Source organism: Delphinapterus leucas, chromosome 6 (assembly GCF_059928025.1).
Source record: "Delphinapterus leucas isolate spDelLeu-1000000601 "Yukka" chromosome 6, BTC_Dleu_Yukka2, whole genome shotgun sequence".
NCBI classification, from domain to species: domain Eukaryota; kingdom Metazoa; phylum Chordata; class Mammalia; order Artiodactyla; family Monodontidae; genus Delphinapterus; species Delphinapterus leucas.
The window spans coordinates 7,721,554-7,793,642 of record NC_143134.1 but is presented as its reverse complement, the minus strand read 5'-3'; the positions used below and the strand labels follow the sequence as shown (position 1 = coordinate 7,793,642).

Genomic DNA, 72,089 nt, shown 5'->3' with positions numbered 1-72,089 from the left:
CTCAAGGGAACTTCTCACTTATATTCTCAACTTTGATCACCTAGCTGAGGTAGTGTTTGTCAAGTTTTCCACAGTGAAGTTCATTTTTTAAAATTTATTTTACTTTTTAATTTATTTTATTTATTTGGTTGTGCCAGGTCTTAGTTGCGACAGGCGGGCTCCTTATTTGAGGCTCGCCGGCTCCTTAGCTGTAGCATACAAGCTCTTAGTTGCGGCATGCTTGTGGAATCTAGTTCCCTGAGCAGGAATCGAACCCGGGCCCCCTGCATTGGGAGCATGGAGTATTAACCACTGAGCCACCAGGGAAGTCCCATGAAGTTAATTTTTCCCCATGTCCATCCTGTGTGTCTTATTTAGGAAGAAGTCATAATGCAGAACCCACACTTGAGGAGAGAGGGGTTAGCTTCACATCCCTGATGGACAGCTGAGTGTCTATATGAATTGCTTAGAAGCTTTGTGCATAGGAGATTTCTGTTTAACACCATTCATCAAAAACTATGTAATTTATTTTTGCCAGCGTGGATACATGAATAATTATTGTAAACTTTTGCTTATAATCCAGCACTACATGATTAGACTGCTTAGTTCATTCTTGCTTTGGCTGTTGAGAGCTTTTTCCATTTGCTCCTGTTTTCATTTTACATAATTTTTCTTTTTCTTTTTTTAAAATTATTTTTGTCTGCGTTGGGTCTTCGTTGCTACGCGCGGGCATTCTCTAGTAGCAGTGAGCGGGGGCTGCTTTTCGTTGTGGTGCGCGGGCTTCTCATTGTGGTGGCTTCTCTTGTTGCAGAGCATGGGCTCTAGGCACATGGGTTTCAGTAGTTGCAGCACGCAGGCTCAGTAGTTGTGGCTCCCGGGCTCTAGAGCACAGGATCAGTAGTTGTGGTGCACGGGCTTAGTTGCTCTGCGGCTTGCGGGATCTTCCTAGACCAGGGCTCGAACCCGTGTCCCCTGCATTGGCAGGTTGATTCTTAACCACTGTGCCACCAGGGAAGTCCCTTACATAATTTTTCTTTTGTGCTTTTTTTTTTCTTTCAGTATTTGTTTACTTTCTGATATTTTAAGATTATCCTGCTTCACATATTTACTGTCTCAGCCCTAGTATCAGCCCTTTCTTCACAGAGCCCTTGTTCCTTTTATTAGAGAATGATATTAAAAGTGTACTTGTGGTAGCTAAATTTGCTCAGCTGACAATGCTTGGAAGTATATGCACGTATCCCAGCCTATGCATTATACACATAAAAATTTCCATGTGGAGCTATGTGTATCTCTGTCAGGCTAAAGATAGTTCATACTGATGTCTCCAACCTGATCTGTTATGACATGGATATTTTAACCTTCTCCCTTTGTTTGTCTGTGACTTCCCACTCCAGTGGTAAGAAACCTGGCTTCCACCATTTGTCATTTATTAAATTCAGTGCTTGTTCCATTCGATGACTGATACAGTAATTTCAGTACTGTTAGCTACTACCCACCATGGGAAAGAACTTTGAGTCCACTGTGTATGTATGGCACATTTTGCCTTTGGTCTACAGATTCTGTTCATTTCCAAAGTTCATTTAGGTTAGCCTATTTTGTCCCACCACCAACAGTGAGTTTTTTCATACATTTCTAAATCAGTTAGATTCTTTGTTACATTGTGTATTCCAGCCTTTGACACTTCCATATCCTAAGTAACTAAATTTGAATAGATTATAATTTACTCATTGGGTTGTAAAAATGTGTGGATGTAGACAAATGCATAGTGGCAGGTATTCATAGCTCTAAAGTATCATATGAACTGTTTCAACCACATGTTCCATAAACTGTTTCCAAAACATGTCTGTTTTGCCTTTTCTAGAATATCATATAAATGAGGTTACAGTGTGTAGCACTTCAAACTGGATTCTTTCACTTAGCAATGTGTTAGATTCATCTTTTTTTTTTTTTACATGGGTTGAAGGTCCATTCCTTTATATCTCTGAATACTATTGCATGGCATGTATATGAGAGGAAAAATAATTTTCCCTCTTCTATGTTCTTCATCGAGATCCCCCTTGTAATGAAAGGGAGATGAACTGGAGAAAAATAATCGGAAGTTTAATTTATACCATGCATACCTACTTGTATACTTGAAAGATACCCAGGAAAACTGAGTCACTCCCTTGAAATGGCCCAAGCCATTACCTTAAGTGCCATCTTCAGCTGAGATCAAAAGAAAGATTTTAGGGAATGAAGGAAGCCATTTAAGGGAGGTTATTAGGCAAAGCACAGTAAACAAGGGTATGGTTGTTATGCAGATTTACATCCAGGCCTCTTTCACTGACAAGATTGCGTTAATACTTAGTCATCATTCAATTCCTGGTCCAGAGAGGGACACACCCTTAAAAATGGAGATATCCTTAACAAATGTAAAGTTACTTTATAAAAGGACATTTTCTACTTGGTTTTCAAAGATTTTCCTGGGTTGGCTGTTTTTTAAATTAATCAGCCCCAAATAATCCTTTTGGCAAAGGGACATATTTTGGGGTGGTGTATTCTCCCCTTGGCATGTTTGTGCCATAATTTGCTTATGAATTCATCTACAGAAGGACATCCTGATATCTTTACTTTTTTAGCTCGTGAGCTCTCGAGCACAGGCTCAGTAGTTGTGGTGCATGGGCTTAGTTGCTGCGCGGCATGTGGGATCTTCCTGGATCAGGGATCAAACCCGTGTCCCCTGCATCGGCAGGCAGATTCTTAACCACTGCGCCACCCGGGAAGTCCAAATGCTAGCTTGTGTTTGAACACAGTTTTTCAAAGCAGTTGTCTAAATACAAGAGGTGTGCTTCTTGGATCCTAAGGGGTGAGACTGTTTAGATTTGGAAAAAACTGCCCAACTGTCTTCCAAAGTTGGTTGTACATGCATTCCACCAGCATCGTGAGTATACTCGTGTCTGCTCATTTAGTATCTGTATATCTTCTTTGTCCAGGTGTGTGTTTCAATCTTTACCAAATCTTAATGGGCTTGTTTGGTATAATTTGAGTACAAATCCTTTATCAGATATGTGTTCATAAAAATTCGCAGTAAAATAGAAGTAGAAGGGAGTTTTCTCAAGTTGATAACAAAAATCTACAAAAACTGTAACTTCACATTATGCTTAATGGTAAGAAACATGAAACTTTCCCACTAAGTTCAGTTAAAATTCAAGGATATGGGCTTCATATCCTCATCCTGTCCTTTATCTGGTCCACAAGTTGAGAGCAAAGAGTTCAGTACAGAGCTCTTTTTTTTTTTTTTTTTTTTTGCGGTACGCAGGCCTCTGACTACTGTGGCCTCTCCTGTTGTGGAGCACAGGCTCCGGTCGCGCAGGCTCAGCGGCCATGGCTCACGGGCCCAGCCGCTCCGCGGCATGTGGGATCGTCCCGGACTGGGGCACGAACCCGTGTCCCCTGCATCGGCAGGCGGACTCTCAACCACTGCACCACCAGGGAAGCCCCAGAGCTCTTGATGTAAGGCTGTGCATGGCAGATGACTCTCATATCAAGTGTCTTGAGTGGTGGATGACCTGTGACAACAAGTTCTTGACAATTTTTTTTTTTTTTTTTGCGGTACGCGGCCCTCTCACTGTTGTGGCCTCTCCCCTTGCAGAGCACAGGCTCCGGATGCACACGCTCAGCAGCCATGGCTCACGGGCCCAGCCGCTCCGCGTCATGTGGGATCTTCCCGGACTGGGGCACGAACCCGTGTCCCCTGCATCGGCAGGTGGACTCTCAACCACTGCACCACCAGGGAAGCCCTCTCCTTCAATTCTGAATCATAATCTTGCTGGTAGAGTATTCTTGTTGTAGGCTTTTTCCTTTTAGCCCATTCAATATATCCTGTCATTCCTTCCTAGTCTGCAAAGTCTGCTGAAAAGTCAGCTGACAGTCTTATGGGAATACCTTGAACATAACTAGATGCTTTTATTTCACTGCTTCTATGACCCTTCTTTACCTTAAATTTATAGCACTTTAAAATATGTCTTGGTGTGGACCTGTCTGTCTTCATCTTCTTTGGGACTCTGTGTTTGCTGGACCTGGATGTGTGTTTCCTTCCCCAGGTTAAGAAAGTTATCAGTTACTATATCCTCTAATATGTTCTCTGCCCCTTTCTCTCTTCTCTTTCTGGGACCCCTGTAATGCTTATGTGAATATTCTTGATGTTGTCTCAGAGGTCCCTTTACCTATAGTCTTAATTCTTTTCACTTTGTGCTATTCAGCTCGGGTGGTTTTCACTACTCTGTTTTCCATTTCACTGATCTGTTCTTCTGTATCATATAATATAATGTTGCTTCCCTCGTGTGTGTGTGTGTTTTAATCTCATTTACTGTATTTTTCAGCTGTTTGGTTCTTTTTGACATTTTGTTACTGTTTGTTGAAGTTCTCACTATGTCCATCTATTCTTCTCCTGACTTGGGTGAGCATCTTTATAATCATTACTGTGAACACTTTTTTTTATCGGGTAGAATGCTTATCCCTATTTTATTCAGTTCTTTTTCTGATGTCGTGTCTTGTTACTTCATTTGTAACATATTCCTCTATTTCCTTATGTATCCTAATTCTCTATGCATTTCTACTCATTAGGTTCAGGTTGTTACATTTCCGGGTCTCAGAGAGGTGGCCTTATATAGGAGATGACCGATAGGGCCCAGCAGCACATTGTCCTCTGGCCAGCAGAGCCACATGCTCCAGGGGTGTCCCCTGTGTGGGCTGCACACACCTTTCTCTTATGGCAGAGCCAACTTCTGTGGACAAGCTGCTAGGTGGTATTGGACCCTGGCCTAAATGGCTGTAAGGCCCTGCAGTATGTGATTGCCGTAGCCAAGGCAGCCCTCCGTTATGGGTGGCTGTGTGGTGCTCCAGGTGCATAGGTGGACAGGGTAGGCCCCCAGTGTGTCTGGTTGTGGGGCCTCTGGTGCAGGAGTGCTATGGTCATGGTGGTAAATGGGGCAGGCCCCTGATTCTAATCAGTTCCAGGGAAGACTCTAAAATGTTGCTTGCCAATGTCTCAGTTCCTAGCGGGAGGCCCAGCTGCCTCTTGCCTTTCCAAGAAGCTCTCCGAGATTAGCAAGTAGGTCTGACCCAGGTGTCTTTCACACTACTGGCTCTGCACAGGGACTGAGAACGTGTGAGATCTGTGTGTGACCTATGAGAGCAAAGTCTCAGTTTTCTTTAGCCTCCAGCTTTCCTGAAAGTAAGCCCTGCAGGTTTTCAAAGCCAGACCTGGCTGTGTTCTTTTCTTCCCAGTGCAGGAACCCTGGGCTGAGCAGCCTGATGCAGGGTTCAGACCCTTCCCTCCGTGTGGAGGACCGATGCAATTGTGATATCTTCCAGCTGTGGGTCACTGTGCTCGAGGTGTGGGTTCCAATTAGACTGTGTTTCCAGTCCTCCTACCTGCCTTGTGGTTTCTCCTTCCTTATATCTTTAGTTGTGGAAAACCTTCCTTGCTCGTCTTTAGGTCATTCTCAGAGATAATTTCCATGTAAGTTGTAGTAATTTGGGTGTGTTCATGGCATGAACGGAGCTCAGTATCTTCCTACTCTTTCATCTTAATCCCCTCTCAAGAATTCTTTTAAAATATATGCATTTATTACTGTAAACATAACTCTTTGTATTGCATTGTTTTTCCTGTATTCCATAAATTTAGGTACTTCGTGTTTCCAATTTTGTTTGCTTTAAGATTTCTTTTAAATTTCCCTTTTGATTTATTCCTGTATGCATTGGCTATTCAGGAGCTTATTTTGTTCAATTTCTAAGTGTTCTTGAATTTTCAATTATTCTTTTTAATATTGAATTTCAGTTTCATACCACTGTGGTTGGAAATGATCCTTGATATGATTTCAATATTCTTGGAGTTTTGAAGACTTGTTTTGTGGCTTAACATAGGATCTACCCTAGGAAATGTTCTATGTGTACTGAAGAAGAATGGAAATTTTGCTGCTGTTGTGTGGAATGTACTGTATATGTCTGTTAGGTTCATTTGATATCAAGTGTGTGTTCAAGTTCAGTGTTTCCTGATTGATATTCTGTCCGGATGATCTATACAGTGTTGAAAGTTGGGTATTGATGTTTCTTACCATTATTTTATTTCTGCACATTTTCCCCTTCATGTGGGTTAATATTTTCTTTATATGTTGAGAGACTCCAACGCAGGATACATACATATTTATAATTGTCATAATTTCTTGATGAATTAATCCCTTTATCATTATATGATAACCATCTTTCCTTTGGGAGGTTTGACTTCAAGTCTTTTTTGCCTGATAATATACTAGTCAGGCAAGTATGATTTTTATGGAGTATTTTTTTTCTCATCATTCAATTTTATGCTATATATGGATTTAAAGTTAACATGAATCTCTTGTACACAATATATAATTGAACTTTCTTTAATCCATTCAGCCACCCTATGGATTATTTAAATTGAAGTATCATTGATTTACAGTATTACGTTAGTCTCAGTGGTACAACATATGGATTTAATATTTTTATAGATCATGCTCCACTTGAAGTTATTACAAAATAATGGCTATACTTCCCCGTGCTGTACTATATATCCTTGTTTGTTTAGTTCATACATAGGGGTATTGGATTTAGAGAAACAAACTACTCTCTTTCCTCCCCCACTTCACTCACCCCACCAGTAACTACTAATTTGTTCTCTGTGAGTCTGTTTCTATTTTGTTATATACATTCCTTTCTTGAATTTTTTAGATTCCACAGAGAAGTGAGAACATAGAGTATTTGTCTTTCTCTAACTTATTTAAGGAGGTATAAATATTCTAGGCCTATCCACGTTGCTGCAAGTGGCAGAATTTGATCCTTTTTAATGGCTGAGTAATAGTCTACTGTGTATAGATACCACATCTTCTTTATCCACTCATCTGTTGATGGATATTTAGTTTGCTTCCATATGTTGGCAATTGTAAATAATGCTGCTATGAACACTGGGATGCATGTATCTTGTCAAATTGCTGTCTTCATTTTCTTTGCACATATACCAAGCGGTGGAATTGTTGGCTAATACGATAGTTCTACTTCTAGCTTTTTTCAGAACCTCCATATTGTTTTCATAGTGGGTGTACCAATTTACAGTCCCACCAACAGTGTACTAGGATTCCCTTCTCTCCACGTCATGAACAACATTTCATATTTGTAGACTTTGGAATAATAGCCATGTTGAGAGGTGTGACGTGACGTCTCATTGTGGGTCATTCATGAAATTTAATTTACAAAAGCAGGTGATAGGCTGGATGTGGTCTCCAGGTTGAGTTTGCTAATGCCTGGTATAGGCTAATTTGAGGAGAATTAATACCTTTACGATGTTATTTATTGCTTAATTCTTTCAGGTTGACATTTAATGATTGGTAACTGATTAAAAAATTTTTCTCCCTAGAGGATATCTGAAGTCTGTCGGTTTGTGTCTGTTTTATAAATTAGTTCATTTGTGTCATTTTTTAGACTCCACTGTAAGTGATATCATAGGATATTTGTCTTTTTCTATCTGACTTACTTCACTTAGAATGAAATAATGGCATTTGCAGCAACAGGGATGGACCTAGAGATGATCATGCTTTTTCATTTCTGCGTAATAATCGATCATGTACATGTACCACTTCTTTATCCCTTCATCTGTTGGTGGACATTTCGGTTGCCTCCATGTCTTGGCTATTGTAAATAGTGCTACAGTGCATGTTTGGGTTTGGGTGCATTTGTCGCTTTTTGACTTTTTTTTTGTTTGTTTGTTTGTTTGTTTTTGCGGTGCGTGGGCCACTCACTGCTGCGGCCTCCCCCGTTGCAGAGCACAGGCTCTGGACGCGCAGGCTCAGCAGCCATGGCTCACGGGCCCAGCCGCTCCGTGGCACGCGGGATCCTCCCAGACTGGGGCATGAACCCACGTCCCCTGCATCGGCAGGCAGACTCTCAACCACTGCGCCACCAGGGAAGCCCGCATTTGTCTTTTTGAAGTCTGGTTTTCTGCAGATGTATGCCCAGAAGGAGGACTGCTGGATGATATGGTAGCTCTATTTTTACTTTTTAAAGGCTTCTCCATACTGTGCTTTATAGTGGCTGTTACCAGCTTACATCTCACCAACAGCATAGGAGGGTTCCCTCTTCTCCATGTCCTCTCCAGCATTTATGGTTTGTAAACTTTTTGACTGTGCAAGGTGATACCTTGTTGTAGTTTTGATTTGCATGTGTCTAATAATTTGAGATGTTGAGCATCTTTGCATGTGGTTTTTTTAAACACTGTGAGAAAAATTTACAGTTGACATTGGCTTTTTGAAAGTCTGACTGTTTTGAATTTTTGTTCGATAACTACCACAGGACGTTTGTTAAGAGCAGGTGTCATTTACACCCTGGCAGTCCTTGTGAATATTAAGTGCCCATAAGCACATGTTTTAAAGTTGCTGTTGTGGAAATGGATACAAGCAGTAGGATTTCCTCCATGCCCCTCTCTGGTTACTTGGGTAACCACAGCCACTGTGAAAGACAGGCTCCTGGATTGTAAATTAGTGTGGACCGTGCCAGAACAAACACCCAAAATCTTGTGCTTTGTTACTTCTTGTTTTTTTTAAATTTAATTTTTCTTTTTTTATTGGAGTAAAGTTGATTTAAAATATTTTTTGTGGTAGGCATACAGAATCTTGTTCAGTTATGTATATTCGTATGTCTGTTCATCTTCAGGTACTTTTCCCATATAGGTTATTAGAGAGTGTTGAACAGCCTTCCCTTTGTTTTATAGTAGGTCCTTTTTGATTATCTATTTTACATGTATTAGTGTGTAAATGTTTTTCCCAACCTCTTGATTTATTCCTTCCCCTCACCTTTCTCATTGGGTAACCATAAGTTTGTTTTCTAAGTCTGTGAGTCTGTTTCTCTCTCTTTTATTTTATTTTTTTGGCTGCACTGCAAGGCATGTGGGATATTAGTTCTCCCAACACCAGGGATCGAACCCACGCCCCCTGCAATGGAAGCATGGATTCTTAACCATTGGACCACCAGGAAAGTTCCTGTTTCTCTCTCATAAATTAGTTCATTGGTATCAGTTTTTAAATTTCACCAATAAGTGGTATCGTATGATATTTGACTTTCTCTGTCTGACTTACTTCACTTAGTATGATCATCTCTAGGTCCATCCATGATGCTGCAAACGGCGTTCTTTCATCCTTTTTCATTTCTGAGTAATATTTCACTGTGAACATGTACCACTTCTTTATCCATCCATGTGCTGATGGATATTTGGGTTGCTTCCATGTCTTAGACATTGTAAATTGTGCTGCAGTGCACATTGGGCGCATGTGTGTTTTCCAATTCTGGTTTTCTCTTGCTATACGCCTGGGGGTGGGATTGCTGGATCATATGGTAGCTATAATTTTACCTTGTAAAGCACCTCCATACTGTTATTTATAGTGGCTGTTACCACCTTAGATCCCAACAATAGTATAGGAGGGTTCTCTTTTTTCTACAGTCTCTCAAGCATTTATTGTTTGTAGAGTTTTTGATGATGGCTATTCTGACTCACGTGAAGTGATCCCCCATTGTAGTTTTGATATCCATGCTGCTAATAATACACGAATTAGAGCATCTTTTCAAGTGTTTTTCTTTTAAACAGTGTAAAATTTACCTATTGAAATAGGACATTGAAAGTCTGTTTCTTTTGAATTTTGTTTTGCTTACCTACCCCTGGACATTCCCTGATGGCAGGTGTCATTTACAGCCCTATGGTCCTTGTGAATATTAAGTACCCATAAGCGTTGGTTTTAAAGTTGTCGTTGCAGGAAAGGGCAACCAGGCAGCGGAAGTTATTCATACTCATCTTGATTGCTAGGGAAAACAGAGCCTTAGTGGAACTCCTGTTCCTAGGTTGTAAATTACAGTGGAAAGTGCCAGGACAAATACCCAAAAGCTTGTGTCACGTTGCTTCTTGTTTAATTTAATTTTTATTTCTTATCAGAATAAATTTGATTACAATGTTGTGTTTGTTCTAGGTGTACAGAATCTGATTTATTCATACGTATACATGTATCTAATCAGGTTTAGATTCTTTGCCATGTTGGTCATTACAGAGCATTGAGTAGACCTCCCTTGGCATCCAGTAGGTCCTTCCTGATTATATATTTTGTATGTATTATTAAATGTATGTTAACCTAACATCTTAATTTTTCCATTCCTTTCACCTTTTTCTAAGTCTGTATGGGTCTTTGTGGAAATATGTTCATGGGTATCAATTTTTAGATAACGCCAGTAAATGATAGCATCGAATATTTGTCTTTCTCTTTCTGACTTACTTTACGTAATATGATTATCTCTAGGCTCATCTGTGGTGCTGCAGAAGGCATTGTTTCATCTTTTCCATGGCTAATATTCCATTGTGTACATGGACCACTTCTTTTTTGTCCGTTCATTTGTAGCTGGACATTTTGGTTGCATCCCTGTCTGGCTATTGTAAATATCGCTGCAGTGCACGTTTGGGTGCCTGTGTCTTTCTGAATTCTGGTCTTCTTGGCTAATAGGCCCATTAGTGGTTCGGCAGGATCACATGGTAGCTCAACTGTTACCTTTAAAAGGCACCTTCATTGTGTTCTGATTAGTGGCTGTTACCAGTTTACATCCCAGCAACAGCATAGGAGGGTACCCACCCTCGGAAACTTATTCAGCATTTATTGTTTGCAGACATTTTTTCTGATGGCCATTCAGACTAGTGTAACGTGATACCTTTTTGTAGTTTAAATGTGCATGTCTCCAATAATTCTTGATGGTGAACATTTTTTCATGTTCTTTTTAAAAACAAAAACCAAAAAACAGTGTGAGCAAATTTACCTTTTGAAATTGTCTTCTCGAGAGTTTGCCCTGTTTTGAATATTAATGTCCATTCCTGACCGCAGGACATTTTTTGAGGGCAGGTGTCATTTAAAGCCCTGCATTCCCTGTGAATATTAAGTGACCATTAACACTGGGTTTAAAGCTGTTGTTGCGGGAAATGGCCACAAGGCGGCAGCATTTCTCCATTCCCAAATCTGTTTACTAGGGCAACAGAGCCCTTCCTGGAAGTCATGTTCCTCGGTTGTAAATTAGAAAGGAATGTGCCAGGAAAAAAACCCGTAATTTTATGTCTCATTGCTTGTTGTTCGCTGTTTTAATTTAATTTTTTTAATTGGAGTAATGAGTAGAATACTGTTTGTTCTAGGTGTACACAATGTGGTTCATTTGTACATTATATATATCCATGTACACATCCACTTCCCATGTAAATTATTACAGAGTGTTCAGTAGACTTCCCTTGGTATATGGTCAGTCTTTTTTTTTTTTTTTGGTGGTACGTGGGCCTCTCACTGCTGCGGCCTCTCCCGTTGCGGAGCACAGGCTCCGGACACGCAGGCACAGCAGCCATGGCTCACGGGCCCAGCCGCTCCGCGGCATGTGGGATCTTCCCGGGACGGGGCATGAACCTGCGTCCCCTGCATCGGCAGGTGGACTCTCAACCACTGAGCCACCAGGGAAGCCCTGGTCGGTCATTTTGATATATATATTTAATATGTATTTGTATAGGTATGGAAACCCTCAGCTTAATTTATCCATTCCTTCCACCTTTCCTTTTAGGTATGCATAGGTTGTTTTCTAAGTCTAGGAATGTCTTTCTCTGTGGAAATATGTTCATTTGTGTCAGTTGTTAGATAACACTTTTAAGATATCATAGGATATGTCTTTTGCTTTCTGACTTACCTCATTTTCTGTATTATCTCTAGGCTCATCTATGGAGCCTCAAAGAGCAGTGTTTCACTGTTTTCCATGGCTAATATTCCATTGTGTTCATGGACCACTTCTTCTTTATCCATTTATCTGTTGATGGACATTTTGGTTGCTTCCAGGTCTTGGCTATGGTACATGTTGCTGCAGTGCAGGATTGCCAGCCTGTGTCTTTTTGATCCTGGCCTTCTCAGGTGATAGGCCCAGCAGTGGGCCTACCAGATCCTATGGTAGCTCAGTTTTTACATTTAAATGCACCTCCACTCTGTTCTCACTACTGGCTATTACCAGTTTACATCCCACCAGCAGCTAGAGGGTACACAGTTCTCTAAAACCCCTTCAGCATTTATTGTTTGTAGACGTTTTCGCTGATGATCATTCTGACGGCTGTGAGGTGAACGTTTTTGTAGACTGGATTTGCATGGCTTTATTAATTCCTGATGTTGAGCATTGTTCCATGCCTTTCTTTTGTTAAACAAAAAAAAAAAAAGAAAAAAGAAAAGAAAGAATGTAAAATATACCTCTTGAAATTGTCCTCTTGAAAGGTTGACCTCTTTTGAATTTTGGGGTCGATTTTCGACCCCAGGATTTTTTTTGAGGGCAGGTGTCATTTACAGCCCTGAGTCCTTGTGAATATCAAGTTGACCATTATCTGTGGGTTTAAAGCTGCTCTTGCAGGAAACGGCCACAGGGAGGCAGCATTTCTACATCCCGCACTCTAGTTACTAGGGAAACAGAACCTTCCTGGAAGTCGTGTTCCTAGGTTGTAAATTAGAATGGAATGTGCGAGGAAAAACCCGGATAAGTTTATGTGTCATTATTTTTTGTTCTTTTTTAATGTAATGTTTGTTTTTTTATCAGAGCAAATTTGATTACAATGTTTTGTTTGCTCTAGGTATGCAAGATGTGGTTCTTTTACACATATACATATATATCTATTCATCTTGGCATCCATTTCCCATGTAGGTTATGACACAATGGTGAGTAGTCTTCTCTTGGTATTCCGTAGGTCTTTGGTGATTATATATTTCACATGTGTTTGTATAACTCTGTTAACCCCAGTATCCTAATTTATACAATCCCCACACCTTTCCGTTTGGTTAACCATAAGTTTGTTTAATGAATCTATGATTACGTTTATTTGTGGAAATATCTTCATTGGTATCAATTTTTAGGTAACCCCTATAAGTGATATCATAGGATATGTGTCTTTCACTTTCTGACTTCCTTCAAGTTGTGTGATTACCTCTAGGCTCATCTATGATGCTGGAAATGGCATTGTGTCATTTGTCTCCTTGGCTAATATTCCATGTGTACCTGTACCAGTTCTTCTTTGTCCACTCATCTGTTGATGGACTTTTTGGTTGCTTCCATGTCTTGTGTATTGTAATACTGCTGCAATGCACATTTGCCTGACTGTATCTTTCCAATTCTGTCTTCTTCGGTTATAGGCCCAGGAGTGCGCCTGCTGGATCCTATGGTAGCTCAATGTTCACCTTTCAAAGGCACCTCCATTCTATTTTAATTAGGGACTCTTACCGGTTTACGTCTCACTTAAACTTGAGGGTATGCATTTCTCCACAACCCCTTCAGCATTTGTTGTTTGTAGTATTTTTGCTGGTGGTGATTCTGACTGGTGTGAGATGATACCTTTTTTGGATGGATTTGCATGTGCCTAATAATTCCTCATATTGTGCTTTTAGCCATGTCCTTTTATTTTTTTTAAAAAAAGAGTGACTACAAGTTACCTATTCAAATTATTTTCTTGAAGTATGTGCCACATTTTGAATTTTTTTGGCCATTACATCCTTCAAGACATTGGGAGGGCAGGTGGCATTTACAGCCCTGCACTCTTTGTGAATATGAAGTCACCATTTTAAAGCTGCTGTTGCGGGTAATGGCCACAGGGCGGCAGCATTTCTACATTTCCCAAACGGGTTACTAGGGAAGCAGAAACTTCCTGGAAGTCCTGTTCCTCGGTTGTAAATTAGAGTGGAATGTGCCCGGATAAACCCCCAAAAGCTTATGTCACCTTCCTTATGCTTGTTTTTAAAATTTAATTTATATTTTTTATTGGAGTAATATTCCAAGTGTACATGGACCACTTCTTCTTTGTACCTTGATCTGTTGATGGACATTTTGGTTGCTTCCACGTCTTGGCTATGGTAAATACTGCTGCAGTACAGGATTGCCAGCCTGTGTCTTTTCGATTCTGGTCTTCTCAGGTGATAGGCCCAGCAGTGGGCCTGCTTGACTGAAAGGTAGCTGTATGTTCACCTTTTAAATGCACCTCCATTCTGCTTTCATTAGTGGCTCTTAACAGTTTACGTCCCAGTTAGAGCTGAGGGTACGAATTTCTCCACAACCCCTTCAGCATTTATTGTTTGCAGAATTTTTGCTGACGGTCATTCTGACTGGTGTGATCTGATACGTTTTTGCAGATTTCATTTGCATGTCTTTAATGATTCCTAATGTTAAGCATTTTTCTACGCTTTTGTTTAAAAAAGAGAAAAAGGGTGAGTAAAATATACCACTTGAAATTGTCATCTTGAAATGTTGCCCTCTTTTGAATTTTTTAGTCGATTTTCGACACCAGGATGTTTTTGAGGGCAGCTGTCATTTACAGGCCTGCAATTATTGTGAATATTAAGTGACCATTAGCACTTGGTTTAAAGCTGCTGTTGTGGGAAACGGCCACAAGGCGGCAGCATTTCTCCATTCCCAAATCTGGTTACTAGGGCAGCACAGCCTTCCTGGAAGTCGGGTTCCTAGGTTGCAAATTAGAATGGAATGTGCCGGGAAAACCCCCAATAAGTTTATGTCTCATTACTTGTTGTTCGATGTTTTAATTTAATTTTTTAAATCGGGGTAATGATTAGAATATTGTTTGTTCTAGGTGTACACAATCTGGTTCATTTGTACAGTTATATATATCTATTCATGTGCAGATCCTCTTCCCATATAAATTATTACGGAGCGTTCAGTAGAACTGTCTTGGTATATGGTCAGTCTTTTAAATATATGTATGTAATAGGTATTTGTACACGTATGGTGACCCTAATCTTAATTTATGCATTCCTCCCACCTTTCTATTTAGATAACCATAGTTTGTTTCCTAAGCCTGTGAGTGTCTTTCTCTGTGGAAATCTTTTAAAAAGATCGGTCTTTTTGATATATATATTTAATATGTATTTGTATAGGTATGGAAACCCTCATCTTAATTTATCCATTCCTTCCGCCTTTCCTTTTAGATATGCATAGGTTGTTTTCTAAGTCTGGGAATGTCTTTCTCTGTGGAAATATGTTCATTTGTGTCAGTTGTTAGATAACACTTTTAAGTGATTTCATAGGATATTGTTTTTTGCTTTCTGACTTCACGTTCTGTGACTATCTCTAGGCTCATCTATGGTGCCTCAAAGAGCAGTGTTTCACTGTTTTCCATGGCTAGTATTCCATTTTGTTCATGGACCACTTGTTCTTTAGCCATTCATCTGTTGATGGACATTTTGGTTGCTTCCGTGTCTTGGCTATTGTGAAAACTCCTGCAGTGCAGATGTTGCAGCCTGTGCCTTCTCGACTCTGGTCTTCTCAGGTGAGAGGCTCAGCGCTGGGCCTGCTGAATGGAATGCGGGCTCAATTTTTACTTTGAAACGCAGCTCCTTTCTGTTCTCATTATTGGCTCTTACCACTTTACCTCTCACCAGCAGCTAGAGGGTACACAGTTCTCTAAAACCCCTTCAGCATTTATTGTTTGTAGACTTTTTGCTGATGGTAGTTGACTTGCGTGAGTTGAAACCTTTTTGTAGGCTGGATTTGCACGAGTCTTATAGTACCTGATGTTGAGCTTTTATCCATTTTCCTTTTTTTGAAAAATCATGAGTAAAACTTACCTCTTCATACTATCTCCTTGAAAAAGTTGCCAGTTTTGAATTTTTTTGGCCATCCGATACCTCAGCACAATTTTTTTTAAAACATCTTTATTGGAGTATAATTGCTTTACAATGGTGTGTTAGTTTCTGCTGTATAACAAAGTGAATCAGTTATACATATACATATGTTCCCATATCTCTTTCCTCTTACGTCTCCCTCCCTCCCACCCTCCCTATCCCACCCCTCCAGGCGGTCACAAAGCACCGAGCTGATCTCCCTGCCTCAGCACAATTTTTGAGGGCAGGTGTCCTTACAGCCCTGAGTCCTTGTGAATGTTAAGTGACCGTTAGCTGTGGGTTTATGGGTTTAAAGCCGCTCTTGCGGGAAACGGCCACAAGGCGGCAGCATTTCTACATTTCCAACTGTGGGTTTTGGGGCAACAGAGCTTTCCTGGAAATCGTGTTAGTAGGCTGCAAATTAGAGTGGAATGTGCCAGGGCAAACCCCCAAGAGCTTATATCTCCTTGCTTCTTGTTTGGTTTTTAAATTTAATCTTTATTAATTATCAGAGCAAATTTGAGAAAAAATGTGTGTGTTCTAGGTGTACAGAATGTGGTTCATTACGTCTATGTTTCGATCTATTCATCTTGGGGTCCTTTCCCGTGCAGGTTATTACAGAGTGTTGAGTAGACCTCTCTTGGTATTCCATAGGTATTTTGTGATTATATATTTCACATGTATTAGTACATGTCTGTTAACCCCCATATCCTAATTCGTACATTCCTTACACCTTTCCATTTGGCTCAACATAATTTGGTTTTCTGAATCTATGAGTGTCCTTCTCTTGGAAGGTATTTCATGGGTATCAAGTTTTACATAGCACCTATAAGTGATGTAATAGGATACCTGTCTTCCGTTTTCTTTCTTACTTCAAGTTGGGTCATTATCTCTAGATCCTTCTATGGTGGTGCCAACGGCACTGTTCCATGCTTTTCCATGGCTAATATTCCATTGTGTACATGGACGACTTCTTCTTGGTGCATTTTTCTGTTGATGGACATTTTGGTTTCTTCCAGGTCTTGGCTATGGTACATGTTGCTGTAGTGCAGGATTGCCAGGCAGTGTCTTTTTGATTCTGGTCTACTCAGGTGATAGGCCCATCACTGGGCCTACCAGATCACATGGTAGCTCAATTTTTACCTTTAAACACACCTCCATTCTGTTCTCAGTACTGGCTGTTACCAGCTTACATCCCACCAGCAGCTAGAGGGTACACAGTTCTCAAAATCCCCTTCAGCATTTATACTTTGTAGACTTTTTTGCTGATGATCCTTCTTACAGCTGTGAGGTGAACGTTTTTGTAGACTGGATTTGCATGGCTTTATTAATTCCTGTTGTTGAGCATTTTTCCATGCCCTTTTTTTTTTTTAACAAAAAAAAAGAAAAAAAGAGAATACAAAGTGTGCGTAAAATATGCCTCTTGAAGTTTTCGTTTTGAAATATGCACGTCTTTTGAGATTTTTGCTCGATTTACGACCCAAGGATTTGTTTAGAGCGCAGGTGTCATTTACAGGCCTGCAATTATTTTGAATATCAAGTTACCATTAGCACTGGGTTTAGAGCTGCTGTTGTGTGAAACGGCCACAAGGTGGCAGCAGTTCTCCTTGACCAAATCTGGTTACTAGGGCAATAGAGCCTCAATGGAAGTCGTGTTCTAGGTTGTAAATTAGAATGGAATGTGCCAGGAAAAAGCTCCTTAAGTTTATATCTCACTACTTCTTGCTCGTTTTTTAAATTTAATTTTCATTTTTTATCACAGCAAGTGCGATTACAATGTTTTGCTTGTTCTAGGTGTGCAAGATGTGGTTGTTTTACACATATACATATATCTATTGTTCTTTGGACCCTTTTCCCAATAGGTTATGACACAATGTTGAGTAGTCTTCTCTTGGTATTCCGTAGGTCTTTGGTGATTATATACTTCACCTGTGTTTTTATATCTCTGTTAACCCTGACATCCTAATGTATCCAATCCTCACACCTTTCCATTGGTGAACCATAAGTTTGTTTAGTGAATGTCTCATTGCCTGTCTCTGTGGAAATACCTTCACTGGCATCAATTTGTAGGTAACACCTATAAGTGATATCATAGGATATGTGTCTTTTGCTTCCTGACTTACTACAAGTTGCGTGATTACTTCTAGACTCATCTACGGTGCTGTAAATGGCATTGTGTCATTTGTCTCCTTGGCTAATATTCCATGTGTACCTGTACCAGTTCTTCTTTGTCCACTCATCTGTTGATGGGCTTTTTGGTTGCTTCCATGTCTTGCCTATTGTAATACTGCTGCAATGCACATTTGCCTGACTGTGTCTTTCCAATTCTGTCTTCTTCGGTTATAGGCCCAGGAGTGGGCTTGCTGGATCATATGGTATCCAAATGTTTACCTTGTAAAGGCACCTCCATTCTGTTCTTATTAGTGGCTCTTACCAGCTTACGTCCCACCTAAAGTTGAGGGTATGCACTTCTCCACAACTCCTCCAGCGTTTATTTTTTGTAGTTTTTCTGATGATGTTTATTCTGACTGGTGTGAGCTGATACCTCCTTTTGGTTGGATTTGCATGCGTCTCATAATCCCTTGAAATTCAGCTTTCAGGCATGTCCTATTTTTCTTCAAACTGTGAGTACAGCTTACCTCCTCAAATGGTTTTCTTGGAGTATGTGACACATTTCGAAATATTTTGGCCATTACCTCCCTGAAGACATTTTGAGGGCAGGTTTCATTTACAGCCCTCCAGTACTTGTGCATATGAAATGACCCTCAGCACAGGTTTTAAAGCTGCTGTTGCCGGTAATGGCCATTGGGCGGCAGCATTTCTGCTTTCCCCACTCTGGTAACTAGGGAAACAGTCTTTCCGGCTAGTGGTGTTCCTCGATTATACACTGGAGAGGAATGTTCCTGGATAAACCCCCAAAAGGTGATGTTGTCGTACACTAAACTGTACCCTAAACCGTACCCGTTCCCTAACCCTAACCCTAACGCTTACCCTAACTCGTACCCTAATCCTAACCCGTTGTCGTACCCTAACCTGTACCCTAAACCGTACCTGTTCCCCAACCCTAAACCGTACTCTAATCCTATCTCGTACCCTAACCCGTTGTCGTACCCTAACCTGTACCCTAAACCGTACCCTAACCGTAACCCTAACCCATACCCTAATCCTAACCCGTAGACTAACACTAACCCGTACCCTAACACGTACCCTAATCCTAACCCGTTGTCGTACCCTAACCTGTACCCTAAACAGTACCTGTTCCCTAATTCTAACCCTAACCTTTACCCTAACACGTAGCCTAACCTGTACCCTAAACCGTACCTGTTCCCTAACCCTAACCCTAAATCTAACCCTAACCCTTACCCTAACCCATACCCTAATCCTAACCCGTACACTAACACTAACCCGTACCCTAACACGTACCCTAAATCTAACCCGTTGTCGTACCCTAACCTGTACCCTAAGTCGTACGTGTTCCCTAAACCTAACACTAACCCTAACCCTAACCCTAAACCTTACCCTATCTCGTACCCTAATCCTAACCCATATAATAACATTAACCTGTACCCTAACACGTACCCTAACCCTAATCCGTTGTCGTACCCTAACCTATACCCTAAACCATACCTGTTCCCTAACCCGTACCCTAACCCGTACCCTAATCCTAACCCATACAATAACACTAACCCGTACCTTGACACTTACTCTAACCCTAACCTGTTTTCGTACCCTAACCTGTACCCTAAACTGTACCCGTTCCCTAACCCTAACCCTAAACTTAACCCTAACCATTACCCTAACTCGTAGCCTAATCCTGACCCATACCCTAACACTCACACAAATGTGAATACAGGTGTAATACATGTTTCAGAGGTTCTGTTAGTTCCTACTCACCCAACCCCGTTCCCTCAAATCCAGAATACAAGTAGACAGAAACTTCCGATTTCATCTAGTGACAAGTCAGGAAACTCTTAATCATTTTTCACAGCATTTTAACACCTAAATTCCAACACCATTGGATGTATGCAAGTTAAATTTTTCTGAATTATTTTCTGAGCTAAACCTAAATGCAGCAGTTTCTTTTTCTTAATGACCTAGGTAAATGGATGAAGCCTTACCCTGCTCTCTCACAAAATTTTTCACTGAACAGTGGCTGAAATTGAGCCCCATCCAAACCCAAACTTGAGGCCTCTACCCCCCTGGCCCCCGTGCCTTCTGCTGCCCCCAGGGGTCCAGTCCATGGCTTACCTGTTTTTCCAACGAGTGTCTATTCCATGGCTTCCTGCTACTCTCTGTTAGCAGTGCTAATCCTGCTGTTCTTTCCTCCTAGGTTCACTTAGGACCACAGCCCCCTCTTTTTTGTACTGTCTCGAGCCCTCCCTTCTAGACTGTGCGCTGATGCTGGGGCTGGAACTCTGCAAATGTCACTGCCCGTTCGCCATCTGTCTCCCTGTTGGGCTCTGCCAGGAAGGGGTGCTAGATGGAGGCCAGGCCAGGAATTCTTCCCCTTTGCTTGCTGGTCCTGTCAGTGTCATCCCAGCCACGCTTCCTTGCCACGGCAGCAGTTGCTTCCAGTAACAGTTGGTTCCAATTTCCAGTATTATTCTCCACCTCTTTAAAGGTATTAGCCCCAGCCAACTGCTAGCTGCCTCCCCAGACGCCTTGGTCCCAGCTCTGCAAGCCTCGGCTCATAGACTTTAGGTTCTGATAATGTCACTTTCTTCCATTTGTTTCTGCGGGCCTAGGAGTGGGCCTTGCTTCCAAGTAGCAGTGACTACCTCTGTGTTACCTCAGTCTTGCCTCCTTCTCTTCTCAGTCCTTTTTCCCCGGGTCCCTATATTAAATTATCTCTGTTAAAGTAACTGGTGTGTTTCCTCCTTTCTCAGCTGCATCTTGACAGACACTTCTCTGTTATGATTCCTCAAGCATGCCACATATCAGTACAAGGGAGCCTGGAAACATCCCTTCCAACTTGTCCAGGGTTTACTGTCCCCTCATTGAGATCTGTGTACTTATATAAAGTGGCCCCTAAAGGCTCTCCTATGCATGTGCAGACACACACACACAAATTTCTGTTGCTGCTTTGTGACTCCTGCGTGGATTGGCCACACACCAAGGGTTCTGCCCAAGGGTTCCCTTTGATCTTTGCTCAGAAAAACCAGCCTCCCTGCTGTGGAACCCCAACAAAGAGCCTAGACTCTAGGACATTCCTATCGTTGATTCCATCCTTATCAGGATAACTTGTATCTTACTTCGGGTCAGTCTGCTTTCCATTCTGACTACTCAGAGAGAGCTGACCCCTCCCCAGAGGGCCATACACTAGCTGGTCAGAGGGCTCCTAGACTAGCCCTAAGATGCCTCATTTTAGCCCCACAAATCACTTCTTAGATACACTTGCATTCTGACAGGTAAAATGGACCTTAAAAATTATCTAGCATCTATTCCAACCTTTCATCTTAGGGAGGAGTCATACATTCCATGTTTTTTAAAATGACAATTTGGGACAAATAAAACAAAAAAAATTGGTTGACTAGATAATTCACAGAATTCTTATTTCCCTCTGCCTGATGCTGTAAAGCAGCCAAAGTATTCAAAGGAAATCTTATAAAATACATTTAGATTTTTTTTGATCTTTAACATGTGTCTACACATCTTCAAGCATGGGGGTTACAGTCTCAACAAGGGCCAGGTTTGGGAACATGTAAATTTTATGGAAGAGTATTAAAGCAATTTTCCCATAATTATTCAGCACCTGTCATTCCTGAAAATTGTAACTGCAGTGAAATATCGAACAGAATTTTCCCCATCATGACGGGAGGCAATGTTCTGTGATCTGGAGCATGCGATGCCAGTGAACGCAGCCTATAATCTGAATAGCTTGAATATGAAATGAAAATACCGCTAGGGTATATGAGGTCAACATTTTTCAGTTATTCGAAATACTTTACATTATTTTGATCCCTCGTGTACCAGTGGTCACATTCTGAAGTGATTGCATATAATCCTCTGTGTGTTCTAGTTCTGATATTTGACTATGTATGTCATTCTCACCACTATAAAAAACAGCCATGCTTATGTACGTTTAAAAAGCACTTTAAACAATGAACTCCTTCTTTTCCCCATAAATGTAAAACAGCTGAAAAGCAGGGGTGGTTCTCTGTAGTTACGTTTGAATGTCCTGAATTCCATTCTGAATGTTAGGGTTATCTGCTGGTTTTCTATTGCTACACAACAAACTACCCGAAATCTTAGTTTAAACCAGCAAACTATTATTCCACCATTTCTGTGGATCAGGAATTCAAGAGCACCTTAGCTGGGTGGTGCCTCACACACTTGCCTGAGGTTGCAATCAAGCTGTTGACCAGGGCTGCAGTCATCTGAAGATGTCACTGGAGCTGGAAGATTGGTTTGCAGGCTCACGCAGGTAGTTATTGGCAGGCCTCAACTCCTTGTGGACTTTTGGCCAGAAGCTGCAGGTCTCCCACGGGCCTACTCAGAATATAGCAGTTTGCTTCCCTCAGAAGCAAGCAATCTCTGAGACCCTGCTTTCAATTCTTTTGAATATATATACCCAGAAGTGAGATTACTGGCTCATATAGTAGTCCTATATTTAGTTTTTTGAGGAATTGTCACATTCTTTTCCATAGTGGCTGCACCATTTTACAGTCCCATCAACAGTTCACAAGGGTTCCAGTTACTCCACATCCTTGCCAGTACTTGTTATTTTCTGGTTTCTTTGTTTGTTTACATTAGCCATCATAATGGGTATGAGGTGGTATCTCATTGTGTTTTTGATTTGCATTTCTCTAATGATTAGTGATGTGGAGTATCTTTTCCTATGCTTGGTGACCATTTGTCTGTCTTCTTCGGAGAAATGTCTATTCAAGTCCTTTGACCATTTTTAAATCGTGTTATTTCAGTTTTTTGTTGTTATCGAGTTCTAGGAGTTCTTTATGTATTTTAGATGTTTATTCCTTATCAGATATATGATTTGCAAATATTTTCTCCCACTCCATAGATTGCCTTTTCACTCTGTTGACTGTGTCCTTTAATGCACAGAAGTTTTTAAGTTGGATATGGTGCCATTTGTGTTATTATTGCTTTTGTTTGCTGTACTTTTGGTGTCATGTCCAAGAAATCATTGTCAAATATGAAGTCCTGAAGCTCTTCCCTCTGTTTCCTTCTGAGAATTTCATAGTTTTAAGTCTTAAGTTTAGGTCTTTAATCTATTTTGACTTAATTTTTTAGAATTTTATTGAAGTATAACTGATTTACGAAGTTGCATTTAATTTCTGCTGTACAGCAAAGTGATTCAGTTATACACATATATATTCTTTTTCATAGTCTTTTCCATGATGGTTTATCACAGGATATTGAATATAGTTCCCTGTGCTCTACAGTAGGACCTTGTTTTTCCATCCTATATATCATAGCTTGCATCTGCTAACCCCAAACTCCCAATCCCTGCCTCCCCTACCCTCTCTCCCCCTTGGCAACCACAAGTCTGTAAGTCTGTTTCTGTTTCATAGATTTGTTCATTTGTGTTGTATTTTAGATTCCACCTATAAGTGATATCATATGGTATTTGTTTTTCTATTTCTGACTTTGCTTAATATAATAATCTCTAGATCCATCCATGTTGCTGCAAATGGCATTATTTCATTTTTTTATGGCTAAGTCGTATTCCATTGTATATATGTACCACATCTTCTTTATCCATTCATCTGTTGATCAGAATTTAGGTTGTTTCCATGTCTTGGCTATTATAAATAGTGCTGCTATGAACACAGGGGTGCATGTATCTTCTCAAATTATAGTTTTGTCTGGGTATGTGCCCAGGAGTGGGATTGCTGGATCATATGGTAACTCTATTTTTAGTTTTTTGAGGAACCTCCATACAGTTTTCAGTGTGAGGTGGTACCTCTTTGTAGTTTTTTTTTAACATCTTTATTGGAGTATAATTGCTTTACAATGGTATGTTACTTTCTGCTTTATAAAAAAGTGAATCAGTTATACATATACATATATCCCCATATCTCCTCCCTCTTGTGTCTGCCTCCCACCCTCCCTATCCCACCCCTCTAGGTGGTCACAAAGCACGGAGCTGATCTCCCTGTGCTATGCGGCTGCTTCCCACTAGCTATCTATTTTACATTTGGTAGTGTATATATGTCCTTGCCACTCTCTCACTTCATCCCAGCTTACCCTTCCCCCTCCCCATGTCCTCAAGTCCATTCTCTACGTCTCTGTCTTTATTCCTGTCCTGCGCTTAGATTCTTCAGAACCATTTTTTTTTAGAAACCATATATATGTGTTAGCATACGGTATTTGTTTTTCTCTTTCTGACTTACTTTACTCTGTATGACAGACTCTAGGTCCATCCACCTCACTATAAATAACTCAATTTCGTTACTTTTTATGACTGAGTAATATTCCATTGTATATATGTGCCACATCTTCTTTATCCATTCATCTATTGATGGACACTTAGGTTGCTTCCATGTCCTGGCTGTTGTAAATAGAGCTGCAATGAACATTGTGGTACATGACTCTTTTTGAATTATGGTTTTCTTAGGGTATACGCCCAGTAGTGGGATTGCTGGGTCGTATGGTAGTTCTGTTTCTAGTTTTATAAGGAACCTCCATACTGTTCTCCATAGTGGCTGTATCAATTTACATTCCCACCAACAGTGCAAGAGGGTTCCCTTTTCTCCACACCCTGTCCAGCATTTATTGTTTGTAGAGTTTTTGATGATGGCCATTCTGACTGGTGTGAGGTGATACCTCATTGTAGTTTTGATTTACATTTCTACTTTGAGTTAACTTTTGTATATGGTGTAAGATAAGGGTTCGACTTCATTTTTTTGATATGCATATCCAGTTTTCCCAATATCATTAGTTGAAGAGACTGTCCTTTCCTCATCAATTGGTCTTGGCACTCATGTCAAAATTCATTTGACTGTATATATGAGGGTTTATTTATGGACTCTCTATTCCATTGGTTTATACATCAGTCTTTATGCTAGTACCACACTGTTTTGATTACTATGGCTTTAAAATACATTTTGAAATCAGAAAGTTTGAGACTTCCAACTTTACGCTTCTTTTTCAAGATTGTTTCGGCTAGTCCGTGTCCCTTGAAATTCCACATAAAGTCTGAGATGAAATTTTCTATTTGTGCAAGAAGTGCCCTTGAGATTTTGTTAGGGCTTACATTGACTTTGTAGATCACTTTGGACAGTATTGACATCTGAACAATATTAAGTCTTTCAACCCATGAACACAGAATGTCTTTCCATTTATTTGTGTCTTTAATTTCTTTCAGCAATGTTTTCTAGTTTTCAGTGGTACAAGCCTTTCACCTCCTTGGTTAAGTTTATCCCTAAATATTTTATTATTTTTCATGCTATTTTATATGGATTTTTTTCTCAATTTCCTTTTCAGATTGTTCACTGTCAGTGTATAGAAACACAAGTGACTTTGGTGTGTTGATTATGTATCCTGCAACTTTGCTAAATCATTTATTCTAATATTTTTTGGCATGGAATCTTTGGAATTTTCTCATATAAGATCATGTCATCTGCAAACAGAGATCATTTTACTTTTTCCTTTCCAATTTGGATGCCTTGTATTTCTTTTTCTTACCTGACTGCTCTGGCTGGGACTTGCAATACTATTTGGGTTTTTTGTTTGTTTGTTTGTTTTTAAACCTTTTTTCTTAAATTTATTTATTTATTTATTGGCTGCATTGGGTCTTTGTTGCTGTGCGCGGGCTTTCTGTAGCTGTGGCGAGCCGGGGCTACTCTTCATTGCAGTGCGTGGGCTTCTCATTGCAGTGTCTTCTCTGGCTGTGGAACACGGGCTCTAGGTGCGCAGGCTTCAGTAGTTGTGGCACACAGGCTCAGTAGTTGCGGCTCATGGACTCTAGAGAGCAGGCTCAGTAGTTGTGGCACACGGGTTTAGTTGCTCCGTGGCATGTGGCGTCCTCCCAGACCAGGGCTTGAACCCATGTCCCCTGCTTTGGCAGGCGGATTCTCAACCACTGCGCCACCAGGGAAGTCCTTTCTCACCACTTCTATTCAAAATAGCATTGGAAGGGCCTTCCCTGGTGGAGCAGTGGTTAAGAATCCACCTGCCAAAGCAAGGGACACGGGTTCGAGCCCTGGTCTGGGAAGATCCCACATGCCGTGGAGCAACTAAGCCCGTGCGCCACAGCTACTGACCCTACGCTCTAGAGCCTGCGAGCCACAACTACTGAGACCTCGTGCCACAACCACTGAAGCCTGCGCGCCTGGAGCCCATGCTCCACAACAAGAGCAGCCACTGTAATGAGAAGCCCGCACACCACAAGGAAGAGTAGTCCCCACACGCCACAACTAGAGAAAGCCCGCGTGCAGCAATGAAGACCCAATGCAGCCGAAAATAAATAAATAAATAAGTTAAAAATAAATTAAAAAAAAAGAAGTGGTGAGAGCAGGTTTTCTTACCTTGTTTGTGATCTTAGAGGAAAAGCTTTCAGCCTTTCTCCAATGAGTATGATGTTAGCAGTGGGATTTTCGTATATGGCCTTTATTATGTGGAGGTAGTTTCTTTCTATTCCTAGTATGTTGTTTTCATCATGAAAGGTGTTGTCAATGCTTTTTCTGCATCATTTGAGATGGTCATGTGGGTTTTTCTCTCCCACCCTTTGGTCCTTCATTCTAGTAACGTGTTACACTTACATTGATTAATTTTCATATGTTGAACCACTCTTACATTCCAGGAATAAATCCCACTTGGTCATGGTGTATAATCCTTTAATGTGCTGTTGAATTGGGTTTGCCAGTATTTTGTTGAAGTTTTTTGAGTATGACCTCATCTTAGCTAATTACATCTGCAGTGATCCTATTTCTAAATAGGGTCACATTCTGAAACAACTGTTAGTTAGAACTTCAACATCTCAAACCCTTGTGATTTCCAGCATAAGTACCCACGCACTTTATTTATTTTGAGTTCTGCAGTCCCAGAGAATTGCTTTTCATTGGTTACAGAGGTCCTTTGAATGCAAACCATTTGTATCATTCCCTTCATTTTTCCCTCCTGTGGAAACTAGCCACTTTTGTACAGTGAGTTCACTTTCAATTCAGGAAACTAAAGAAAATAAATGGTTGGTATGTAGGTCAGTTCCTAGTTCTGCCTTGGTTAGAAAACAAAGGATTAGGGTTCAGCTAGAACTTGCATAGTTCAACTATTTCTTTTTTTTTAACATCTTTATGGGGGTATAATTGCTTTACAATGGTGTGTTAGTTCCTGCTTTATAACAAAGTGAATCAGTTATACATATACATATGTTCCCATATCTCTTCCCTCTTGCGTCTCCCTCCCTCCCTCCCTCCTTATCCCACCCCTCCAGGCAGTCACAAAGCACCGAGCTGATCTCCCTGTGCAACTATTTCTTAATATGGCCTTTGTACAGATGCTCGTGTGCATTTCACCCTGCTCTTTCTTTGTGACCTAGAGATAGTAAGCCTCCAAAGACCTGGCTTTTGAGGCTAGGTTAAAAAGTCCCAATTTATTACATCTTAGATGAATCTTATGTGAGGCTTTAGAGAAGCTTCTTCTGACCTCGCTCAACCAGCTTGCCTTCTCTGCATAGACATAATTATTTTAAAATGAACTTCATATGGTTATTTAAGAGAATGTGTTTTTCTGCCAGCCAGATGATTCCTGTAAGATTTTAAGCATATTGTTGAGACTTTAGTATGTAATCTCTCAAAACATTCAAGGGATATATAGGATCTTTGGTTGCTTTATGGCACGCTTCTCTTTTGGAAATCTCCCTGGTGCCCTGACCGCCCTCCCACGTCACCCTCAAGCTCCGACCAATGTCCTACAGCTTCAAGACCATTCTCATGCACCTCACTGATTAAGAGCCTTCTACCCAAAGCTTCAACAGGTTGGAAATAAAGTTTCCACTGCAGAACATTTTTCATATTTAAAATTAAAATTGCAGCACAGCTCTGGTTAGAAGAGTAGCATTTTTAACTAAGGTGACATCAAGTCACACATGATACAGATGAATCACTTTATGGTATTTGCCATACTTGACAGACAGAGCCAGATGCTTCAGAAAAATTAGGCACTGGCTTCTAGCATCTGTCCACATAAATCTATTTCTTGAAAAATGCTCACAACCAACCTTCTTTTGGGAGATTAGGAAATAACAGAATGACTTTTCCACAGTCAAGTATCGTATTTTCTTATGAATCAGGAAGAAGGTTATAATGTTTATTTAAGAAGGACTACTTTTGGGCTTCCCTAGTGGCGCAGTGGTTGAGAGTCTGCCTGCCGATGCAGGGGATGCGGGTTCGTGCCCCGGTCCGGGAAGATCCCACATGCCACGCAGTGGCTGGGCCTGTGAGCCATGGCCGCTGGGCCTGTGAGCCATGGCCGCTGAGCCTGCGCGTCTGGAGCCTATGCTCCGTGACGGGAGAGGCCACAGCAGTGAGAGGGCCGGGTACTGAAAAAAAAAAAAGTACTACTTTTTTTTTAAGCCAACAAACGTTTATTCAGTATTTGTTATTTTCTAGCATTGTACTGGGTGCTTGGGGACAGAAGGATGAAAGTATAAAATACATTTTCTTTTTTAAAGGAGACTTCTTTTTTTGGCCATGCCATGCGGCTTGTGGGATCTTAGTTCCCCGACCAGGGATTGAACCCGGGCCCTTGGCAGTGAAAGCACCTAAAAAGGACTTCTTATTTATAACATTTTGTCTAGTAAGGTACCAGCGCCAGCTCACACTGGCCCATAAGAACTAATTGTTAAAATATTCAGGAATTTTGTGAGTTAATTGACATCATATTGGTAACTTGAAATCAGCCACGACAGAAGTATTTACACCAAGGGAATCAGCAAATAATCAGGACTTCTACCAGCATACCATTGATTTTTGTCCCCTCTTTTTAAAAAACTCCCAAGCAAATCAACATTATGCATGAAATGCCTACCATGTCCTTTTTAACATGGTGGACTACCCCACCCCCCAAAAAAGACACTTTTGCTGTGGAATTTGTAACCTACTTGAAGGGAAAAGCAAACAGGGACCATTAAGCAAACGAGTATGACATGAACCACGAGGACAAAAGGAGTCCGAAGAGAGAGAAAGGAGTGGGCACACATAAGGCAGAGATGTCATGAAAATGTTAGACTTTGAGCCGGGCATTGAAGGACAGGTAGGAAAGGAAAATGGGCAGTCGAGCAGAGAGAAGGTCATGGAGAAGAAGCGGGAAGCAGACAGAGGAATACAGTCTCCTGTGAATATGCCAAGCAAGTGTGGAAGGAGAGAGAGCGGTGATGTGGGGACAGCCACTGTGGGACAGCACAGTTTGTGAAGCCTTTCTTGTATCAATACCTCATCTCATTCTGACCTTCAAAGCAAGCCTGAGGGACAGGGCAACTGAGGCACAGAGAGCTGGTGCGAGGCAGCTGTGTGGGCCTGTGTGCAGAACGAAATGTTTTTCTTTGGGCCGTGTTCAGCATTCTTCCCACCGTACCGTGGTGACTGCTCATCTAACATTGTACAGCAAGTGACATAGAAAAGCAGCAACGAAAAAGAATTTTAAACAAGTAATATATTTAACACACCCCTGTATACTTTAAATGTGAAGATATGATGTTCTGGTGGCTCTGAATGACAGTAAAGCCTAACTTCTAAGTATCATCGCTTTCAAGAGTTCAGACACGATTTCTCTGCGAGGCGCCCACAGCTTTGTTGTATTCAACCCTAACTCTTGACAGGAAACAGAATTAGAACCAGAGCTCGATTTCTAAGAAAAAGAAAACACAGAACAAATAGAAAAACAGTGCTATCTAAACTACGAGGGCTGGATTCTTAGGTCCCCTGAAAGTCAGCTTTTCGAATAGAAATGTTTTTGTTCTTCTCCCCATACTAAACCTCAAGAGGGATAAACAAGAACTGAACTTTTGAGTTTAAAATTTTCCAGAAACCTGAATCTCACACACACAGTGTTGAGCAAAAAAAGCCAGACACAAACACAGTACTTAGGATTTCATGTCTCTAAAGTAGGAAAAACCAGGCAAAACTAAACAGTATAGTCAGAAGCCAGCCCTGTGGTTACCCTTGGTGGGGTGGGCGAAATGGGGACAGGAAGGGGTCGCCAGAGAGCCTCTGGGCATAGTAATGTTCTGTTTCTCCATCCAGCTGCTATTTTCACAGGTATATTCATTCTATAAAAACTCATCCACCTTCTACATTCATAGCTTGTACATTTTTCCTTATGTCTGTCATACTTTGATTTTTCAACAGTGCTTAAATATTTCCTGGATCCTTAAGCAAGATAGAGGCAGAATTACAATTCTTTAAGAGGCAAAGACTGTTTGATGTGGGAAAAATGCTCGATGATAAGAGAGTGAAGTATTAGAAGTCTGGCTCCAGCTGATGTTGGAGCAGAGCCATCTTGGGAGGTGGGACAGGACGAAGGCCATGTACACAGGAGTGCTGGTACAGTCCAGCCCTCCAGATGGGCCCCACAGTGGAGCTGAGGGGTACTTGAGAGGATCTGATACAGTAGGCAGCCCAAGGTGGCATATGATATATACTATTACAAGAGATAATATCAGGATCTGGCCCGCTCTTGGGGCCACTTTCCCAAAATTCAGCTGATTGGCTGCCCTCTGAGGTCTTAATTCAGAAGGAAATGATTTTAGATAAAGATGGCAAAGGCTATGCTCATACAGGCAAAGTAAAATGTTCAATCTTTAGTCACTCAACAAAGAGGATACAATTATATAAAAAAGCAGGGCATAGGGCCCCTTGAATTTCACTCCCTGTTTGCTCTTTATAATTTTAGCAGATATTCAGAATCATAGGATTTTTGAGCAGAAAGAGTGTGCAGTTTAAGAAATGTGCTATCTTATCTCCCTTCTAGGTTTTCTAAGCCTATACTTATATCAAGTTAGATCATCAGAAAGTTCTGGATCATGTTAGGTTTGTCTCTTCCTTGGAGCAGGAGTCTTATCTTTTACTATGCTACAGAGCCCCCTGGTGGTCTGATGAAGCCCATAGGACCCTTCTTAGAATAACTATTTCAATGCATAAAGCAAACGCAGGGGCTTGGAAAAACCACTTACACTAAAATTCAGTTATCAGATATTTCAGTATAGCAACATACGTGCTTCTTAACTAAAGCAGCACAGACAAGACCTGCCTGAGATCTAACGTAACTGTAATTCCAGAGTAGCAAGGAGAATGAACGAAATTTTGAGATATCTGCAACAACTCTATCACGGTAAGAAAATATCCGCGATTTCTGTTGATGGCAAAGTTACGGCTAATGGTAAAACTCTGTGCTGGCTTCACGGACAGTGGAAGAAAGTGCTCAGAAATATCAGTTAGAAGTTGATGAGATTGGTTCAAGATTGCGGAGTGGAAGGACGTGCGCTCAGTCCCTCTTGAGAGAGCACCGGAATCACAACTAACTGCTGAACAGTCATCGACAGGAAGACACTGGAACGCACCAAAAAAGATACCCCACGTCCAAAGACAAAGGAGAGGCCACAATGAGACGGTAGGGGGCACAATCACAATAAAATCAAATCCCATAACCACTGGGTGGGTGGCTCACAAACTTGAGAACAGTTGTACCACAGAAGTCCACCTCCTGGAGTGAAGGTCCTGAGCCCCATGTCAGGTTTCCCAACCTGGGGGTCTGGCAATGGGAGGAGGAATTCCCAGAGAATCGGATTTTGAAGGCTAGCAGGATTTGATTGCAGGACTTCAACAGGTCTGGGGGAAAGAGAGACTCCACTCCTGGAGGGCACACACAAAGTAGTGTGCACATCAGGACCCAGGGGGAAGGAGCAGTGACCCCATAGGGACTGAACCAGACTTACCTGCTAGTGTTGGAGGGACTCCTGCAGAGGTGGGGGGTGGCTTTGGCTCACCGCAGGGACAAGGACACTGGCAGCAGAAGTTCTGGGAAGTGCACCTTCGTGTGAGCCCTCCTGGAGTCCGCCATCAGCTGCACCAAAGAGCCTGTAGTCTCCAGTGCTGGGTCGCCTCAGGCCAGACAACCAACAGGGCGGGAACTCAGCCCCACCCATCAGCAAACAAATGGATTAAAGTTTTACTGATCTCTGCCCACCAGAGCAACACCCAGCTCTACCCACCACCAGTGCCTCCCATCAGGAAGCTTGCACAAACCTCTCAGATAGCCTCATCCACCAGAGGGCAGACAGCAGAGGCAAGAAGAACTACAGTTCTGCAGCCTGTGGAAGGAAAACCACATTCACAGAAAGACAGACAAAATGAAAAGGCAGAGGGCTATGTACCAGATGAAGGAACAAGATAAAACCCCAGAAAAACAACTAAATGAAGTGGAGATAGGCAACCTTCCAGAAAAAGAATTCAGAATAATGACAGTGAAGATGATCCCAGGACATCTGAAAAAGAATGGAGGCAAAGATCGAGAAGATGCAAGAAATGTTTAAAAAGACCTAGAAGAATTAAAGAACAAACACCTAGAAGAATTAAAGAACAAACAAACAGAGATGAACAATGCGATAACTGAAATGAAAAATATACTAGAAGAAATCAATAGCAGAATAACTGAGGCAGAAGAACGGATAAGTGACCTGGAAGACAGAATGGTGGAATTCACTGCTGCAGAGTAGAATAAAGAAAAAAGAATTAAAAGAAATGAAGACAGCCTAAGAGACCTCTGGGACAACATTAAACGCAACAACATTCATATTATAGGGGTCCCAGAAGGAGAATATAGAGAGAAAGGACCCAAGAAAATATTTGAAGAGATTATAGTGGAAAATGTCCCTAACATGGGAAAGGAGATAGCCACGCAAGTCCAGGAAGCACAGAGAGTCCCAGGCGGGATAAACCCAAGGAGAAACATGCCAACACACACAGTAATCAAATTGACAAAAACTAAAGACAAAGGAAAATTATTAAAAGCAACAAGGGAAAAATGACAAGTAACATAGGAGGGAACTCCCATAAGGTTAACAGCTGATTTCTCAGCAGAAACTCTACAAGCCAGAAGGGAGTGGTACAATATATTTAAAGTGATGAAAGGGAAGAAGCTACAACTAAGATTACTCTACCTGGCAAGGATCTCATTCATATTCAACACAGAAATCAAAAGATTTACAGAAAAGCAAAAGGTAAGAGAATTCAGCACCACCAAACCAGCTCTACAACAAATGCTAAAGGAACTTCTCTAAGTGGGAAACACAAGAGAAGAAAAGGACCTCCAAAAACAAACCCAAAACAATTAAGAAAATGGTAATAGGAACATACATATAGATAATTACCTTGAATGTGAATGGATTAAATGCTCCAACTAAAAGACACAGGCTCACTGAATGGATACAAAAACAAGACCCGTATATATGCTATCTACAAGAGACCCACTTCAGACCTAGGGACACATACAGACTGAAAGTGAGGGGATGGAAAAAGATACTCCATGCAAATGGAAATCAGAAGAAATCTGTAGTAGCAATACTCATATCAGATAAAACACACTTTAAAATAAAGAATGTTACAAGAGACAAGGAAGGACACTACACAATGATGAAGGGATCAGTCCAAGAAGATATAACAATTATAAATATATATGCACCCAACATAGGAGCACTTCAATACATGAGGCAAATACTAACAGCTATAAAGGAGGAAATCGACAGTAACACAATAATAGTGGGGGAGTTTAACACCTCACACCAATGGACAGATCATCCAGACAGAAAATTAATAAGGAAACACATGCTTTAAGTGACACAGCAGACCAGATACATTTAATTGATATTTATAGGACCTTCCATCCGAAAACAGCAGATAATACTTTCTTCTTAAGTGCACACGGATCATTCTCCAGGGTAGATCACATCTGGAGTCACAAATCAAGCCTCAGTAAATTTAAGAAAATGGACATCATATCAACCATCATTTCTGACCACAGCACTATGAGATTAGAAATAAATTACAGGGAAAAAAGACACAAAAAGCAGGAACACATGGAGGCTAAACAGTACGTTACTAAATAACCAAGAGATCACTGAAGAAATCAAAGAGGAAATCAAAGAATACCTAGAGACGAATAAAAACAAAAACACGACGATCCAAAACCTATGGGATGGAGCAAAAGCAGTTCTAAGAGGGAATTTTATAGCAATACAATCCTACCTCAAGAAACAAGAAAAATCTCAGATAAACAACCTAACCTTACACCTAAAGGAACTAGAGAAAGAAGAACAAATGAAACCCAAAGTTAGTAGAATGAAAGAAATCATAAAGATCAGAGCAGAAATAAATGAAATAGAAACAAAGAAAACAATAGCAAAGATCAATAAAACTAAAAGCTGGTTCTTTGAGAAGATAAACAAAATTGATAAATCTTTAGCCAGACTCATCAAGAAAGAGAGGGAGAGGACTCAAATCAATAAAATTAGAAATGAAAAAGGAGAAGTTACAACAGACACCGTAGAAATACAAAGCATCCCAAGAGACTACTACAAGCAACTCTATGCCAATAAAATGGACAACCTGGAAGAAATGGACAAATTCTTAGAAAAATATAACCTTCCAAGACTGAACCAGGAAGAAATAGAAAATATGAACAGACCAGTCACAAGTAATGAAATTGAAACTGTGATTAAAAATCTTCCAACAAACTGAAGTCCAGGACCAGATGGCTTCACAGGCGAATTCTACCAAACATTTAGAGAAGAGCTAACACCCATCCTTCTCAAACTCTTCCAAAAAATTGCAGAGGAAGGAGCACTCCCTAACTCATTCTACGAGGCCATCTTCACCCTGATACCAAAACCAGACAAAGATACTACAAAAAAAGAAAATTACAGACCAATATCACTGATGAATATCGATGCAAAAATTCTCAACAAACTATTAGCAAACAGAATCCAACAACACATTAAAAGGATCATACACCATGATCAAGTGGGATTTATCCCAGGGATGCAAGGATTCTTCGGTATACGTAAATCAATCATTGTGGTGCACCATATTAACAAATTGAAGAATAAAAACCATATGATTATCTCAGTAGATGCAGAAAAAGCTTTTGACATGATAAAAACTCTCCAGAAAGTGGGCATAGAGGGAACCTACCTCAACGTAATAAAGGCCTTATACGACAAATGCACAGCAAACATCATTCTCAATGGTGAAAAACTGAAAGCATTTCCTCTAAGATCAGGAACAAGACAAGGATGTCCACTCTCACTACTATTATTCAACATCGTTTTGGAAGTCCTAGCCATGGCAGTCAGAGAAGAAAAACAAATAAAAGGAATCCAAAGTGGAAAAGAAGAAATAAAACTGTCACTGTTTGCAGATGACATGATACTATACATAGATAATCCTAAGGATGCTACCAGAAAACTAGTAGAGCTAAACAATGAATTTGGTAACATTGCAGGATACAAAATTAATGCACAGAAATCTCTTGCACTCCTATACACTGACAACAAAGGATCAGAAAGAGAAATTAAGGAAACAATCCCATTCACCATTGCAACAAAAGAGTAAAATACCTAGGAATAAACCTACCTAAGGAGGTAAAAGACATGTACTCAGAAAACTGTAAGACACTGATGAAAGAAATCAAAGATGACGCAAACAGATGGAGAGATATACCATGTTTTTGGATTGGAAGAATCAATGTTGTGAAAATCACTATAATAGCCAAAGCAATGTACAGATTCAGTGCAATCCCTATCAAATTACCAATGGTATTTTTTACAGAACTAGAACAAAAAATCTTCAGAATTTGTATGGAGACACAAAAGACCCTGCATAGCCAAAGCAATCTTGAGGGAAAAAAATGGAGCTGGAGGAATCAGACTCCCTGACTTCAGACTATACTACAAAGCTATAGTAATCAAGACAATATGGTACTGGTACAAAAACAAAAATATAGATCAATGGAACAGGAAAGGAAGGCCAGAGATTGACCCACACACCTATGGTCAACCAATCTATGGCAAAGGAGGCAAGGATATACAATGGGGAAAAGAGAGTCTCTTCAATAAGTGGTGCTGGGAAAACTGGACAGCTACATGTAAAAGAATGGAATTAGCACACTCCCTAACACCATACACAAAAATAAACTCAAAATGGATTAAGACCTAAATGTAAGACTGGACACTATAAAACTCTTAGAGGAAAACATAGGAAGAATACTCTTTGACATAAATCACAGCAAGATCTTTTTTGACCCACCTCCTAGAGTAATGGAAATAAAAACAAAAATAAACAAATGGGCCCTAAGGAAGCTTCAAAGCTTTTGCACAGCAAAGGAAACCATAAACAAGACGAAGCAACCCTCAGAGTGGGAGAAAATATTTGCAAACAAATCAGTGGACGAAAGGTTAATCTCCAAAATGTATAAACAGCTCATGCAGCTCAATATTAAAAAAAAACAAACAACCCAATCCAAAAATGGGCAGAAGCCCTAAATAGACATTTTTCCAAAGAAGACATACAGATGGCCAAGAGGCACTTGAAAAGCTGCTCAACATCACTAATTATTAGAGAAATGCAAATCAAAACCACAATGAGTTATCTATCACCTCACACTGGTTAGAATGGGCACCATCAGAAAATCTACAAACAACAAATGTTGGAGAGGGTGTGGAGAAAAGGGAAACCTCTTGTACTGTTGGTGGGAATGTAAATTGATAAGCCGCTATGGAGAAAAGTATGGAGCTTCCTTAAAAAACTAACAATAGAATTACATATGACCCAGCAATCCCACTACTGGGCATATACCCAGAGAAAACCATAATTCAAAAAGACACATGCACCCCAGTGTTCAGTGCAGCACTATTTACAATAGCCAGGACATGGAAGCAACCTAAATGCTCATCGACAGACGAATGGAAAAAGAGGATGTGATATGTATATACAATGGAATATTACTCAGTCATAAAAAGGAATGAAATTGGGTCATTTGTAGAGATGTGGATGGACCTAGGGACTGTCATAGAGAGTGAAGTCAGAAAGAGAAAAACAAATATATATTAACGCATATATGAGGGATCTAGAAAAATAGTACAGATGAACCGGTTTGCAAGGCAGAAATACAGACACAGATGTAGAGAACAATTGTATGGACACCAAGGGGGGAAAGTGGGTGGGGGGGTGGTGGTGGGATGAATTGGGAGATTGGGATTGACATGGATACACGAATATGTATAAAATAGATAATAAGAACCTGGTATATTAAAAAAATTAAGTTAAAAAATAATAATAAAAAAAAGTTGATGAAGGTAAGGATACAGTTCTCTTACGTCCAAGCCCACAGGTCCCATGAATTCTCCACACAGACTTGGGATTTGCAAATCCCAGGTTAACAGTCTCCAACTGTTGACCTGTATTTGCTCTTACTAGCCATTTGACCCTAACATTCTTGATTTCTTAATAAATTGGTTTAAATCATTGTGTAATGTGTAGTTCAAGGTCTCCTGAATAAGGGTTTAGATTTTAGCATTAAGAGAAACCAACTCTGTAAACTCAGAAGGGTTATATGTGACTGCCTTGCTTACATTTTTGCCCATGTTAAATTTTCCGTTTATTGACAATAACTATATTAACCTTTGTGGCTTGCTTATCAGGCTTTCTGCCTTTTCACAATTTTAGTTTTCTACGGCTGGTGCATGAACCCAGTTTTATGTGTGTTTATATCAAAGCCATCTTGTGTGTGTGTGTGTTTTAAACGGTGTGGTATAAATATATAAATAAGAGCCATCGTCCTGTCACACTTGGGGCTGCAGAGCCACCAGGAGGATCTGGGGGTCTAGTTTACAGACCATGTGATCTTTCCTAGACCCCAGTACCTGCTTCCTGTTTCATTGTTTGCTGGCAAAACTAACCAATAGATTAGATATTTAATCCTGGAAAAGCAAGAGTAAAAGGTCTTATTTCTGGAAACAAATGAAAATGACATATTTTCAGGAAGTTCAGAGATAAAAGCCCACAGGAGCAGGCAGGCAGAAGGAATACAATCTTGTAAGGATAACATGTTTGTCAAACCATGGGAGGAAAATCTCATTTATGCCCTCCATGCTAAAGGAAGGGCGGGATGGTGTCTCAGTATACCAGTTAGGCTTTTATGTCATCCGTCCATCGCATGAAGATTCCCAGGTGCCTTGTGAAAATTCTGAAGTATTCTGAAGGCTAGCTTAGGAAAGACTGTCTACCCTGCTCAAGAGAGCACCAATGAGCTTCTCTATTCTCTGTGGAACATTCTTGAGATTGAAAATTTCACATGGATAATCCCATCCCCAGCCCCAGTTCATTTTCCTCCACCGATTCAACCTCCTTCAAATACACACACAAACACACCCCACAAATTGGATTATTCCAGGATCTGAACATTCTGAAAGAAATTTATGATCAGGAATAAGAGTTTACCTTAAGGTTTGAGGGAGGAAAAATCCTGTTTGTTAATGTCGTATTTCCAAATATTTGAAAACTCTGGCAAATAACAAGCGTAAGATTTAGAACTAGCTTGTACTGCAGTTGAGTATGGATTTATAGTCCCATGGGAGAGGCTGGTCTCCAGCAGACAGGAATTGCCTTTGAAAAACAGTCAAATGCAGAATTCCATTTGGTGTGCTGGAGAAGTCCATGCCCATGTCCTGTCACTGAAGGCGACATCAGAGGGTGAACCAGGACTGATCTCTAGGCAATGGCAAATTTCCTCTCATGTTCTAATTTTCCCACCCCCATTTAAATGTGATTCTTTTTCTTATACTGACTTCAATTTTACAACTCTCGGCTTAGGGAGAAACAACAGAAGAGTAATTTATTCATTATTTTTAAAGACCTTAGAGGGACAGCAAAAAGTCTTATTCTGATTCATTAAATTCACTGTACTGCCTGCATGATATATAACAAATCTATTTGCTGGATTGGAAAAGGGCCTCACATGGCAGCCGAGAGAAGATAGATGAATTGTGTGATAATTTTCTTTGCCCTTCTTTAGCAAATGCTATGGCTGTGATTTTCTTCACTGTTAAGCTTGAGAGTGACCATGACAATGGATGACTCCAATTTAGAGGCAAGGCCATCCTTAAATGCATTCTCCATTCTTCTGCGTCTGTGAAAGAGACAGTGACAGTACATGACTCCTCCTTAGAGGCAAAACCATCAATTGTCCTCTCCATTCTTCTGCCTCTACATTTGAAGCAGGAGCTACATGAATCATTTATAATGGGTTTTTTGGGGTAATCATCAAAGTCAGGTCCTTACAACTTGTGGATCTGAATGTCCACCCTAGCCAGCCAGCAAAGGCATAGGATGACCTTCAAACCCTTTAAAATGGTCCCCCCTTGGGGCTAAGGATTAAAAATCCTTTTAGTGTTCCCTTGAGAAGTTCATGACTCCAGAGTAGGCATTTAAACAGTTTTATCGAAGAACAGACAAGTTTTCTACTCCTTCCTCCACCTGTTGTATTTAAGCCTATACTCCATGTATCCCACAGATCTCTGGGATCTCATGAGACTTGTGCCCATATAATTGGCATATTTGAAACTGGAAGAACTTAACTCATACAGAAACAAACTCACTCTACTGTCCTTCATTTCTGTACAAGACACAGTTTTTCTCTCTTTCATTTGAGAATGAAACATGGTATAAAAGCCTGCAGGGGATTGGATTATTTCGACCGATGGTCTCCCCATTTTCTCAGATCTCATCTTGCTCAAATGCTGCTGCTCAAGGGCTTTTGAAGAATAGCTCTCCACTGCCTATGAAATAAAAAACTTAACCTTATTAGCCTGGACTCACAGCATCTGTGATTTACCTTACTTTTTTTAAAAAAAATATTTATTTATTTATTTGGCTGCACCGGGTCTTAGTTGCAGCATGTGGGACCTTCGTTGTGGCATGTGGGATCTAGTTCCCTGACCAGGGATCGAACCCAGGCCCCCTGCATTGGGAGTCAGGAGTCTTAGCCGCTGGACCACCAGGGAAGTCTCTGTGATTTGCCTTCTGACTCATCTCCCTCGACCCTTCCCCATCACATGTTACCTGCCAGCAATACTCATTAAGAGCAACACCCTCAAAATGTCACGCTCTCTCTTCTCTTTGGACCTTCACACGTAACATTTCTCAAAATAACTTACCTGATTTGTGTGCCTGGGAAACTCCTATTCATCCTTCAAATCTTAGCTCAAAGCTCTCACGTCCTATCACCCCCCAGCCAATGAATCCTGCTGCCCTGTGCTCCAGACACTTCGCTCATGTCCATCTGCAAGGGGTCTCAGCCTTGGCTGCACATCCTGAGTTCATTACATCAGAATCTCTAAAGATGAGACACAGGCATCAGCATTTTTAAAAACTCCCCTAGTGATTCCAAAAAAAGTGAGGACCACTTTTTTCCTCCCCCAAATGAAGACTCCAGGCAAGCAGTGACCATGCAATTACTCTTATAAACTTAGTGCCTAGTACAAAATCAATAAATACATAGAGCCTGGGAAGTAACTTTCTTCAAAATGTGTTTGTCACTACTGAATTCTTTAGAATATAACTCCAGGGAACAGCAAAAACTGCTTAATACAAATCTTTTTCAAATCACCTCCCATCACTTTCAGAGAAGGAAGGGGACTTTCCCTTCAAAATTGCTGTTTTTTAATGGGGTTCAATGTATCTTATTCATTTAGCACAATCAGAAAAAAATATAAAAATAAGTAAAATTAGCAAGTTCCCTTCAAAAACGATCATCATGTGCAGTGGAGAAAGGGGGTATTACCTAGTAGAGCCCCTGGTCCATGCTGTCTGCTCAGTAATGGCGGCTGGTATTCTGGCTCCCTCTTCCCGGAAAGGCTGCCGTATTAACTTGCCTCACACAAAGGCATCTGGAGATGACACTAGAAGAGGAAATAAGGTGACTTTCCAAATGCTTCCTCTCATTAATGTACAGCCCATGAGATTTCCTGACTTCATTCATCATAAACAGAGAGGTGGTTGCAGCTTTAGAAATTCAATGGATATGTTCCGCATCGCATGACACACAGGCAAAAAAGACCCAGTTCTGTTCCACCTTTTCTCACTCCATTTGGCTACCGCTATATAAGGCCTGCTTTTCTAGATCCTTCTTTTTTTCCTCAGAACAGTGGCTCTACGTTTACCCAAGAAGCCTTCAGATTGTTCCAGGGCTAGCCAGCTACTTCTTAGCTTAATCACACAACTCCGCTCCTACACAGGCCCTTCTTTCCTTGGGGTTGTGATTCACCACCACACGAGCTGAGTCATTCAGTCACAATCGCATTTTTTGCCTCCACCTGAGTGACTTTCTTTGGGCAGGCTGCCTTTGTCAAGCATTAAGTGGCAACATTTATTTATGCCATAGCATTTCTTAGTACACAAGGTACAGATCAACCCTGCAGGCTTTTGAGGCATGAATTAAAGTGACAGCTCTCTGTGTTACAGTGACAGCAAAATTTGAGTTAGCTGCAAGTCTCAATAAACAAGTATGTTTTTATTTAATTTAATTTTTATCCAATTCAGGATGAACTTTTAAAAATCATTCTGTTTTCATCCCTTGGTTTCATGCTTTAGTAAGTGCCATGCATGAATGCAATAAGGTTTTTCTTTTGACAATTAAGTCTTGCCGTGTGGGTTCATAATGATGACTGTAACTTTTCACTGACTAGGCCTTCAAGAATTGATTAAGCTACACACAGAAGACCAGACCTTCTTGGCATAGACTAGCTAGCTGTTGAACAAACCCCTCTCCTCTTCCTCCTGGGCACCCACATTTCCCAGCTGCCCTTGAAGTTAGGTGTGGCCATGTGACTGCATCCCGGCCAATGAAATGCAGACAGAAGTAATGCAGGTGAATTCCAGGCCTGGCCCATTAAAACTCTCTAAGCACCATCCTCCATACTCTTTCCCACTGTCTCATGACCTTGGAGGCCATACGTTGAAAACAGCAGAGCCACCTGATGCATACAGCCTGGGTACCAGCATTCCCACTTGGAGAAATGTCGCCCACCTATCAGGAATACCTTTCTTGGACCTTACATGAGAAAGAAAGAAATTTCTATTTTTTTAAGCCCCTGAGGCTTTGGACTTACATGTTATAGCATAGTTTTACCTTAACTCATAAAGATTTATACTGTACTTTAAAAACTAAATTGCTATGTTCCCCCAATGACAGTATTATATTTTCATTGTTTACTATGTAGAAAATACTCCACACTGGCATGTTAATGTCACCTGAAAAATGCTTGTAGAAATAAATCTCTGATAAGAACTTTGTTAATGATAACATCCTTCCTTTTTCGTGAACACGGAAGGCTAAAAAAAAAAAGACCCCCTCAACTGAAATGCATTATTCTGATTAATGTTTTAGGAACGGAAGAGGTAATTCTAATAACTAAACGCAGAGTATTAAGCAATTTTGGAATTGTAACTTTCTCAGGCCCCCAAGACGTGACGCAGTCAGTTGCAATGACAGCATTTCTATTTTACAACTAGGATACAATCTGGGCTCTGCTCGAAATTTTCTCAGCATACCTCAGTACATGTAGAAATGGAAACTGTCATGCAGTTGAGGCTTGATATAGTACCTTATTGTTTCTGGGACACAAATACAGCTAACTTTCACAAGTTATATGCAAAGCTTTATATTCAGTGTCACATTCCTTCAGATAAGTGTTTAGGCTTTGCTGTCTGCTTCACTCTTCTTTTATTTACTCACTCAGACATTTATTAAATAGTGACTATGAATTGTCTAGGTGCTTGGGGCACAAGACTGAATGTGAAACAGTCTTGATAACTGAGGAGCTTATAGGTCTGAACAGAGGGGGACTAATTCTCATGAGGAAAAAGACAGGAAAATCTTCACATACAAGATTATATCTGATAGAGGTCTAGAAAGGAGGAGTGAGAGTGTGATAGGAGTAAACCAAGGAAGGGCATCTCAAGTTGAGAGAACAGGGACCAAGTCATAAGATTCTTAATGAGCCTGAAGTATCTGGGGAATGATGAGTTCATTTGGGCTAGACTTTAGGGGGAAACTGGGGAGTACCGGAATAGGAGGCTGGAGAGGCAGACTGGGGGCCAAGTTATAGGGCCTTGGATGATAGTCTATAAATCTTGAGCATTTATTTTCTGTGTAAGAGGGTGGCCAACAAATAGATAATCATAGATGATAGATATTTTTTTAAGATGTTGGGGGTAGGAGTTTATTAATTAATTTATTTTTGCTGTGTTGGGTTTTCGTTTCTGTGCAAGGGCTTTCTCTAGTTGTGGCAAGCGGGGGCCACTCTTCATTGCGGTGCGCGGGCCGCTCACTATTGCGGTCTCTCTTGTTGCGGAGCACAGGCTCCAGACGCGCAGGCTCAGCAGCTGTGGCTCACGGGCCTAGTTCCTCTGTGGCATGTGGGATCCTCCCAGACCAGGGCTCAAACCCGTGTCGCCTGCATTAGCAGGCAGATTCTCAACCACTGCGCCACCAGGGAAGCCCTAGATGATAGATTTTAAGCAGAGCAGTGAGTGACCTGATCGTGTTAGGTTTAGGGAAATAATTCTAGGCATAGCACGGAGGATGGCCTAGAACAGAGATAACCCTGGAAGCACAGAGGCCAATTAGGAGGCTGTTGAAATATTGAAGTAGAGGAGGCACTTGATTTGGGAGAGGTTTGAGACAGAAATCAGTATTTTATTTGTTAGCTGTTTGGGTGTAAGGGAGAATAAGTTAAAGATGCCTGAGGTTTCCAGCTGTGGTATCTAGGTGGACAATGATACCAAAAGCTAAAAGCTAAATTTATAAAGGAGAGCAAAGCAGAGGTGAAGCTAAAGAGGTTGGTCGTGGACTTGTGATAAAAGGAACTGTGGAGTGTCTAGGTGGCACAAAAACTAAAAGTACACTGTAGTTTACAGTCTCAAAGTGTCTCCTTATTAACAGTTCATATTAATTGCAAATGAGAAAAAGATATTTTTTTTTACAGTGGAGAAACCAGGAAGTCACCACCTTAACCGAATGATGAGTCAACACCAAAATGTCTCCCAATACAATACACTGATAAGGATGCCGCATCACTTAAGAAATTCTTCTGCCAGAAATCCATAACCGGATCCTAATCATGAGAAAATATCACACAACCCCCATTATGTTACAAACAACTGCCCTGTGTTCTTCAACCATGTCAATGCCACCAATGACCAAGAAAGGTAAGGAACTCTTCCAGATTAAAGGTAACTAAAGAGATATGACAATAAAATGCAATGTGTGATCCTGGATAGGGTCTTGGATTGGGAGAGAGGGGAACTGCTATTAAAAAACATTACTGGGGGCTTCCCTGGTGGCACAGTGGTTGAGAGTCCGCCTGCCGATGCAGGGGACACGGGTTCGTGCCCCGGTCCGGGAGGATCCCACATGCCACGGAGCGGCTGGGTCCATGAGCCATGGCCGCTGAGCCTGTGTGTCCGGAGCCTGTGCTCCGCAATGGGAGAGGCCACAACAGTGAGAGGCCCGCGTACCGCAAAAAACAAAAACATTAACATTACTGAGGTGTAGCTGCTACAGCTGGGTAGTAACTGATGGGCTCTGGAGATTTCAGACTTGCGTCACGTCCCCGCGCCCCATCCTCTCGCCACTTCCAGTGCCTGCGCGCGCCTCAACTATACGCGAGACATCCGGGCACTGCGCGACTAGAGTCCGCAGCTTGCGTGCGCGACCTGCGTGATCTTCTCCCTGTGCGCCTGCGCGAACCCATCCGTTTGACCTACGCAGATGTGGCTGAGAGTGGACTGCTGGTGGACACATCTGTTAAAAGCAACCAAAAGGGCTTCCCCGGTGGTGCAGTGGTTAAGAGTCCGCTTGCCGATGCAGGGGACATAGGTTCGTGCCTCAGTCTGGGGGGATCCCACATGCCGCGGAGCGGCTGGGCCCTTGAGCCATGGCCGCTGAGCCTGCGTGTCCGGAGCCTGTGCTCCGCAACGGGAGAGACCACAACAGTGAGAGGCCCGTGTACTGCGGAAAAAAAAAAGCAACCGAAAGTTCCTTTTCCAAAGAAATTTGGTTAGCACCCCCACCTCCCCGCCCAGCACCCAGTTTTACAAAATAAAGGACCGCTGTGACGTGCACACGAGGGGGGGAAAGATAGCTGCTGTTCTCATTGACTGCTAATGGGGCGCTCCAGCTTTGACCAGGAGATGAACTGTTCGGAAGATTCAAATTCAAAATATAAACACGTCTATCTTAAGACCTATCTTAGGTAGCAGCCTAAGAAAAACAGATAAGAGACCCAGAGACTAGAGATCCAGTGTCTAAAAGAAAATTCGAGAGCCAATGGAAGCAAAGCAATATTTGGAGAAGAGAACAGTTTTCTTGAGCCGAAGAAAAATGTTTCATCTTCAGATGAGAAGTCCCTACCACAGTCAACACAAAATCGACGAAAATTGTTCAGTACCTAGATGTGAAGAGCTAACGTTTTAAATTTCAAAGATGTCATCGTTTTGCAGAAAAAAGATTATCCACAAAGTACAAAATCTGGCATCTGCTGCGTGTCAGAGTAACAGGATACACAAGACAGCATATGTAATATTTTGAAGGGGGAGGCTGTTTGTGACTCAATAATAGTATGTCAAGTCATGGGTGAAAGCCACAGAAATCTCACTTATATACGGGCTCTGAAGATTCAACCCTCTCTGAAAAAATTCACGTGTGTACTGTAAATAACTGAAAGATTAATCAAAATGAAGACTTTTGAAGTAAAACTGCATGGTAGAAGTCCTGATGGTGAGTGTAAAAGTCAATTAAATTAGGAAGTCAGTATAATTATTGTAAATATGGTCTAAAAGCACTGCAAATGTTTTTAAAAGTTCAAATTTTAACCCGTTTTGTTTGTTTTAAAAAATCTATTGATGAGAATAATTTGGTTCAGTTGAAAAATTATTGAGACTTAGGAAAGTTTGAATTAGAAGTACCTACTAGATAATAGTACTGTGTATCACCATTAAATTTTCTAAATTTAAGAATTGCACTGTGGTTACGTTACAGGATGGCATTGTTCTTAGGAAATACTGAAGTGTCACTGGGGAAACGACTATATACACACACAAGAGGGAGAGAGAGAAAGCAAGTGTAGTTAAACGTTAACTGGGGAAGCTGGGTAAAGGGTGTACTGGAGCTTTGTGTTATTTTTGCACATCTTTTGTACACTTGAAATCATTTCAAAATAAAATGTTTAAAAATAGTTTTTTAAAAAAATGTAGAATCAGGATGTTATTAATATTCTGGCGAGAGACATTTCCATGCAGTGGTTGGAGTCAAAGCCAGTTTGGGTGGGCTTATGGAGCAAGAGATGGAAAAAGTAGAGAAAATGAGAGGGGCCTCTTGGCCCTAAAATATAGATATCGTGCCTGCTTAAGTCTTGGATGTTCATAGTTTGAGTTTTCATAGGCAGATCACATGTAAACTCACTGATTGATGTACCCATATAGATTTATTCCATGCTCTAATGTAACAAGACATAAATTCTTCAGGGCTCTTATTATTCTAAACAGGAAATTCCAATTAATTTTTAGACGGAGATTAGAATTCTGGCCAAGGTGCAGCACCAGGTGAGGAAAGAGAAATACCAGCAGAGATGCTGAGGTTTGTTACCAGTGACCAGGGTGCTGCATTCTCACACCAGCCCCTCCCCTTCTTGGAAAGTGAGGGCAGGATTCTTGGGTACAGACCAGTGATTGCTTGATTGGCTCTGGCCCTCAGTGGCTACATGATTATACTCTTTACTCATGAAAGAAAATGGAAGTGGTTGTGTAAACACATTACATGTCATTACCAAAAATCACAACATGGCTTCTTCCTGGCTGCCCAGCTAAATATCTAAATTACCCACTCTGCCAAGGAGGGGAGAAAACTGGACCCAAGGAAAAACAGGGAAGAGAATGACTTAAGATGGGAATGTTTGTAAAACCTTTATTTGTGATTAAAGTGTTTTTAAAATATATGAAGGACATTTTTAAAATGTACATAATTCCAGTATCTGAACAACATAATGATTTGCATTTGTTTGGAGTTCTTTCAAACTTTTATCCATATGGATATATTGCTTCTAAGTTCATCAAACTATATATATATTATACATTTAAAAATTTTATGCGTTATGTAACATTATTTTAGAAACACTTTCCCTTGATTTTCACTTTTATCATAAATTTTTGATAACCATGTTACATTCCATTGTATTTATATATAATATATATACTTTATTTAATCATTTCCTTATTATTGGATGCAAATGCTGTTTTTTAAAAAAATTATTAATAACTCTGCTGTAAATGTCTTTATACATATGGATTTTTCTCCTTTTGAATTTACATATTTCCTCAATTCCAAGATACACATTTTTCTTTCTTTATTATATATCAGGGTACATTTTGGTATAAGGTGACAATATTCTTTCTCTTCAGAAAGTTAGTATTAAAGATGTTGCATCTTAAAATTGGTAGTCTAGGGCTTCCCTGGTGGCGCAGTGGTTGAGAGCCCGCCTGCCGATGCAGGGGACACGGGTTCGTGCCCCGGTCTGGGAAAATCCCACATTCCGCGGAGCGGCTGGGCCCCTGAGCCATGGCCACTGAGCCTGCGCGTCCGGAGCCTGTGCTCCGCAATGGCGGGAGAGGCCACAACAGTGAGAGGCCCGCGTACCGAAAAACAAACAAACAAACAGACAAGAGTACTTTTGTCCTCTTGAATAGCACCAAACACCGAACTTCTACAACAAAAAAGAAATACTACCATCTTTGACTTTCTGTTACATCTAATGGTAAGGTCAGTGCGTATATCGGAGCCCACAAAATGGAGGCCACGCCAGCGGCACGGCCCACATCACAATTCTAACCCTCAGTCAGCCTGCACTTAGGAGAAATACCTCTCAAGGGAACCTAACACACACCAGTCACAGCCCTCCAGCTCAGCTTTAGGTCGCTCACCTTACCCTAGAAAATAGTGTAACAGGGAAGAGCTAAATGGGACTCCATGTTGGATCTGTTTCTTTGACTTTAGCCCTTGCTTTTCGTTGCTTTTGTTATTTTAATCATACATAATGGCCTGCCTCAGGGAACCCTGCCCCTCCGCTATTCAGCTCTCAGGGAGATAATCTGACCCTGCAGCCTGTGAAAGGCTACAAGAAACTAACAGATCCCCTCTGAAGCTTGTCATTCCAGGAAATGTTTTGCAAGACTGATGGCCCTTTTACTTTACTTCCTCACTGCCTCTCCCTCTCTGATTTCATAAAAGAAACCCGCATCGAGACCCCGATATGAGGGTTTCTCGGAGACTTTAGTCTGCGGTCTTCTCGGTCAGCCATCTTCCTTGAATCACACCTCGTGTCCGATTCATTGACCTGTCGTGTGGTGAGCAGAGCGAGCTTGGATTCCGTAACAATAGGATTGCCCGTCTTGTAAGGAAATCCACAGCCTCCTAGCCAACTGTGTGCTGTTTGCACGTTGCCTCTTCCAATATCCTCTAAAACTCTTTCTTGCCCATAATCCTCAAGAAGAGCAGTCTGCTGCCTGTGAGGCACTGTACCCCTACTCCATGGATTGATTGTTTTCCCTTGAATAAAGGACATCAAATTCATTACTAAATTTAGTTTTGTCATTTGACACTAACAATGCTGGGTTTTATAAATATCTGTTAAATGATATACAAATCCATGTACAGTGATGTTGATATTTTTTACTGGGCCTAGAACATCTAATTGTTTGGTGTCTGCTTAAAAAAAGGGAGAGGATAATGAAGTTAAGTAATCAGAATTCATAAATAGAGTTTCATTTTTAAGATAAATAGTATGCTTAGAAATGGCAACCTGTTCTGTTTGTGTATCTATTTGGTTTCTCTTGATTTTTAAAAAAGTACTCTGGTATTGTGATTTATGAGATTTATATAGATTTGGTCTCCGTTCATGGTTTCTGGCTCACAGCTTCCCCAAACCCTTGGAATTTCCTGAGTGAAAAGAGTAAATGAGAGTGTCTTTTGTTATAATATCTGGTCTCCTGTCCTCAGTTCCTGAAATCCCTTCAGAGCCATAAAGGTGAAATGGGTGTCTTGTTATTCAAAACAAGGCCTTTCCACTACTACCGGGTTTGTGTTCTTGAGGTGACTTTTGGAAAGCTCCTAAGGAGGGGGGCTGGTTGCCAGGGGAACCAACCTTGATTAGGGGGTTGGAACTTTCAGTCCCACCCTCTGATTTCCAGGGAAGGGAGAGGGGAGAGGGGCTGGAGGGTGAATCAATCACCAGTGGCCAGTGAGTCAGTCAATTATACTTGTATAATGAAGCCTCCATAGAAACCCAGAAGGATGTGATTTGGGGGCTTCTGGGTTGGTGAACATGTAGAGGTGCTGGGAGAGTGGGGCGTTCGGAGAGGGCTTTGGAGTTCTGTGCCACTTCCCTGTACCTTGCCCTCTGCCTCTCATCCAATTTGGTTGTTCCTGAGGTACATTCTTGTATAATAATCCAGTGGTCTGATGAGTAAAATGTTTTTCTGAGTCCTGTGAGCCATTCCAGCAAATTAATCAAGCACAAGGAGGGGGGTTGTGGGAACCTCTGATTTATAGGCCAGAAGCACAGAGAAGTACTTCTGTCAGAAGTACAGATGTTCTCTGGACTTGCAATTGGCATCTGAAGTGGTGGTGGGGAACAGTGTTGTGAGACTGAATCCCTACCTAACCTGTGGGATCTGATGCTCTCTCCTGGTAGTTAGGGTCAGAATTGAATTAAATTTGTGGGACACCCAGCTGGTGTGGGGAATCCCCCCATACATGTTATCGTTGTTCTTAGCACCTTAAGAACCAAAATAGTAATTTTAGTAATAGTAATTTTAGTATCAACCCCTGGAGTTCCAAGCTTACATAAAATAAAGTTATTATTAGGTTTTATACTAATATGTATGATATAATATGTATCATGTGTATAATAACAGCTATACAGTATTGTGATTGTATTCAGAGATAATAGTCAAGACATGAGATATATAAAATACAGAATTAACTTTGGAAGTCATCTCAGTCATGGCCTGAGAGGGTGCAAGGCTGCAAAGACAAGGGTCCTTGCTGAGTCAGGAAGTGCCATAGCTGGAAGCCCAAATGCCAGACTTTGCCCTCTGTTCTGCCTACAGCAGGGCCCAGCTGTCTCTTGTTGCCCAGTAGATGCTGATAAACACAGAGAGGCAAGCTCTTCAGTTGCTCTTTCATACTGGTAATAGATGTGACTGTAAAGCGTTTTCTCTCCTAGTGTCAAAATGTAAAGGGAGAGCCCCACATGAATCTGACCCCAGGAGTTTTGAACATAAAAACCCAGTTGGTAGCACATTATAATTTTAAAGCACATTTAATTTCCTACAAGGCAGGAAATAATTCCATATGAATTCAACCAGTGCATGTAACAAGATCATTACACTACTAGCAAAGAAGATCATCTTTCTCACTTTGAAAAAGGAAAGAGTGAATTAGGTGGGATGTAGGTTTAGTAGACAGAACGGTGGTCTCAGGGACCCTTTGTGCCCCGGTTGCTGCATTAATTTGTCACCAGTATTGTTTCTCACGGGTGAAGGCTGATCTTGGTGAGTAGAAATGGCTAGTAGCTAAGAATAATCATTAAGAAATAGAAGGTTTTCTTTATAAAAGGAAAATTGCCTGGTGGTCTATCAGTTTTTTTTTTTTCCTTTTTTGGTGTAAGCGGGCCTCTCACTGTTGTGGCCTCTCCCGTTGCGGAGCACAGGCTCCGGACACGCAGGCTCAGCGGCCGCTCCGCGGCATGTGGGATCCTCCCGGACTGGGGCATGAACCTGTGTCCCCTGCATCGGCAGGCAGACTCTGAACCACTGCGCCACCAGGGAAGCCCCGGTCTATCAGTTTTACATAGTGTTTATCATCTCTGTGGTCCATTTAACTTATCAGTTTTCTATTATCAGGAAGGGTTGCAGAAAAGTGAGGGTGCAAGGAGAAATAAAGAAGTTTGAAGCTGAAACCAACCTCAACATGAGAAGTAGAGCCTTTACTAATTGCATTCTGCTTCTTTTAGCCTTTGGGCAATCTGAAGGACACAGCCATCAAAATTGCAGCCATCATGTGGAGCTTTTTTCCCCCAAGAATCACCATAAAATTGGTTCCCATACTGTGGACCTAAAACGAGGGGATGTGGATTGCTGCTTCTCTCTCTTGACATTTTACTTGATTTTCGAAGGAAAGGTGACTAAGAACTTTATGAAATTCAAATATGGTTACTGATAGAAATCTAGATTGTCATGAAAAGCCCAATAAGAAATTTAGTGGTAAGGGAGATAAAAGATTTGCTCTGGTAAATGGGGTGATATATATATTAAATTATATATATATATATATATATATATATAACTTTTTGGTTAGGTGTAATAATATTTAACTATTGGGGTTTTTTTTTTTGCAAATTTGTCAACTTTGGACATAGTGAAATCCAGTAAGTCCCTGATCAACATTAATATACATTAATGTTGTATAAACTAAGTTCAACATTAGTATAAACTAAGTAATTTGTAATGTAAGTGTTTATCCATTTTTTTCATTAAGTGTACAAATTTGGAAAAATAATAAATTTTAAGGCATATGTAGAATAAACTGACACATTCCTTCATCCACAAAAGTCACATCAGATTCATGAGAAAGCAAGATTGAGTTGTCATATTAAGTAGTGCCTCCGTCTGTTCATTTATTACTTTATTCATCAGTACATCCTGGTAAATGCCTAGAAGAAGGGGCCTGATGTGTAGCGTTTGCCAGTTTCTGTGGTGTAAATACTCCACCATGGCCTATTTCAAGGCCGCTGAACACTGAGTTGCCAAGAGATGGCAATTATCAGCTCCTGTTAGATGGTAAGCGCTGGCTTGAGAATTCTACTGCCCGTAACCAGGGAAATTCAATGGTTTAGAATGTTCACATAAAGGATGAGAGGGGATGACGGGCTGAGGCTGGTGAGGCAGGCAGAGTCAGACGTGAAGAGCCTTGAATGTGTAGTCAAGAGATTCAGTGACCATAGGACTTGGCAGATGTTCAGGTAAGAGATGACAGTGGCTGTCACCAATGTAGTGACCACAGTATTTTGAAGGAATCCTGGGAAGAAATGGTGGTATCCTTAACTATGTTAGTGCCATGGGATTTTGTAGATGGAGAGTAAAAAGACGGCAGAGACCCTGACTATGTTTATATCCATGGGACTTTGTAAATAGCGAGGTAGGAAATGAGGATGTTCCTACCTAGGAACATGTTCCTACAAAATTATGATCGATGTAACCGTGGGAGTGACAATGGTATTTTGTAGATATCCAGTTAAGATAGAATAGTGGCCTTAACTATCAATACAGTACTGAAATTGGGATTTCTCAGGTAGGCAGGTAGAAGCTGATCGTGTCCCTTACCACATTAGTGAACATGGTGTTTTGTGGTAGTCCCGGTATGATGGTGAACCTAACCACAAAAGCAACCATGGGATTTTTCAGGGGTTTAGTGAAGAGATGATGGTGTCCTTAACCATGAAATTGATGATGGGATTTTGCAGGTATATGCAGTCAAGACATGTTAGTGATCCTAACCCCAGTACTGAGCAAGGGATTTTGCAAGTATTCAGGTTAGAGATGTTGGTGTCCCTAAAAATGTGACGACCATGGGTTGAAGGTGTCTAGGTAAGACATGATGTATAACTGACAATGGTAGTACCAAGATACTTTATAGTTACCCAGGTTAGAAATGATGTGTCCCTAACAATGGCATTTATCCGGATAATTGGTAGGTCTCCGTGTAAGATATGTTTTTCTAAACCTAATAAAGACTACAGGCTTCTGTATTTATCCAGGTAAAGATGATGTGTCATAAACCGCTGTGGTAACCAAGGTACTTTGCAAGTATCTAGTCAAGAACTGATGGTAAACCTAGAGTGAATATGGGACTATGAAGATATTGTAGGGGAAGAAAACACATTTTCCCTCTAGTGTTCTAGGTTCTTGGCTGAAACCCTCCTGTAATACAAGACAGATTAACGGGAAAAACAAATGATTTTAATTACATATGCACATATGTACATATGGGAGCCCCACAAAGATATATGAAAAAGCAGCCAGGCAATTGAGGCTCATATACATACCATCCTGAGCTAAGGGAAGAGACAGGGGTCTGGGGTTTCCAAGGGGAGGAAGGCAATTTACAGGAAGCCGAGAAGAAGAAATAGATGGTAAACAAAGTTTGCCCTGCCATGAAGATAAGTCTCTCAGGTGAAACAGTGATCTCCAGTAATAGCTCTCTTTCTGGTGCAAGCCCCCTTTCTAATGTAAATTTCCCATACAAAAGGGTAACTTCTACCCTGCTTTTAGAGCTTCTCTGTCTTCAGTTTCTCAAAATAACAAGCTCAAAATAATCCTTGTGCCAAGGAAGCCTATTTTGTGGTTGCATACTCTGCTACCCTTCAGCATCCATTAGGTAATGATGGTGACTTAAGTCATGGCAATGACCGTGGGATTTTCAGGTGTCCTGGTAAGAGGTGTCACCATGATTTTTTGCAGGTTCCAGTAAAGAAATGAAGTTGAAATTTACCACAGTAGTAACCATGGGATTTAATAGATGACAAGGAAAGAGTGTGGGCTTTAACCAAGTGGACTTCACAGTATTTTGTAACTGTCCAGATAAGTTATCATGGTGTCACTCACCACAGTACAGACCATGGAATTTTTCAGGTTCCAATCAGTAGATGATGGTGAACCTAATGGAGTAAATGTGAGACTTTGCTAATATCCAGGTAAAAGATGATGTGGGCCTTAAACACATTAGAGAACATATGATTTTCAGATATCTAGAAGAGTGATGATGCTGTCCCAAACTCTTATCATAGCCATGTGTTTTTTTTGACTATCAAATATATTTAATTTTATTTTTATTTATTTTAAACATCTTTATTGGGGTATAATTGCTTTACAATGGTGTGTTAGTTTCTGCTTTATAACAAAGTGAATCAGTTATACATATACATATGTTCCCATATCCCTTCCCTCTTGCATCTTCCTCCCTCCCACCCTCCCTATCCCACCCCTCCAGGCGGTCACAAAGCACCGAGCTGATATCCCTGTGCTATGCAGCTGCTTCCCACTAGCTATCTACCTTACGTTTGGTAGTGTATATATGTCCATGCCTCTCTCTTGCTTTGTCACAGCTCACCCTTCCCCCTCCCCATATCCTCAAGTCCGTTCTCCAGTAGGTCTGTGTCTTTATTCCTGTCTTACCCCAGGTTCTTCATGACATTTTTTTCCTTAAATTCCATATATATGTGTTAGCATACGGTATTTGCCTTTCTCTTTCTGACTTACTTCACTCTGTATGACAGACTCTAGGTCTATCCACCTCATTACAAATAGCTCAATTTCATTTCTTTTTATGGCTGAGTAATATTCCATTGTATATATGTGCCACATCTTCTTTATCCATTCATCCGACGATGGGCATTTAGGTTGTTTCCATCTCCGGGCTATTGTAAATACAGCTGCAGTGAACATTTTGGCACATGACTCATTTTGAATTATGGTTTTCTCAGGGTATATGCCCAGTAGTGGGATTGCTGGGTCGTATGGTAGTTCTATTTTTAGTTTTTTAAGGAACCTCCATACTGTTCTCCATAGTGGCTGTACCAATTCACATTCCCACCAGCAGTGCAGGAGTGTTCCCTTTTCTCCACACCCTCTCCAGCATTTATTGTTTCTAGATTTTTCGATGATGGCCATTCTGACTGGTGTGAGATGATATCTCATTGTAGTTTTGATTTGCATTTCTCTAATGATTAATGATGTTGAGCATTCTTTCATGTGTTTGTTGGCAGTCTGTATATCTTCTTTGGAGAAATGTCTGTTTAGGTCTTCTGCCCATTTTTGGATTGGGTTGTTTGTTTATTTGTTATTGAGCTGCATGAGCTGCTTGTAAATTTTGGAAATTAATCCTTTGTCAGTTGCTTCATTTGCAAATATTTTCTCCCATTCTGAGGGTTGTCTTTTGGTCTTGTTTATGGTTTTCTTTGCTGTGCAAAAAGCTTTGAAGTTTCATTAGGTCCCATTTGTTTATTTTTGTTTTTATTTCCATTTCTCTAGGAGGTGGGTCAAAAAGGATCTTGCTGTGATTTATGTCATAGAGTGTTCTGCCTATGTTTTCCTCTAAGAGTTTGATAGTTTCTGACCTTACATTTAGGTCTTTAATCCATTTTGAGCTTATTTTTGTGTATGTTTTTAGGGAGTGATCTAATCTCATACTTGTACATGTAGCTGTCCAGTTTTCCCAGCACCACTTATTGAAGAGGCTGTCCTTTCTCCACTGTACATTCCTGCCTCCTTTATCAAAGATAAGGTGACCATATGTGCGTGGGTTTATTTCTGGGCTTTCTATCCTGTTCCATTGATCTATCTTTCTGTTTTTGTGCCAGTACCATACTGTCTTGATGACTGTAGCTTTGTCTGAAGTCAGGGAGCCTGATTCCTCCAGCTCCTTTTTTCGTTCTCAAGATTGCTTTGGCTATTCGGGGTCTTTTGTGTTTCCATACAAATTGTGAAATTTTTCTTCTAGTTCTGTGAAAAATGCCAGTGGTAGTTTGATAGGGATTGCATTGAATCTGTAGATTGCTTTGGGTAGTAGAGTCATTTTCACAATGTTGATTCTTCCAATCCAAGAACATGGTATATCTCTCCATCTATTTGTATCCTTTTTAATTTCTTTCATCAGTGTCTTATAATTTTCTGCGTACAGGTCTTTTGTGTTCTTAGGTAGGTTTATTCCTAGATATTTTATTCTTTTTGTGGCAGTGGTAAATGGGAGTATTTTCTTGATTTCACTTTCAGATTTTTCATCATTAGTGTATAGGAATGCAAGAGATTTCTGTGCATTAATTTTGTATCCTGCAACTTTACCAAATTCCTTTATTAGCTCTAGTACTTTTCTGGTAGCATCTTTAGGATTCTCTATGTGTAGTATCACATAGAGATACTTCTTCTTTTCTGATTTGGATTACTTTTATTTCCTTTTCTTCTCTGATTGCTGTGGCTAAAACTTCCAAAACTATATTGAATAAGAGTGGTGAGAGTGGGCAACCTTGTCTTGTTCCTGATCTTAGTGGAAATGCTTTCAGTTTTTCACCATTGAGGATGATGTTGGCTGTGGGTTTGTCATATATGGCCTTTATTATGTTGAGGAAAGTTCCCTCTATGCCTACTTTCTGCAGGGTTTTTATCATAAATGGCTGTTGAATTTTCTCAAAAGCTTTCTCTGCATCTATTGAGATGATCATGTGGTTTTTCTCCTTCAGTTTGTTAATATGGTGTATCACATTGATAGATTTGCGTATATTGAAGAATCCTTGCATTCCTGGAATAAACCCCACTTGATCATGGTGTATGATCCTTTTAATGTGCTGTTGGATTCTGTTTGCTAGTATTTTGTTGAGGATTTTTGCATCTATGTTCATCAGTGATATTGGCCTGTAGTTTTCTTTCTTTGTGACATCCTTGTCTGGTTTTGGTATCAAGGTGATGCTGGCCTCGTAGAATCAATTTGGGAGTGTTCCTCCGTCTGCTATATTTTGGAAGAGTTTGAGAAGGAGAGGTGTTAGCTCTTCTCTAAACGTTTGATAGAATTCACCTGTGAAGCCATCTGGTCCTGGGCTTTTGTTTGTTGGAAGATTTTTAATCACAGTTTCAATTTCAGTGCTTGTGATTGGTCTGTTCATATTTTCTATTTCTTCCTGATTCAGTCTTCGCAGGTTGTGCATTTCTAAGAATTTGTCCATTTCTTCCAGGTTGTCCATTTTATTGGCATAGAGTTGCTTGTAGTAATCTCTCATGATTTTTTTTATTTCTGCAGTGTCAGTTGTTACTTCTCCTTTTTCATTTCTAATTCTATTGATTTGAGTCTTCTCCCTTTTTTTCTTGATGAGTCTGGCTAATGGTTTATCTATTTTATCTTCTCAAAGAACCAGCTTTTAGTTTTATTGATCTTTGCTGTCGTTTCCTTCATTTCTTTTTCATTTATTTCTGATCTGATTTTTATGATTTCTTTCCTTCTGCTAACTTAGGGTTTATTTTTTGTTCTTCTTTCTCTAATTGCTTTAGGTGCAAGGTTAGGTTGTTTATTCGAGATGATTCATGTTTCTTAAGGTGAACTTGTATTGCTATAGACTTCCCTCTTAGAACTGCTTTTGCTGCATCCCATAGGTTTTGGGTCGTCGTGTCTCCATTGTCATTTGTTTCTAGGTATTTTTTGATTTCCTCTTTGATTTCTTCAATGATCACTTCGTTATTAAGTAGTGTATTGTTTAGCCTCCACGTGTTTGTAGTTTTTACAGATCTTTTCCTGTAATTGATATCTAGTGTCATAGCGTTGTGGTCAGAAAAGATACTTGATACAATTTCAGTTTTCTTAAATTTGCCAAGGCTTGATTTGTGAGCCAAGATATGATCTATCCTGGAGAATGTTTCATGAGCACTTGAGAAAAATGTGTATTCTGTTGTTTTCGGATGGAGTGTTATGTAAATATCAATTAAGTCCATCTTGTTTAATGTATCATTTAAAGCTTGTGTCTCCTTATTTATTTTCATTTTGGATGATCTGTCCATTGGTGAAAGTGGGGTGTTAAAGTCCCCTACTATGATTGTGTTACTGTCGATTTCCCCTTTTATGGCTGTTAGTATTTGCCTTATGTATTGAGGTGCTCCTATGTTGGGTGCATAAATATTTACAATTGTTATATCTTCTTCTTGGATCGATCCCTTGATCATTATGTAGTGTCCTTCCTTGTCTCTTCTAATAGTCTTTATTTTAAAGTCTATTTTGTCTGATATGAGAATTGCTACTCCACCTTTCTTTTGGTTTCCATTTGAATGGAATATCTTTTTCCATCCCCTTACTTTCAGTCTGTATGTGTCTCTAGGTCTGAAGTGGGTCTCTTGTAGACAGCATATATATGGGTCTTGTTTTTGTATCCATTCAGCCAATCTGTGTCTTTTGGTGGGAGCATTTAGTCCATTTACATTTAAGGTAATTATCGATATGTATGTTCCTATTCCCATTTTCTAAATTGTTTTGAGTTCGTTATTGTAGGTCTTTTCCTTCTCTTGTGTTTCTTGCCTCGAGAAGTTCCTTTAGCATTTGTTGTAAAGTTGGTTTGGTGGTGCTGAACTCTCTCAGCTTTTGCTTGTCTGTAAAGGTTTTAATTTCTCCATCAAATCTGAATGAGATCCTTGCTGGGTAGAGTAATCTTGGTTGCAGGTTTTTCTCCTTCATCACTTTCAGTGTGTCCTGCCACTCCCTTCTGGCTTGCAGAGTTTCTGCTGAAAGGTCAGCTGTTAACCTTATGGGGATTCCCTTGTGTGTTATTTGTTGTTTTACCCTTGCTGCTTTTAATATGCTTTCTTTGTATTTAATTATTGACAGTTTGATTAATATGTGTCTTGGCATATTTCTCCTTGGATTTATCCTGTATGGGACACTCTCTGTGCTTCCTGGACTTGATTAACTATTTCCTTTCCCATATTAGGGAAGTTTTCAACTATAATCTCTTCAAATATTTGCTCAGTCCCTTTCTTCTTCTTTTCTTCTTCTGGGACCCCTATAATTCGAATGTTGTTGCGTTTAATGTTGTCCCAGAGGTCTCTGAGAGTGTCCTCAGTTCTTTTCATTCTTTTTTCTTTATTCTGCTCTGCAGTAGTTATTTCCACTATTTTATCTTCCAGGTCACTTATCCTTTCTTCTGCCTCAATTATTCTGCTATTGATCCCATCTAGAGTAGTTTTCATTTCATTTATTGTGGTGTTCATCATTGTTTGTTTCATCTTTAGTTCTTCTAGCTCCTTGTTAAATGTTCCTTGCATTTTGTGTATTCTATTTCCAAGATTTTGGATCATGTTTACTATCATTATTCTGAATTCTTTTTCAGGTAGACTGCCTATTTCCTCTTCATTTGTTTGGTCTGGTGGGTTTTTATCTTGCTCCTTCATCTGCTGTGTGTTTTTCTGTCTTCCTATTTTGCTTATCTTACTGTGTTTGAGGTCTCCTTTTTGCAGGCTGCACGTTCATAGTTCCCGTTGTTTTTGATGTCTGTCCCCAGTGGCTAAGGTTGGTTCAGTGGGTTGTGTAGGCTTCCTGGTGGAGGGGACCAGTGCCTGTGTTCTGGTGGATGAGGCTGGATCTTGTCTTTCTGGTGGGCAGGTCCACATCTGGTGGTGTGTTTTGGGGTGCCTGTGGCCTTATTATGATTTTCGGCAGCCTCTCTGCTAATGGGTGGGGTTGTTTTCCTGTCTTGATAGTTGTTTGGCATAGGGTGTGCAGCACTGTAGCTTGCTGGTCATTGAGTGAAGCTGGGTGTTGGTGTTGAGATGGAGATCTCTGGGAGATTTTCGCCTTTTGATATTATGTGGAGGTGGGAGGTCTCTTGTTGACCAGTGTCCTGAAGTTGGGTCTCCCACCTCAGAGGCACAGCACTGACTCCTGGCTGCAGCACCAAGAGCCTTTCATCCACATGGCTCAGAATAAAAGGGAGAAAAAGTAGAGAGAAAGAATTAGTAGAAGTGGGAAGAAAGAAAGAAAGAAAGGAGGGAAGGAAGGAAGCAAGCAAGAAAGAAAGAAAGAAAGAAGAAAAGAAGAATGAAAGAAAGAAAGGAGGGAGGGAGGGACGGTGGGAGGAAGGAAGGGAAGGAAGGAAAAAAGAAAGAAAGAAGATAAAGTAAAATAAAATAAAATCTAATAAAGTTATTAAATTAAAAAATAATAATTAAGAAAAAAAATTTTGAAAAAACAAAAAAATGGACAGATAGAACCTTGGGACAAATGGTGGAAGCAAAGCTATACAGACAAAATCTCACACAGAAGCATACACATACACACTCACAAAAACAGGAAAAGGGGAAAAAATCATAAATCTTGCTCTCAAAGTCCACCTCCACAATTTGGGATGATTCGTTGTCTATTCATGTATTCCACAGATGCAGGTACATCAAGTTGATTGTGGAGCTTTAATCTGCTGCTTCTGAGGCTTTTGGGAGGTCTGAGGTCTTCTGCCAGCATTCAGTAGGTGTTCTGTAGGAGTTGTTGAACGTGTAGATGTATTTCTGGTGTATCTGTGGGGAGGAAGGTGATCTCCGCATCTTACTCTTCCGCCATCTTCAGAACACCCTAAACCATGTGTTTTTGTAGGTATCCAGGTAAGAAATTTTAATGTCCCTAACAAAAATAGCAACCATCAGATTTTACTGTTTTCTAGTTCAGGGTTGATTTTGTCTTAAAACTTAGTAGTGACAAAGATACTTGCAAGTATCCAGATAATATATCACAGCGCTCTCACTGTAGTAGTGACCATGGGATTTTTGAGGTATCCAGTGAATAGCAGATGGTGTCCAAAACTACAGTGTTGACCTTAGAAATCTCTAGATATCCAGGTAGAGTTGGTGGTTGCCATAATGGAATTGACAGATGGAATTAGCAGAGGCCCAGATGGAAAAACGTTTTCCTAACCAGGGTTGCCACCATGTGTTTTTTTCAGGTCCCAGTCAAGAGATGATGGTGTCTCTTAACTAGTGTTGACCTTAGAACTAAAGGATCCAGGTTGAGATCATGATTCCCCTAATGATAGTATTGATCATAGGATTTTTTGAGGTCCATGTAGGAGACGTATCCCTGATCATAGTTGCCATCATGTGTGTTTGTAGGCTCCAAATCATGAGATAATGGTGAAGATCATGGAATCCAGGCAAGTGATGACGTGGACCTTAAATATTACATAGACCATCTGATTTTCAGAAATCTAGGTAAGCGATGATGGTGTCCCCAACACGTGTTAGTACCATGTTGTTTGCAAATATTCAGGTAAAAGAATGATACGGGGCTTACAAACACTGATAACTGTGAGATCTAGTTTAGCCAGTTTTCTAGTTTAGAGATAATGTGTGTTTAACTTTAGGAATGAATGAGAGATTTGAAGGTATCCCGGTAAGTATGCATAACGTTCTCCACCACAGTGTTGACCATGAGATTTTTACAGGTACAAGGTCAAGAGATGATGGTACCTGTAACAACAGTGTTAACCTTGAAGTTCTGCCAGTGTTCAGGTAGCATTGATGTGCCCATAAAGTTGGAAGTGACAAAAGTTCTTTGCCAGTGTCCTGCTAGGAAAAGTTATGTCCTTAAATACATCTGTCACAGTGTGTTTCTTTTAGGTTCCAGTCAGGGGATCACAGTGACCCTAACAATGGTGGTTAATGACACTTTGCTGGATGCAGTAAGTGACTATGTGAGTCTTACCACGCTATAGCCCTTCTGACCTTCAGAAATCTAGGTAAATTATGATGGTGTCCCGAACATCTGTGTCACCATGTTTTGCTTTGTTTTTGCAGATATCAGGTAAGAAAAGTTAGTGCTCTCATAAACACTACTAAGAATTAGCCCTTACTGTTCACTAGGTTTTTTACAAGTGTCCAGTCAACAAAGGATATTGTTACTAACAAAGGTGCAAACAATGGAATACAGTAAGTATCCAGGAGAAAAAAGATGTGTAAGTAGAAACATTTGTAACAATGTGTTTGTCGGGTTTCAGTCCGGAAAGCATGATGAACTTTACCATGGTCATTGACAGGGATTTTGCTGGTGTCCAGGTAAGTGTGAACTTTACCATGGTCATTGACAGGGATTTTGCTGGTGTCCAGGTAAGTGATGATGTGGGCCTAAACCATAGCACAGGCCATCTGATTTTCAGATATCTAAGTAAGTGACAGTAGTGTCCCTAACACTTAACATGTTTTTATTATAGCTATTTAAGTAAGAAATGATAGAGTCCTTACCAATTTTAGAGGCCGTGAGTGTTTACATTTTATATTTTGAGAGAAAATTTGTTTTACCTTCCAAGTGTCCAGAGGTTACAAGTCTACAGGTAATTATGGTGTTCTTTCCTACAGTAGTAACCATGGGATGTTTGCAGGTATACAGTTAGGAAATGATGGTCTTACCCCCAAAATGATGCTGACCTTGGAATGCTGCTTATATGCAGGTAGAGTTGATGTGTCCCATAATAATAGAAGTAAACAAGGTTATTTGCAGGTACTCTGGTAGAATAAATTGTGTCCTTTGACACGTACTTCATAATATGTTTTTCAGGCTCCTACCAAGACATAGTGGTAAACCTAACAGTGCTCATTAATGGGGACACTGCTAATGTCCAGGTAAGTGATGATGTGGGCCTAAACCAGAGCACAGGCCATCTGACCTTCAGAAATGTAGGTAAGTGGTGATGGTGTCCCTAACACTTTCTGACCATGTATTTGGTACAGCTATTCCATTTAGAATAATAGGGTCCTCACCAATTCTAGTAACCATGATCGGGGGTAGCCTATAATCGGTACTTAATGTGAGACATGGCTGGTATCAAGGTATGTGATAATGAGGGCCTAAACAACAGCCCAAGCCATCTGATCTTCAGATAGATAGGTAAGTGATGATGGTATCAATAATACTTAAGATAATTTTATTGCATGCTATTGAGGTATGAAAATGTAGAGTCCTTACCATTCTAGAAACCATGGGTTTTCATTTTTTTATATTTTAGAGAAAATTTATATTCATTAGAGTGCGGAGTGAGCATGTGTTCAGGTAACAGTCATGGTGTTCCACAACACAGAGGTAACGTGGGGATTTTGTAGGTGTACATTCACCAAATGATGGCCTCGTGACAATGGTATTAACCTTGGGGTACTGGAAGTATCCATGTCTAGTTGATGTGTCCCATAATGATAGAAATAACCAAGATTATTTACACATACCCTGGTAGAAGAGGTTGTGTCCTTAAACACATTTGTTAAATTTTTTTCAGGTACCGGTTAAGAGATCACAGTTAAGCTCTCAGTGGACATCAGTGGGATTTTGCTCTTAATCAGGTAAAGATAATGTGGGTCTTACCACAATACAGACCTCAAATCTGATCCTCAAATATCTAGGTAAGTGAGGATGGTGTCCCTAACATTTGTGTTACCATATTTTTTTGCTGGTATCTCATCACATCTTTGATAGTATACAAATATGGAATTATGTTACATTAACCCACGGGAGACCTTCTTTATTTCAGATATCTAGAAATGAATGATGTTATAGAAACTCTTTTATTAACCTCTTATTTGGCATGTATGCTGTTAAGTTAATTTGTTCGTAACAACACTGGTAAGCATGAGATTTTACTATCTTCTTGTTTAGAACTAATGTGTATTTAACATTCGCAGTGATAGGTTTGCAGGCATCCAAGTAATTTATCTTATTCTCCATCACACCTAATTGCCCATGGGATTGATTGATTTATTCATTTATTTTTGGCCGCGCCATGCAGCGTGTGGGATCTTAGTTCCCCGACCAGGGATCGAACCCATACCCCGTGCAGTGGAAACATGGGGTCTTAACCACTGGACCACCAGGGAAGTCCTCGACCATGGGATTTTTGCAGGCATCCGTCCAAGAGAGGATGATGTCTTTTTCTAAGGTATGACTCTGGACTTCTGCAAGTATGCAGGCAACATTGATGGGTCCTGAAATCGTATAAGTGACAAAGGGAATTTGCAGGTGTTCAGGTAGAATAAGATGTGTACCAAACACATTTTTCACGATGTGTTTTTCAGATTCATGTCAAGATGTCATGGTGAGCTTATCAATGATAGTGAACATGGGATCTCAAGGTAAGTGATGATTTGGTCCTAAACCACAGCACAGACCATCTGGTCTTCATATACATAGGTAAGGGGTGATATATCCCTGACACTTCTTGTTACCATGATTTTTACAAGTATTCAAGTAATAAATGGTAGATTCCTAATCAATTCTTATAACCATTGGTTTCCACATCTTACATTTTAGGGAAAAATTATGTTTCACTCTGTGATCGCTGAGGTATTGTACGTATCCAGGTAATTATCATGGTCTTCCCCATCCCCGCCCCCAGGTAGTAATCATGGGATTTTTATAGGGGTTTTGCAAGAAATTATGATGTTATCTGATAATGATATTGACCTTGAATTAATCCAAGTATCCAGATAGACTTGATATGCTCTGTAATGATGGAGTCACCATGGTTATTTGCATATGTTCTGGTAAAAAAAAGTTGTGTCCTTTAACATATATTTCACAAGGTGGTTGTCAGGTTCCTATCAAGATACCATGATAAATTAAACAGTGGTCATTAACAGGGGGACATTTCTGATATCTAGGTAAGTGATGATCTTCATATCAGAGACCATCTGATCTTCATATATCCACGTAAATGATGTTGGATCACTTACATGGGTTTTACGTGTGAGTTCTTAGCAGGTCGTCAGGTAAGAAATGATAATGTTTTGCCAGTTCTAGCGACCGTGTTATTCTGTGGTTTTATATTTCACAGAAAATGTATGTTTAACCCTGTGAGTATTGAGTAATCTGCATTTACTCAGGTAACTGTCCTGGAATTCTGCTTCATAATAGTAACCATGGGGTTTTGTAGATGTAAAGTCAAGTGTTGATGGTGTCTCTAAATATGGCTAGACCTTGAATACTGCAAAAATCTAGTTGATGGGTCCCGCAGTGGTGGAAGTGAAGAAGGTTATTTGCAGGAATTCATGTGGGAAATGTGTGTCCGTAGATAAAACATTTGTCACCATGTGTTTTTCAGGCTCCAGTCAAGAGATCATAGTGAACCTCATCGTCATCATCAAGAGACTTTGCATGAATCCCAGTAAGTGATGATGCGAGCCTTAAGCACCTTACAGATCATGTGATCTTCAGATTGAGGTAAATGTGGATGATGTCACAGTAGTAACCATGGGATACTTGCAGGTGTGCAGTGAAGAGTTGATGGCGTCTCTAACAGTGGTGTAGAGCTTGGACTACTGCAAATATCAGGTAGGTCGATAGGTCCTACAGTGATGGACGAGGAAGGTCATTTAAGGTATCCAGGTGAAAATGTGTCTCCCTGGACACATTTGTCACAATGTATTTTTCAGGGTCCAATCAAGAGACCATGGTGACTTCATAAGTGATTGTTAACAGAGACTTTGCTTATATCCAGGTAAGTGATGATGTGTCTTTAAGCCCCCTTCAAATATCTAATATTCAGATTTCTTGGTAAGTGAGGATGGTGTGTCTAACATTTGTGCACCATGTTTTTTTTTTTAAGATATTCAGGTAAGAAGTGACACTGTCTCAACCAAATCTAGTAAGCATTAGACCTTACAGGATGAGAATTTAAATATAATGTATGTTGAACCTAGGTAGTGCTAGAGGTATATGCAGTTAAGGGACCCTACAGGTCCATACCACAGTACTGATCTGGAGATTTTTAAATGTGCCCTGCAGAGAGGTGGTGGTGTCTCTAAGAACATTATTAGCCTTGAAGTACTGCCAGGTTGATGGTTCCCTCATTGATGAAAGTGACCAAGATTATTTGCAGGTGTCATTGTAGAGCAAGTTGTTTTCTTAAATGTATTTGTCATGTATATTTTTTTGAGATTCCAGTCAAGGAATCATGGTGAATCTAACAGTGGTCATTACCAGGACATTGCTAGTAACCAGGTGAGTGATAAAGTGGGTCTTACTACAATGCAGACTGTCTGATCTTCAGTATCTAGTAAGTGAGGATGATGTCCCTAACACATGTGTTACGTTTATTGCCGGTATCTCATTAAGGTCTTTGCTGGTAAGGATGTATGATATTATGGGATATTAACTCATTAGAGACTTTAGTTGTTTCCACATATCTAGGTAATTAATTAATGACGTTCCCATGATTCTTATAATAACCTTGCTTTTGGCATGTATACAGTTAAGAAATTAATTCTTCCTGAACAACACTAGTAAGCAAGAGCATTAACTGTATTCTTGTTTAGAAATAATGTGTTTTTTATACTCTTGATAATAGATATGCAAGTATCCAAGTAATTTATCACATTGTCCATCACAGCGATATTGACCATAGAATTTCTATAGGCATCCCTTCAAAAAAAGAAGGTACCTCTTACTAGGCTTGGACCTTGGAGTTCTGCAGTTACCCAGCTAACACTGATGAGTTACAAAATGATACAACTGACCAAGGGAATGTTTTCGCTGTACAGGTAGAACAGGACATGTACTGAACATTTCCCACAACACGTTTGTCAGGTATTTCAATGGTAGTTAACAAGGCACCTAGCAAGTATGGAGGTAAGGGATGATTTGGGCCTAAACAACAGCATAGATCATGTGATCTACATATATTTAGGTAAGTGATAGGAAGTGGCTCTCACACTTCTTGTTAGAATGATTTCTTTGCAGGTATTCAGGTAAGAAATGATAGAGTTCTTACCAATTCTAGTAACCATGTGTTCATACATCCATATTTTACAGAAAAGTTATGTTTACCAGTGTAAGTGTTCAGGGATTGATCGTGTTGGTAATTGGAGTTTCTCACCACACTGGTAAGGATAGGATTTTTGCAGGTGTCCAGTGAAGAAATGATGGTCTCTCATGACCATGGTATTAACCTTGATTTAATGCTAGTATTCAGGTAGAGTTGATGTGTTAGGTAATAATAGAAGTGAACAGAGTGATGTGCAGGTGTACTGGTATAACAGGTTGGGTCCTTAAACACATTTTATCCATGTGTTTTTTCAAGTTCCTGTGAAGAGAACACAGTGAACCTAAGAATGATTGTTAATGGAAGCTTGCTTATAACCAAGTAACTGAAAAGTGGGTCTAACCACAATGTAGACTATCTAATTTTCAATATCCACGTAAGTGTTGTTGGTGTCCTAACACTGGTGATACCATACTTCCGTTTTGTTTTTGGTTTTTTTTTGGCAGGTATCCTGTTAAGGTCTTTGCTAGTATACAGATATGAGATGATGTGGCATTAACTTATTAGAGACTTTCTTATTTTCAGATCTCTACATAATTAATGTTTTCAAGGCTCTTAAATTTGTTTTTGGCATGTATGCAGTTCAGAAAGTAACATGTCCCTAATAATACTACTAAGAATAAGATTTTATTATTTATTTGGAAACACTGTGTATTTAACACTTGGAATGATCCTGCAACATATATGTATCCAGGTGATCTATCATATAGTCGACCACTGCTTTATTGACTCCGGAATTTTTGCAGGTATCCCTTCAGGAGAGCAAGGAGTCTCTTTCTAGGGTATGACATTGCAGTTCTGCAAGTACACAGGTAACGTTGATGGGATACAAAATGATACTGTTGACTTAGGAAATCTGATGGTGTACCCTAGGATAATATGGATATCACAAACATTCTCTGAATGTGTTTCTGGACTCCTGTCAGGACATGATAGTGAGCTACCAGTGGTAGATAACAGGGGACGTTGGTGGCATCTAGGTAAGTGATGATGTGGGCCTAAAGCACATCCCAGACCATGTGTCCTTCACGTACGTAGGTAAGTGATGATGGCGTTCCTAACGCTTCTCGTTAGCGTGATTTTGTTGCACGTGTTCAGGTGAGAACAACTAAGACTCCTTACTAGTTCTAGTAAACACGAGTTTACACTTTTCGTATTTTAGTTAGAATTTGTTTAATCCTGTAAGTATTGAGGAGTCGTTCACCTCCAGGTAGTTGTTGTGACGTCTCTCCGCTGTCGCATCCATAAGATGTTTGCAGGTACCCAGGTAGGTGCCACTGGTCTCTCCTGACAACAGTGTTGACCTTGAATGGATGCAAGGAGCCAGGTAGAGTTGATGTGTTCTTTAATAATGGACGTGAACAAGGATAGGTGCAGGCACCCTGGTAGAAGAAGTTGTGTCTTGCACACATTTGTTGCATGTATTTCATCAGGTTCCTGCTAGGAGAACAGGGTGAACCTAATGGTTCCTAGCGTAACACTTAAACAGGTACGCGTTAAAGTGCGTCTTACCACAGCGCAGACCGTGTGAACTTCAATGTCTAGGTAAGTGAGGACGCTGTTCCTAACAGTTGTGTTAATGTCTTTTATTTATTTATTGTTTCTGCAGGTATCCTGTAAAGAAGCGTTACTGCCTCACAGTGTCCTTGACCTCAGAGTCAAGTCCCGGAAGTATTGAGGTGGAGTTGATTTCATAACGATGGAAATGACCAAGGTTGTTTGCAGGTGTCCCGCTAGAGCAAGCTGTGTCCTTTTACACGTATATCGTCACGTGCTTTTCCGGTTCCTGTCGAGATGAAGCTTAGAGCGGTCATTCTCTGGGGACACGTATGGTATCCAGGTAAGTCATGATGTGTAATGATGTGCACCTTCACCATATCAGACCATCCGCTCTTCACATTCGTAGGTCAGTGTCAGTGATTGAGTAAAGTTACCTACCATGTGTGTTTCTTTTCCGAGTGGTCAGGTAAGAAATGACAGAATTTTACCCATCGTAGCAAATCGTGAGACGCTGCTGTTTGCCATTTTAGAGAAAATTTGTGTTTAGTCGTGGGAGTGTTGAGCAGCTCGTGGGTATCCAGGTCACGATGATGGAATTGTGTGGCACGGCGTCTTTGCAAGTGAGCTGGGAATTGATGACGGCGTGTCTAACTTTGGCATCGACCTTGGAGTACGGCATGAATCCAGGGAGAACTGATGGGGCCTGCAGTGATGGCAGTGGGCAAGGTGGTTTGCAGTGTCCTAGTAGAAAAGGTGTGTCCACAGACGTATGTGTCTCAAAGCGTTCTTTACATTCTTGTCAAGAAGTCATGGTGAGTCTCGAAATGACCATTAATGGGACTTGGCTTGTATCCAGGTAAGTGACGACGTGGGCCTTTAGCTGCCTCAAACAGTCTGATCGTCACATACGTAGGCTAGTGTGGACGGTGTTCCTAACTGTTGTATTACCATGGTTTCGTTTTGGTGTTTTTGTAGCAGGTGTTCAGTTAAGAAGTGACATTGTCTCATGCAGTGCTAGTAAGTATTTGCCTCTTTTGTTAGAATTTTGAGAGAACGTGTGTTGAATAGAACGCGTGTTTCAACAGTGACAGAGGGTAGTGCAGGTCCAGGCAACTTATTCTACTGTTGAAATATTAACCGTGAGGTTTCTTCCACAGGTACTCGTAGAAGAGGTGACCCTGGGCCTAACAGTGGTGTTGACCTTAAAGTGCTTCCAAAATCCAGGTAGTGCATATGCTTCCCCTAACGATGGAAGTGAGCAAGATTATTTGCAAGGTACAGATTTTGCATATAAAAAAGCACGTCCTTTACACAATTGTGGAATGCATCTCTCACGTTTCTAGCGTTCATTGTGACGTCATAATGAACGAAATCACAGTTGTCAGTGGGACCCTGCTAGTAACCAGGTATGTGATAAAGTGAGTCTCACCCCAATGCAGGTTATTAGGTTTTCGGATGTCTAGGCGAATGAGAATGGTGTCTCTAACACGGTGCACTATGCTTTTTTTATAGGGTTCCCGTTAAGTCCTTTGGCTCGTGTACAGGTAGCAGACGACGTGACGTTAATTCACTGGATAACCTTCTTTTTTTCAGGTAGGTAGGTAATGAGTGATATTTGAAAGATTCTTAAATTAACCTTGTTTGGGCATGTAGTATTTCAGAAATGAGTTTGTCCCTAATAGTATTAGTCAGCATGAGAAATTCTTCTTCTTCAGAGATCATTTTTGTTACACTATTGTGATGGTTTCCAGGTAATTTATTGTATTTTCCATACCCGTAATACTGACCATGGGATTTTTGCAGGTATCCCTTCAAAAGAGGAAGGTTCTCTTGTTACGGTTTGACCTCAGGTTTCTGCAGTTACGCAGAGAATGTTTGTGCATCCGTAAATGATAGAAATGATCAGTGGAATTTGCAGGTGCACAGGTAGAATGAGGTGTGTACTGAGCACATTTTGCGTGATGTGTTTCCAGATACATGTCAAGATCCCTAGGTGGGCTTCTCAGTGGCAGTTAACATGTGACATTGCTGGTATCGAGGTAAGTGATGGCCTGGGCCTAAACCACAGCACAGGCCTTCTGGCCTTCACGTGTCTTGGTGAGTGATGTTGTGCTCTCACACTCAGATGAACGTGGTTTCTTTTTTTCATGCAGGTATTCGGGTAAGAAATGATAGAGCTTTACCGATTCTAGAAAACACGTTTTCGCTTTTTGTATCAGAAGAAGTCTGTGCTTCACCCTGTGCGTGTTGAAGGATGACACATACCTAGGTATTTATCATGGTGTCCCCAACCCCAGTGGTACCCACAGGTTTTTTGCAGGTATCCAGTGAAGTAATGATGATTTTATTTGACATCAGTCCTGATCTTTCATTAATGAAAACATCCAGGCTTGGTTGGTGTACTCCATAAGGATATTTGCAGATATCCTGGGAGAAAAAGTTGTGTCCTTTAACAGAGCTTTCCGAATGTCTTTTTCAGGTTCCTGTCAAGGCATCCCTTTGAACCTAGCGTTGCTGTTCACGGGGGACACTGTTAGAGTGCAGGCAAGTGACGATGTGGGCCTAACTCACGGCACAGGCCCTCTGATCTCCAGATAGCCCGCTAAAGGATGATGGCGTCTCTCAGGGTTTTAGTTACCACAGTTTCTTAGCTGGTATTCAGGCAAAAAACTATAGAGTCCTTACTGATTCTGAAAACAGGTCGTTTTCACCTTTCATAACTTAGAGAACATTTTTGTTGAACCCTGTGAGTGTTGATGCATTGCCACATCCAGGTAATTAACATTATGTCCTCAAGCGCAGCAGTAACCGTGGAAACGTTGCAGGTGTCCCATAAAGAAACACTGTCTTACCTGGCAGCGGTCTAGACCTTGGAATACCGCAAGTATTCAGTTCCGGTTGATGGCCTCATAACGATGCAGTGACCGAGGTTCCTGCAGGTGTCCTGGAAGAATAATTGCATCCTTTCACACGTACATCATAATGTAGTTTTCAGGTTCCTGTCGAGTGACCTCAATGAACCTGACAGTGGTCATTCAGGGGGGACATTTCTGGTGTCCAGCTATGTCACGAGGTGCACCTTCGCTACGTGAGACCCGCCGGTCTTCGTGTATCTAGTTGATCGATGTTGATTGCTTGAACTCGTTTTACCATGTGTTTTCTTTTCAGATATTCAGGTAGAAATGACAATAGTGTTTTTTTTTTTACCAATGCTAGCAAACGTCTTACTTTTTCATCTTAAAGAGGAAATGTGTGTTTAAGCATGTGAGTGTTGCGCAATCCGTGGGTATTCACTTAATAAAACTGGAGTTGTAGGTCACACAGGTGTTCCCCTAGTATTTTTGCAGGTAAGAAGTCAAAACACGATGGCGTCTCACAATGGCATAGATCTTGCAGTAGTACAAGATTTCAGGTAGAGTTGATGGGTCCTGCAGTGATGGAAGTGGAGAAGGTTATTTGAAGTGTCCTGGGAGAAAAGATATGCTGTAGACACATTTGTCACAGTTTGTTTTTCAGGTTTCTGTCAAGAGACCACGATAAACCTCGTAATGCTCAATGACGGGACTTTGCTTTCATCTGGTCAGTAACGATGTAGACCTATGTTTATTGAGGACCCTACAAATAATCTGCCCATCTGACAGGTAGGTAGGTTAAGTGTGGATGGTTTGGTAACTTTTCTGTTACTATGTTTTTTGCCTAAAGAGGTCAGTTAAGAAATGATATTGTCCCAACCAATGCTACTAATCGGTTTAGAGTTCAGGTAGAATGTATGTTTCACCTTAGCAGTGGTGGAGGGATGTGCAGGAATCCGGGTAAGTTACCCTGCTGTTCCCCCCCAGCCCGTTGAGCGTGAAATTTTCACAGGTACTCAGACAAGAGATGATCGTGTGCCCAACCGTGGTGTTAACCTTGAAGTGCCTGCAGGACCCACATAGTGTTGATGATTCCCCTAATGATGCCAATAATCAGAATTAATTACAGGCAGGCTTTTTTAGTTTTGTCTTTAGGTGAAACGGTTTTTTTTTGCCGTAAACTCCCTTGTCACATGTGTTTCTTCATGTTATGTTAGTGGTGACATTGCACTGAACCTAGTGACGGTCGTTAATGGGACCCTGCGAGTAGCCAGTTAAGTGGAGCTGAGGACCTTACAGCAGAGTATAGACCAAGTGTCTTCAGATGTCTGCATAAGAGAGGATGGTGTCCCAAAGCCCGAACACAGTGTTCCCGTAGTTTTTCTCCCTGCAGATATCCTGTTACGGTGTTTGCTAGTATGAAGGTACGAGATGTCACATGAATTCATTTAGACCTTCTTATTTTCAGGTATGTGTGCAATGAATGGTATCTTGAAGACTCTTGATATTTTAACTTACAGATACTATATTAGCTTTATGTTTGGCTCGTGCGCCGTAAAGGTATTAATTTGTCCCTAACAACACAAGGAGACACGATGTTTTACTATATTCATGTTC

The 72,089-nt window shown here is 40.6% G+C and overlaps 3 long non-coding RNA genes across 3 annotated transcripts in view; all 3 read left to right on the top strand.

Moving 5' to 3' along the window:
- Positions 1 to 58,928: 58,928 nt before the first annotated feature.
- On the top strand, positions 58,929 to 64,240 carry LOC149748841 (uncharacterized). The gene is made up of 3 exons (XR_016393456.1): positions 58,929 to 59,792; positions 60,431 to 63,240; positions 63,377 to 64,240. It is a non-coding gene; the product is annotated as an uncharacterized LOC149748841 (long non-coding RNA).
- Positions 64,241 to 67,352: 3,112 nt separating this feature from the next.
- LOC149748840 (uncharacterized) lies at positions 67,353 to 70,763 on the top strand. The gene is made up of 3 exons (XR_016393458.1): positions 67,353 to 69,026; positions 69,133 to 69,213; positions 69,594 to 70,763. It is a non-coding gene; the product is annotated as an uncharacterized LOC149748840 (long non-coding RNA).
- Positions 70,764 to 70,766: 3 nt separating this feature from the next.
- Positions 70,767 to 72,089, top strand: part of LOC149748839 (uncharacterized) — a 6,540-nt gene continuing 5,217 nt past the window's right edge. Inside the window, exon 1 of the long non-coding RNA XR_016393457.1 lies at positions 70,767 to 72,089. This exon is cut by the window's right edge and continues 2,264 nt beyond it. This is a non-coding gene — a long non-coding RNA (uncharacterized LOC149748839).